General features: G+C 44.0%; 1 protein-coding gene across 3 annotated transcripts; it reads left to right on the top strand.

Moving 5' to 3' along the window:
- The first annotated feature begins 15990 nt into the window (after positions 1-15990).
- Positions 15991-66989, top strand: SESN3 (sestrin 3). Of its 3 annotated transcripts, XM_064170219.1 has the most exons (11): positions 15991-16191; positions 41156-41221; positions 45103-45300; positions 46043-46225; positions 46600-46836; positions 49008-49176; positions 52750-52865; positions 56884-57074; positions 57711-57855; positions 58761-58884; positions 59215-66989. In XM_064170219.1, exons 1-10 carry the CDS (start codon positions 16093-16095, stop codon positions 58845-58847), a joined length of 1491 nt encoding a protein of 496 aa, XP_064026289.1. In that variant the 5' UTR covers positions 15991-16092; the 3' UTR covers positions 58848-58884; positions 59215-66989. The 3 variants fall into 3 exon arrangements, with proteins under 3 accessions (XP_064026289.1, XP_064026296.1, XP_064026283.1); XM_064170226.1 differs by having other exon boundaries at positions 49029-49176; positions 58761-66989; XM_064170213.1 differs by having other exon boundaries at positions 58761-66989.
- Positions 66990-71289: the final 4300 nt, after the last annotated feature.

Here is a 71289-nt window from a genome sequence, read left to right as displayed (position 1 = left end):
GAAAGCGCAGGGGCAGGGCTCTGGCTGGCAGCCAGGTGCCTCCCATCGTATTCACTTGCACGAATAAAATACAAAAGTGAGTTTATTGCATCGCTCCTCCCAAGGTGGCAGGCAGAACAACTTGCCCAAAGATTACCACAGGAGCCTTCTGTAAAGTCCAGCCTGCAGCCAGATTTGTGGAGGGAGAGAGATTAGATGAGACCCTTCACCCATCTGCATAGGATGCCCTAAGAGTGCAGGGGGAAAAAGCTTGTTGCCACTTTACAAACTATTTTATAAATTCAATCTTGAGGTAAATAAGTCACTTGGGTAGCTTTACACTCAGATTCATCCTGCCTTGGTATTTTATGAGTTTCCCAATCTATCCAATGCTGGGGGGATGCACAACGCAGCCATGCTAGCCACCACTGTGCTGTGCTCCAACAAAGGTACCTGTCTGGTCCCAAAACTGCCTGTATCTTGGCATCAGATCTTGCTGGGTTGGTGTGCTGCATACAAACCATTACATGCAATAACAAGTAAAGAACTGCTTGAACTTTAACACAAAGAAGCAAAAAAACCCAAAACAATAAATGCATTTTCCACAAAGGCAGAGACAGCAGCCTTTGAATAGGAATTGCTGGATCGGCTTATGACTCAGCTGGCTGCTCTCAGAGCACTTCAGCACACACTCAGTTTGGGATGGCAGCTGAGGGTCTGCTGCCTCTGTTAAACTCAAGGCAAACTGCACAGGGAGATGCATGGCAAACGGTGTGAGATAGAGTTGAGGGCTGTAGCACTGGTAAAGCAGGGAGCACCTGTTGCTCATGTCTCCTCCCTCCAAGTGATGGAGTTGCCTTGTTGCAGGGACCCCTTCAGGAGGAGCCTAGGTACAAAAGGGTGAGTGAAGGGCAGCCCATGCTGTGCAATGGGCTTGACATGGTGAGAGGTGCAATGTGCAGGGCTTGTGGGATGCGCTTCAGCACTCGGGTCAAGCCCAACTATTGGAGTGGGAGGAGGGAACAGCCCAGGCGCCAAAATGTCTGTGACTCTGCTTAGATCATACTTAATGTTTTTCTGCATACAGATCTACGTAAATAGAAAGGAACCATTCATCTCAGCTGGGAGGACTGGCAGCCTTTGGAGTCACCCTGTCCACTGAAATCCAGGCACCTTATTTTTCGCCTGTTCTTTGATTTCTGCCCTCCACCCCCACCAGTACTGTTCCCAGGACATCATCTTCATGAAACGGCCTTTTGTTCATAGGTGCCCGAAGCCAACGTGCCTCTTTGACTGGCTGCTTCATTTCATGCTGACACCCTTAACTGCTGGTTTCATCTTCCTGGTAGTGATTGTCTCAGATGAAGTTTCAGTATCACTGTTTCTCATCTGTGGCTTGAGAGTCCCATTTTCGCCAGCCAGGAGCTAAAATCCCCTGCATTTGCCTGACCTCTGCAACTACCAGCGGGACTCTTGCTGTATGGCATTGCAGTCTCTGGCCATGGAGAAGCTTTGGAGCAGGGGCCATACGGATAAAGCCACAGCAGGCCTAGATAGGGCACAGAGTTAGTTTAAAATGCCTGTCTCTTCCTGCAGCTTCATTCTCATTCACTGCTGTGGCCTCCCTTGCTATGAAGCACAGTTTTGATTGCAGTATCATTTGACTGCAGGAGCAGGGAGGTCATTCTGCCCCTGTACTCTGCACTGGTTAGACCACACCTTGAGTACTGTGTTCAGTTCTGGGCCCCCCAGTTTAGGAAGGACATTGAGATGCTTGAGCGTGTCCAGAGAAGGGCAACGAGGCTGGTGAGAGGCCTTGAGCACAGCCCTATGAGGAGAGGCTGAGGGAGCTGGGATTGGTTAGCCTGGAGAAGAGGAGGCTCAGGGGTGACCTTATTGCTGTCTACAACTACCTGAGGGGTGGTTGTGGCCAGGAGGAGGTTGCTCTCTTCTCTCAGGTGGCCAGCACCAGAACGAGAGGACACAGCCTCAAGCTATGCCAGGGGAGATTTAGGCTGGAGGTGAGGAGAAAGTTCTTCACTGAGAGAGTCATTGGACACTGGAATGGGCTGCCCGGGGAGGTGGTGGAGTCGCCGTCCCTGGAGCTGTTCAAGGCAGGATTGGAGGTGGCACTTGGTGCCATGGTCTAGCCTTGAGCTCTGTGGTAAAGGGTTGGACTTGATGATCTATGAGGTCTCTTCCAATCCTAATAATACTGTGATACTGTGACTTCTGCCTGTGATGGCAAAGAGCCTGTCCTCACCTCTGGAGGGTCAACTTGTTTTCTGCTTTTTTGCTTCTTAGAATAAGACAAAGGTCATTAGCCACTTTAGACTGCAGGTCTCCCCATGGATCTCTATGGTCAAGAGGTGTAACAAAAAGCATTTAACATAATTGTTCAGAGGTTTCCCACCTCCAATGCACATTTATGCAAGAGCACATGCAATTCAGGGTTCTGCTAGATGCATGCCACTTTTGGGGTTTATTATACCATGAACATCTATCTAACTTCAGCTAGCAGCTTTTAATAGCTCCTCAGCAAACCCCATACATTTGCCAGTGCCTTCAGTGGTGTATGGAGCCCACAGCCTGCATTTCTACCATTCTCTTAACAGATGAAAAACAAAGCAACAACAGATTGAGTGGAAAAATGGGCAAACCTGCCACATGCCCATAATGCTGTTTCACCCAATAGGTCCATTTTTTATTTCAGCTATCATATTTCAGCTATCATATTCCAGCTATCATATTTCAGTGCATGGCAGACTGGGCTGGAAACCCCCATCACACCATTGCCACACCACAGGTGTGTTCAGGTCCAAATGTGAAATCAGCAACTGAAAGTCAGTGCTTATGGGAAGCCTGGCATCAGAACAGCTTACCTTAACTATCAGACTCGTGGAAAATTTCCAGCATTAGGCATGGCACTAGCATTAGCCAAGCCCTAACATTCTGTGATTCTATGACATTTAAGATAATTCAGAGGCCCAGGACATGCTTGCCTTCCTTCTGGCTTTTCTTGGGCAGGTCTTTGTCCTCCCCAGAAAGGCTGCCTGGTGGAACAGCAGTACTGATGAAATGGGCTGGAGGCCCATAGTGCTGCTCAACAGAATCATAGAATCATAGAATCAACCAGGTTGGAAGAGACCTCCAAGATCGTCCAGTCCAACCTAGCACCCAGCCCTAGCCAGTCAACTACACCAGGGCACTAAGTGCCTCATCCAGGCTTTTCTGAACACCTCCAGGGACGGTGACTCCACCACCTCCCTGGGCAGCCCATTCCAATACCAATCACTCTCTCTGGCAAGAACTTCCTCCTAACATCCAGCCTATACTTTCCCCGGCACAACTTGAGACTGTGTCCCCTTGTTCTATTGCTGCCTGGGAGAAGAGGCCACCCCCCACCTGGCTACAATGTCCCTTCAGGTAGTTGTAGACAGCAATGAGGCCCCCCCTGAGCCTCCTCTTCTCCAGGCTAAACAACCCCAGCTCCCTCAGCCTCTCCTCATAGGGTTTGTGTTCCAGGCCCCTCACCAGCTTTGTCACCCTTTCTCAGGGGTTTTCTCAGGGGCTGAAAGCGGGATCATAGCATCAAGAGAACTAATTGGCTCTCCTTATAAACAGGTTCCAGTGCACAGCTGTCCTGTGTCTCAGTACAAGCCCTAGGAAACACATGCTTGGAGGTCTGGGCAGCACAGGCTATGGCCATGCCTTAGTTTACTCAGGACATGACCTCTTTTGAAAGTAGTTTTCAGAGGTAGATGCAACCAATGGTACTAAAGGGGAGGGAAAACCCGAGGCTCAGTTTTCCCACTGCACTAACCAGTGGCAGCTAATTAAATGGCTAACATCCCACTCGGTCTTGTAGCTCTCCTGGAAGTCCTGTCTTGGCTAATCATTTTAACATGAACTGCTGAAAAGTGTCAATAGCTGAAGGAAATGAGACCATGCTAAAACTATCAATCTACCTTTCTTGGTGAGAAGAATAAATTTTATCTCCCTCTGTCATTCAGATAACCTCAAATACAGTGTGCATGGTCTGTTGAGCTCCTACCATTGATGCCATTATCAGGAGCTCAGCAGCCTCAGCAGCAGTCTTCAGTTTGAGTACTTTTCTGGTTTACTTTCTCTGCAGATTATCAAGTGTAGGCACTGCTCTTTGCTAACTCCACAGATAACTGCTCTTCCTAGGCTTCTTATTCTCACCAGTCAGAATCTTGCATGACTGGATCTCCATGTGCTTCAGGAAACCTTGCAAGAGAGTATCAGGAGGCAGATGAGGTCTGATTCTCCAGTGATTCTTGCTGCCCTTTATCATAGAATCATCGAATGAGTTGGGTTGGAAGTGAGTTTAAATATCACCTAGTTCCAAACCCTGCCATGAGCAGGGACACTTCCTACTAGACCAGGTTGCTCAAGATCCCATCCAGCTTGGATCTGAGCAATTCCAGAGTTTAAGCCTTGACAGCTTCTCTGATCAACCTCTTCCAGTGCCTCACCACCCTCATGATGAAGAATTTCTTCACAATGTCTAATCTTAATTTAGATTCTTTGAATTTGAAGCCATTGCCCCTCATCCTGTCACTAAATGCCTTTGTGAAAGTTCCTCTTCCACTATCTCGTAGGCTCCCTTCAAACACTGGAAGGCTGCTATAAAGTCTTTCTGGAGTCTTCTCTTCCCCAGGCTGAACAACCCCAACTCTCAGCTTACCTTCATAGGAGAGCCTTCTGGCTCTCCTCTGGAATTGCTTTAACAGTTCCATGTTCCTCTTGTGTTGGGGGCTCCAAAGCTGGATACAGCACTCTCATAAGAGTGAAGCAGAGGAAGAGAATCATCTCCCTTAACCTGCTGGCCATGCTTCTTTGATGCAGTCCTAGGTATGGTTGGCTTTCTGGGCTGCAAGCACACATTGCTGGCTCATCTTGAGCTTCTTATCAACCAGTGCTTCCAACTCTCTCTCCTCAGGACTGCTCTCTATCCATTCTCCATCCAGCCTGTAAAGGATGTTGCACTTGGCTTGCACCTGGGTCAGGTCAACATTGCCCCAACCCAGTAGGGGCAATAACTAGACAAGTCTCACAGAGCTCCAACACCTTCCCAGGTGTGGGAAAGGACAACCCAGCTTCACAGAATTGCAAATCCTGACCACTTTTCCTGATGAAGCTGGGTGCCTGTGAGTACCAGAGCTCTAGAGAATAACTCTCACACAAAAGAAGACACAATAAAAACTGTTGCAGCCCCAAAAGACAGCAGTCAGCTGTCACAGCCCCCAATGCCTTGTTTTAAGAGTGAACCTCAGCACACAGGAGACTGGAGATTGAGTACCAGGAGGCTTGGGAAGACAAGAGTATTTTTAGCACTGAGTTGCATGCTGCCACAATGCCCACCCAGGCCAGGTGCTTCCACAGCAGCTGACCAGCACCCCTTCTTGTTTCTGAATAACCTCTCATGTCCATCATCCCAGTGGGCAAAAAGAAAACATGTTGCAGAAGGGACATTCTTTGTTGTTTGTTTGTTTGTTTGTTTGTTTGTTTGTTTGTTTTTTAAACCAGGCAACAAATATTTTTTTTTCCAGTGTTTTTCAGATCCAATCTCAGGTTCCCTGCTTTGGGGCAGATAGTAACAGGTCTAAAAACCTGAAGACAAGTATAAATGCAAGGTTCTGCACCTGGGTCACAGCAGGGACTTGGGGGTGCTGGTGGATGAAAAGCTCAACATGAGCCAGCAGTGTGCACTTGCAGCCCAGAAAGCCAACCAGATCCTGGGCTGCATCAGAAGTGTGGCTGGCAGGTCAAAGGAGGTGATTCTCCCCCTTTACTCCACTCTGGTGAGACCCCACCTGGAGTACTGCATCCAGTTCTGGAGCCTCTATTACAAAAAAGATATGGACATGCTGGAGTGTGTCCAGAGAAGTCCATGACAATGACCAGAGGGCTGGAGCAGTTCTCCTATGGAGACAGACTGAGAGAGTTGGAACTACTCTGTCTGGGGAAGAGAAGGCTTCAAGGAGACTTTGTTGTGGCCTTCCAGTATCTGAAGGGGGCCTGTAGGAAAGCTGATAAGGGACTTCTTAGGATGTCAGGTAGTGATAGGACTAAGGGGAACAGAGCAAAAACTAAGAATGGGTAGATTCAGATTGGATGTTAGGAAGAAGCTCTTCACCTTGAAGGTGGTGCAACACTGGAACACATTGTCCAGGGAAGTGGTGGAAGCCCCATTCCTGGAAGTTTTTAAGGCTAGGCAGGATGGGGCTCTGAGCAACTTCATCTAGTGTGAGGTGCCCTTGCTCGTGGCTGGGGGGGTTGGAACTAGACAATCCTTGAGGTCCCTTCCAGCCCTGACAATCCTACACTTCTATGATTTATTCACTTGTGCTCCTCTCTCACACCCATAGCTAAACAAACTGGTGGTGCTTTAACATCAGCTGCACATGGTGGCTCAAAACACACATGACAAAATTATCTGGTACAGTCTCAAGTTGTTCACCACACTGACAAACAGTCACTTTCTTCTGCCTCCCCTAGCTTAGTCACATTACAGACACAGCTTAGAAACCACATCCTTCTGTTGCAGTATGACTTGTCTCCACTGCTTGTGACACATTTTCTGATTAAATGCATGCATGCCATGTCTGATCACGGGGAGAAGTCACTGCTGAGCTTCAGAGGATACTCCATCTGTGTGGATGATGCTTTGCCCACCAGCTTCAGGAGTTTGCTCAAGGCACCAGGACCTCCTTTCCCTTTAACTAAGTGCTACCCTCCATGGTGTACCTCTTCCCACTTTTTCTCCAGCATATCACTGCCACTTTACTCAAAAAGTGGACCTCTTCCCATTTTTTCTTCAGCTCATGTTTCTTGCATGGTAGCATATCATTGATACTTTACTCAAACCACCCTGTCAAGGAATGTGATGGTTTGGGTGTTACCCCCCCCCCCCCACACACACACACTTTTGGAAATCACCCAGGCTAGACTCAGCTGGCTCTGGAAATATGAATGAAGCTTATATTTACAGCTGGCACAATATACAAGCAGATATTTACAGTATATACAGTTATATACATAAATACACAAGGTAAAAGGTAATACAGAAACACAACTCCCCTCCCAGAAACCTGAGTCCCCAGGAGGGGCTCTCAACTGCTCCTTCACCTTCTCCCTACCCCTCTCAACCTTACCCCAGTCCCAAGGAAGAATGGAGGTTTGGACAGGGGGGTTAGGAAGCAAAGTGGATTAGTCAAAAAAATGGAGGGTGAGGTTAGAGAGTAAGATGCAGCTCAGTGCTTGCCAGCAGCAGCCCAAGTGAGAGTGGTTATCTATGTTTTTATTTCTTGTTCCTATACATCTCAGCAAGCCTATGAGTGAAGTAGACATCACCACTGTTTGCCTTCCACAGCCTGTAATCTAGTTCTTCTCACCAAAACATTCTAGCTAGCTTCAAACTAGCACAAGGAAGTAAGGGGAGAAATAAACATCTCATGAACTGTTATCTATGCTTTTATTTCTTGTTCCTATACATCTCAGCAAGCCTATGAGTGAAGTAGACATCACCACTGTTTGCCTTCCACAGCCTGTAATCCAGTTCTTCTCACCAAAACATTCTAGCTAGCTTCAAACTAGCACAAGGAAGTAAGGGGAGAAATAAACATCTCATGAACTGTCAAGGAAGAGACAAATTCTCTGCTTACCAACAGGAATGTGCCTATGAATAGCCCACGTGTAAACATAGATTACATATTGCAGAGTGACATGGAGCAGCATACGAGCTATCTTTTCCTGAAATTCAATAGGCAGTGATATTTAATCCAGCCTTTGAGGTTTAGCATGCTTCAGCACAAATACATATTAATTAATACCACAATACATTGGGTCTTAGTGACTCTTGTTGAGTCTCATTTCACTCACAAATGTACTTTCTTTTCCTGGACTGACATGCTTGAACTAAGATAAGCCAAGAGTGAACGATCTTTCAACAGAGTAAGTAATATGCTTAAGGCCACATTCAGTATTATTTTCCTCACTTCCCTTGACCAAAGTGATATTTATAGAGAGGGCTACATTCTATTCTGCAGTACATTAGTGTTAATGATATGTGACTCCAATGATTACAGCAGAGTGGCTCTGAACATACATCAACAAAACAGGGAGCAGGAATTTGGCCCAGCATTCTCAGGGCAGGAGTACTAGGGCTGGAGTTACACCAGGGAAGAACTCAGCCCATACTCCTTCTGAAATGAAAGAGCCAAATCATCAAAAAATAAGTTGATTTGTAGTCTGTTTATAAGAAAATCCATGATTTCCAGTGATTTATAGAGCCCAGTTAAGGGAAGGTTAAGTTTTGAGAGCAATAGAACGTGACTAAAAGAAATTATTTCTCCCTGTAGAAGGACATTTTAACAGAATGAGGACAAATAAAATTCTTTGGACGTGACCTTGCTGTGGAAATAAAATCCTTTTGTTTTCCATCTCAGATCATGCTCCTGTGCTGCACAAAGGCCTACAAAACAGTTGTTTCTCTGCCTCTGCTGTCCAGCCTTCTACTCAATCTTTATCATAGAATCACAGAATCACCTGGTTGGAGGAGACCTAAGATCACTGAGTCCAACCATTACCTAACATCAGTCCGTACACAACTGTTAGACCATATCCCTGAGCTCCTCTAAACACCTTTTAATGCTTTTAAACACCTTCAAGGATGGTGAACTCCACCACTTCCCTGGGCAGCCTGCTCCAGTACCTTTCAGTGAATAATTTTTTCCTAATATCCAATCTAAACCTCACCTGGCACAAAATATCAACATAAATATAATAATAAACATATCTATATCAATCTAAATGCTTCAGTAATGATAGTAACTAACCAGGTCTGTGTGCAGGAGGTACAGTTAAAGCAAATGGATCTGGCAGTTAGCAGAGCAGGATGAAATGATCTGCCATTTAAACATTTATTTGAACAAAAAGAAGTCAGGTTCTGCCATTTCCAGCTTGGGCACTCCCCCACTGAAGCTAGGCTTCACCAGCACAGCAACGTGCACTGTTTAGAGCCCTTTTTTTTACCTGCCAGATTGATCCTCCCTTTCCCTTCTCCCAACAAATAGAGTTCATGCCTGCTGCAAAGCTGGGCTGAAATAGGTCAGAGAGTCTTCAAAGGCAAATCTACATGCAGGAGTCATGCATTTCCATTCAGCATCAGACAAACAGGCAGGCTAAAGGAGGCAGGAGCAGAAAAGAGTTGGCTGATGTTGGTCCAGGGAAGCTGCTGCTCCTTTCCTCTTGCTCTTCAGTGCCAGATGGCTGGGTCCTTCCTGCTGGCTGCATTTTGGTGTGCCACAGTGAGCACTGGCTGGCCACGCAGGAGGGAGGGAGGCAGAAATGTCAGCGTTAGTGAGTGCTGTGGCTGTGCCGCTAATGAAGTCAGCCAGCTCCCCTGCAGGAGTCTTTCTTTAGCATTGAATCTCAGAATTTGGGACCTCTCCTGTCCAAGGATTATCTGTGACCCCTAGAAGGTGATGGATGGAAGAAGAAACATGCCCTGCAAACAAATCTTCAGGGCTTAGCTGATTTTGCTGGAGAAGATCCCATGTTCAAACCACCTTCGCTCGCAATCCTAATTGCTTCTGAGAAAATCCCACCTGCACTGAGTATCAGTGCTACTCACTGATACTCAGCTTTCTCAGGGTGTAACCATGAGAAAAATAATGAAACAGGGTAAAAACGTAAAACACTTTAAAGTCAAAATAAGCCAAGTCCATAATAGATGCAAATCGTCCAGCACTGTAGCTCTTCTTTGTCTAGAAGCAAAGATTAAAGCTCAGCCTGATCTTCCAGCACTTGTTCGTATCTTGAAGCCTTCAGTGGGAAATGGACCTAAATTACATGCCATATACCAAAAAGCTGCTGAGTTTTGTATTTGTTTCTTGCATTTGTATTTTGTAATTGAAAATAATAACAGTCCTAACACTGCCAGTGAATACAGGAAGCTAATTTCACTGATCAGCACTATCCTTAATGTGGCATCATGCTGCACCATGTGTTTCATTTGCAAGTTATGAATAGGCAAGTTCTACTGCTTGAGAAATTTAGACAAAGACATTTGTGTGCTTGACACTGGCCAGACATAGAACTAAGCCAAGGCAGTGGCAGGAAACAAGCAGCAAAACCTCAGTTTCCAGTTCACCTTCCCAACCAGCAGGTTATCTGAGCCAGCTGTACCCCTTGTTTGCTCTCTTTGGGCTCCTTGGCTTTTGAACTCCTGGCTTCATGGCACCCTGGTCAGGAAAAAAAAAGAGGGCTCAAGGTGTTTTCACCCAGCCTGACCTAGTCACCTAGTCTCGTGGTTAGGTTGTACTTTCCAGTGATGCTGACAGCTGAGGCAGGATCTCCAACTTTCCAGCCAGCGACCAGCAGCATTTCTCTGCCTTCTCAATGAAACCTTGCCATTTGGACCCACACCAATGGCCCTGGGGGTCACCTGCATCTCACAGAGATGCCATAATTAAAGCTTTGATACAGGCATCCATGTTTAGAGAGAGGTGAACCTTCAGGCTATCCTCCACAGTACTATGGCTGATGTCTCATGTCACATTTGCACAGCTGGTACTCAGACCCAGACTTGTCTCTGCTCTGGATGTACAAGCACTGCCCCAAGAACTTCACCTCCAGTTCTGGGGAGGAGAGGTCTTTCTATCACTAAAGCCAGTCCTCTTACTATTGTTAAATCTAATCAGTAAGACAACATTCAACATTAACATGAATAAATTGCAAGGAACTAATTGCAGTTCTCTTTTTGCAGTGAGTAAGGCCTGGCTACCTTTGTCCTGCCTTTCAGATTTTATTCTTTTTTCAATTAATGCATTTTCCTGTTTTATCATTCCCAAAAACTGTATGGGTCAAAATTCCTCCAAAGTTAACTTGAAGCATAATGTGTTTGGTTTTATTTTTTCCCAGATGATCCCTATTTTACAGGCTTGCAGCATTGGCCAATGTGGTCTCAGAAGGCTGAAGTAAACAACATGTTGAAATATATTTAGTGAATTATCATGCAAACCACAGGAGAATATAAAGAGAGAAAGAGGAGACTAAGTTTCTTGGTTGGGTAGTGATTTAATGCTTTTCAGAGTTATTTAACTGTCAAAGAAATTAGATATTAAAAAGGCCTATTAGGTCAGCAAGCTCAGATCTCCTGAGCCAGGCTGTAATTGTGTTTTATGATAATTTTGAGTACTTCATCTGGGCAGTGTTTAAATGTTGCAAATGAAGAGGTATATATCCCCATTCTCAGGGAAGAATTCCACAAACTATCACATCTCCCTGTCTCACACAATTAGCTGATCACTCATTTTGCAAATTAGTATGTGTAATGGTAAGGATGGGAAGTGTCATTTTGTAGTGTCAAAGCGTGCATAGCATCACTCAGGGCACAAACTTCATCTACTGCCTTTTCTCTCCCTCACAACATCGTGTAAACCCTGTGCAAATAGTATTTAAATGGTGCAACTAAAATTATAATGAAAGCAGGACTGTCATTGATTTAGCATAGTGGCAAGGGGATGGATTTTTGGCCTGGAGAAAACAAATCTATTTTCCTATGTATGCTTATTTGTTACAGCTTTACTGAATGATTCATGGACTCATGAAATGTAAAGTTTGTGATAAGTGTCAGTCACCTTATCTAACCACGTGCATAGCACTTTATTGTGTCAGAGAGACAAGGAGAGTGAGTAGTGCTCCACAGCTGGCTGCTCAGACAGCTTCTCTTTTCCTGCTCTTGGGTAAAACCTCAGGATCTTATAGTTTCAAGTGGGACTTCTAGCCTTGCAGCAATCCAGTCAGTTCTATTGCGTGGCAGCTTCGCTCTCCCTTCCTCTCTCTCCAAGCTGCTGAAGGTCTATGAATCATGAACATATTCACTGCATAACAAGTTCAATTTTACAGCATCTGATCTTGTCAATCCAGGCTTTTCAGGAAGCCTCAAGCTGCTGCATTACTGTCTGAACAACAAAGGCACTGTGTGCTTGTGCAGCAGGTACATGTCTTGGGAAAGCATCATGTGGACTTACTTAGCGGTCCCATAGTGCCTGCAAAGGACATTGCAGCTAGGCTTACCTTTCTGGGACACAGAGCATGAGCAGTACTGTACAATCAGTCTACAGTGCATCTTCTGATTGCTCTGTGTTCTCTCACAGATTGTTGTATGTGATGCTTTCTGGAAGGCAGTGGAGATGCATTGTGTCCAGCCCTCAACCTTCTCTTCAAGAAATTCCAGACATAAATATTGCAGGCCTAGCAGGAGCTCAAAGCTAGTATCATGCTGTTAAAGTGCATTCTAAGTGCTCATTCTGGAGAGCAAAAGTAGCTTGATGTTTGGATGAGCTGTGTATCTCAGCCAATCCATCTGAACCATCTCAGCTTCACGGCTGCATAAGGCATTAGGAGAACTTCGACCTTCTAGCAAAGGCCATCACATCTCAACCACTCCTACAAGAGAGGGCAGCAGTTCACGCCTAGCTAAAATGTATCTGCCAAGAATGCATTTGATGAGTTCAGGAGGCAGAGAAATCTCTGCTTCCTTTGGAAGTTTGTTCCTGCCTTGCTGCTTCATCACAATGTTTGTTTTTTAAACTTTGCAAAAGTTACAATCACAGATGATAAAAATCTCTTCAAAGCAGTGACCACTTGTGCCAACTCTATCTCAGCACGTCAGTAACCTCTCTGAAAGGATATGATAGGCTCGAGCCATCTGTATCATCAAGAAACAAAGTATATTCTCCACCTTTTCCATACACATTAGTCACTTGCAGGCTCTCTAGGTGACCTCAGCAAAGAGGACTGATTGGCTTTCCGCATGCCAGGCTGCTTGTAACTCTTACCTCTTAATTTCAGCATTCTGCTTTCCTTTACTACTCAGTAACAGGGCAAAATCTGAAGGAAATCCACATCAGTGGATGGCAAGTGAGGCATAGTTGGATCACAAAAACTGTCAGCCAATTCTTAAGGGAGAAGTGAGTATTTTTTGCAATAGTTCCTTTGAAAAATAAGTTCACAAGAACTTACAAGACTGTGGATATGTTCACCAAGAAGGCAGCTTGTACAAAGAGCTTTCACTCTGCAGAACACATGCACATTTAACTCAGAACGAAACAAGCCAAGAGCTTAAAATCAGCAGGACTCTGCAGATGCTGTAAGCTGAGCACTTATATGGCGTTTCACAGGATCAGTGCCGTAAGAATCCCAACAGTTAATTTCCAAACCCTGCACCTAGACAGAGCTCAGGTGTTCTGAAAAATCCAACACTGTCTTTAGTCCATACACCAATTATCTAGTATTGGTCCTGGATAACCTCTGCATCTGGCCTTGTTAAGTAGGCTTCTGATCTCTATTAGGCAATAAAACTCTAAATAAAAATTAACATTCAGAGGACAAAAATGAACTGCAGAAAAGATACTCAAGATAATTTTCGTTGTGCGTAGGAAAGGACTTTAGGCAACTTCCATTTGCTGTATTGTTTCCAAGAACAATGAAACACTGTCAAAGTTTATGCTTCTCTTGACATGTCTCAGATACTGAAAGGCCAGACTGGGAGCCACAAAGGTACTTAAGTGCCTATGGTTTAAGTGAGGGTTAGTCAACCAAATACCTAAAGTACACATGGTCCTGCCCTGTTTCACCAGAAGTTTGTGGCAGAACAGAGATTAGGTATCCAGTTTCTCAAATTTTAAACTGCTTTAAAAGTCAGCCTAACTTTCACATTTGGCTAATGGAACTCTTTGTTGGCTTTAATGGACTTTGCTAAAGGTCTGAAGTTGTCATTCAAGGTGGAAATAATTTCAGCGCAGAGGAATGTGGACCCAACCACGTTTCTGAGGATGTCCACTCATGTACTTGTTATTGTGAAAACAAATGAATGGATTCTACTAATGAACTGAGAGTGTTTGCCAATGTTTCAATGTTAAATATTAACTCAGTCAAAACCATTCTCTTCCCTAAGTTTTAATCTTGCTACCATCCTTGCCAATGGCTTGGAACCAGATGCTTTGGCAGCAAATGAGTCAGTGATCTTGAGGCAGAGTCAACTCTCCATTGCTAGTAGCTACAATGACTGATCCTCTTCTGCTTCTTTCAAAACTTCTCATTTCAAATAATGTTATCATATAGTTCAGCAAGATATAAAAATCCATTTACATAACTTATGGTCTTTTTACTTACGTTTTAGTATTACGTTCAGGTTAGATGATGGAATCCAACCAGTTTGTCTCTCTTTCATGACTTGTTTTAATAGCACCATGCTGCTGCATGTGAGATTCAGATACAGCACAGCCAGTCCCTTCGCTCAAACAACTGCTTTCTCATGTTGAGATGTCGGTTCTACCACACTGTCTGGAAAAAAAACTCTCTTCCATTTATTTCTTTCCAAGCATTTTGTATGGCTGCCTGTGACTTCAACATTTGGATGCATTCCACACTGAGCTGACTGGCAGTAGCACAGTCCACAGAGCACTCATCTGCTGATGGCAGTGCTGCCTGAGGAAAAGATCTCTTTGGAAATGGATGAAACAAGGACGGAGCAGGGTGTTGCTGTGGATGGGGTTTTACTTGCAAAGTCTGATCCGAGAAACTTTTCTGTAGTTCTCAAAGACAGATCTAGGTTCAATTAGTCCCCTTTAAGAGATGTAAATTATGAATTGCAGTGTGCCCTTTACAATCAGCCACTTGACTAAATTATATAACGCTTTGTTTTCCAAAAATAGAAAGTATTCTCAGGAAAAGCAGATCAGAGCTCTCAGGGACCTCATTTACCACTGCTTTGCCAGGAGATACTTTGAAAACAATGCAACGCCCCAAATCTTCTTTGAAATTTCACAGCATTATAACGTTGTTTCTGTAATGAAACCAAATCCTTCCCCACCACCACCTTTTAAGCCAGGAATTCTATGCTTGACATTTAATAAACAAGCATCTATTGATGCCAGTGGGACTACTCATGAAGTTCATATGTGAATATTTAAAACCTAAAGCACACAAACAAGGAAAACTGCAGTGACACCATGATATGGGGGGGAAAAAAAGTTTATATCCCAGCTATCCAAGGCTGCAGATTATAGATTTGTCTTTGTGTTAATTATACACTCCATCTCTGTGCATTAGCATGGAGCCTAGAAAACCTGACTCATCATTTCTAACAATCCCGGCGACCTGAGGCAAACACAGAGGTCCGCATGCGCGATCCAAACCTTCCCAACTTCCCCTAAAGCAAATACTTAATCCTGTTGTGCCTGGCAGCAGGGCAGCGTTGCCCCACATGTGCCAGCCGCCGCCTCAGAGCGGGCGCTTCGCAGAAAGCAGTTCTTGCTCCGGTACAGGCAGCTCCGGACGCCGCCAGTTGGCCGGCACCACCGACCACCCTCACCAAGATTAAGGGACCGTGGCTTTGGGGATGGGGAACCCCGGGAGGACAGGCACGGCCTGCGCCTGGCCGCAATCAGGGTGGCAGGCTGAGGCTTGCAGCTCATCACACAGGTGAACCCTCACCCTGCTCTGCTCCGCGCCCCCAAACCTCGGCCCCGATAAGTCCCAGGGGACTGGCCGTGGCCGGCAGGGGTAGCCGAGGCCCCCAGCCCGGCCCCCAGCCCCGCCCGCAGCTCCCCCACAGCTCCGCCGGGTCAGAGGCAGAGCCCTCAGTGCCTCGTTTGCATAGCGCCTGCTGACGCACACCATTGGCCAGCAGAAGGCACACGCCGGAGCGAAGGCCCCGCCTCTCTCCTCAACGCTGCCCAGAGACGCTCTTGGCCCCGCCCCCTCACGGCAGTGTCCACGCCTCTTTCCCCGCCCCCTCTGAGAGGCTGCCTGGAGATGGGAGCCGCAGAAAGCTCTACCCATTGGTCGGCCGTAGGCGGCCTTCAGGATTGGCCGAGGACAGCGGCTGGGGGCGGGGCGGCCCGCGCGGATTGGCGAAGCGCGCAGGGGTGTGCGCAGGGGGCAGCGGCCCGGAGCGGGGTGCTGGGGCCGTGGCTGGAGGATGGGGGCGACCGGCGGTGCGGGCTGCTGAGCGGCGCGCAGCTCTCTTGCCACTTCCCCCTTCCACACCCGGCCAGCGCCGCACTCCCTGCCAGCATGAACCGGCTCGGCTCTGGCCCCATGGGCAGCTCTACCGCCGCCTCTGCCGGCGGCCAGTACCGGGTGTGCGGCAATTGCCGGAAGGTGCCGAGACAGGTACCGGGGTGGGGGGCTTCGCTGCAAGGCGGGGGGAGCCGAGGGGCCTGCGGGAGGCAGAGAGATAGAGAACTGTAGGAGAGATTAGAAGAGGAGGGCGATGGGGCAGAGACTTTGGGCCTGAGGGATAGTGACGTGAGGAGATCCGGGCCATAGGGCAGCTGTGGGTCGGGGGGATGCATAGGGGCGCAGTGGGGAACTCTGAGCTAATGCGTCCGGGGCTATGTGGCACCTAGGACGGTGTGTGGGGAGCGTATGGAGCCTGCCAGGAGGTGAGTACCTAAGGGATGTGGAGTGGGGGGCAGAGGAGGGGTACAGGGTGCAGGGGGCACTGCCGTAGGTGTGCTGGGGGTTGCCGAGGGGCTGCCAGCTCCAGCACCCCTATTGCCTCCTTCCCCCTGGGACGGTTGTCCCTTGCCCATGCACTAGGCTGCCCAGTCCAGGATTTGGGGGTCACCGTCACCTGGCCTCCCCGATGCAATGGTGGGGAGGAGAGGGTTTGCCTTGGGGCCCAGCCGTGCTTGGAAAGTTTATTAACGTATTTCACCAACAAAATTCATCACCGCCATCTCCGTCAAGTCTTTGTGCGGCGGCATCCAAAATAAGCGCTTCAAAAACATGCCCCCCCCCCCCCCCCCCCGCCACAAACCACCAAAAAAGTCCCTGCTCCCCCAATCCAGTAACCCCCATCCCTACGGTTCTTAGGGGACCCTCTGTGCGTCGGGAGGAGGGCAGTCGCCTTACCACCTCCTCTCCACATCTGCATAACGGGAGTATTAGTTGGAGGTGCTCTTCGTTTGTCCGGTGCAAATGAATTAAAATTGCTGAGCTGTGCAAACGCGCCGAGCCTGAGCTCCCAAGAGGAGAGCGGTGCCGGGTTTGGTCTGATTTTAATTCAGTCTTTCCCGATGTATTTTGCACCAGGTTGGTTCTTGCTACGCTAAGAAAGCCTGTAAGTCAATGAGCTCAAATATTTGCGCTCTTTGTCCAAAAACTGTTTTTCTTCCTCTGTGGGTCAGGCCAAGTGCCAATCAAAGTTGTTTTTCAAGCCTCTCTTCCCTGCAGTAGGACTGCTTTTTTTCTTTCTTCTTCCTTTTTTTTTTTTTTTTTTTTTCTTTCCAAAGGGTTTGGCTTTTGGAAAGGAGGTGTGTGTTTAGGAGAGGGGGGGAGGAGAAATGTTAAAAATCGGCCAGAGAGAAGCAGGTCTTAAAAATCATGTTTCTTGAATATTTTAATGGCAACAAAATCTTATTAAATGTGCATACTTGGTATGTGCAGTTATTTTTTTCCATAAACTCTTGGATCATGTTACAGTTGATACTTGGTGCTCAGCTCTTAGCTCAGCTTGTGAGAAATGTAATGGATCAGAGGAGCACACATCAGCAGAGTCTGATGTTTAACCATTTCGTTGCAGGCTCAAATCCCTTCTCAGCTTTGCTGCTCTTATTGCTTTAAGAAAAGTACTTAAAAGAGGAGTTCTGCAGTCTTAAAGCCTGAAACAGCCTCAGACTTGACATACGTCTACAGCCATACAAATTAACCAGTGCCAAATATGCCTGTGGAAAAAAGCAGGGAGGGAGCTTGCATTATTCTGCCAAATAATCAAAATGTTTTGTTGACAAATAAAGCAGTGCTTGGCAGCACTTGGAGATCTAAAATTAAATTTAAATTACTGAATTTTTTGAAGCCATAGTCTCATCAAGCTGGGTAGGTCTTTTATTTTGTGTACCTCTTTAATATTAGGGAGGGGGATGGACAGGGCTGGATGCTGCTTCTCTGGTTAACAGGAAAATTGCAGAAGTAGATTGCTTTTTTATCTTGGGTTTTGGAGGTTTTTTTTTAGCTTAGGGAGAAGGATGGCAAAACATAGGTACCTAGGTACCTATTTAGGTCTGCTGGGGAAGGCAACTCACTGCTATCTTGCTGGGTCTGCTGGGGAAGGCACCTCTCTGCTATCTTGCTGTGTCTGCTGGGGAAGGCACCTCACTGCTATCTTGCTGGGTCTGCTGGGGAAGGCACCTCACTGCTATTTGCTTTGTCTGTGGTCATTTCAACTACTTTCTTTGCAAAATTGGAGGAAGAAAAAGGGAAAGAGTGACAGCCCAACAGACCCTTCTAGAAATATAGGGGTATTGTGCTTGCAGTGGTTGTACTAGGGCATCTTTGCATCTGTGTTTTAGGCTGCATAATAAAAAACATAAAGCTTTTGGTTGCACTCAGGGTTATTTAAAAATTGGTATAATAAAAACTGCTATAAACTTTAACCTTCCACACTGCCTTGGCAAGCATGCAAGTAGAAAACAGGACCAAAAAGAAAGGCTTGGTGGAAGTGAGATGCAAATTTGACCTGAGTTTCCGAGTAATAATCTTCAGATAAGTGCTGCCTCATCTGTTCTTTTGATGGTGTGGGGATTTTTTGAATTCTCATGTGACAATACAGTGGAAAAATGATTGGGCTTAAAACATGTTGAATCTCTTCTGCCCTCCTCAGTCTTAAGTGTTTATTTGAAGGCACTTGAACATTTGTGGTTTAGGTAGTGCTCTTGAGAGAATTCTTAAGGGGCAAAGCAAGCTTTCTACTCAGTGGCATATTATGAAATCTGAAATAGTCTGGCAGGTTTTTGGATTCTCATGGGTGAAGGTAAGTTTCTCTTTCAGCAGGGGAACAGGAAAAGCTAGATGCAGTGCTTTAGATTTTGGCTAATTTCAAATGAACCCCAAATTAGGTTTTATTATGTAAAGTTCTGTTAGGATAGCATTAGAAATTTAATGAGGATCCATTTGTTAAACTTGTGTATGAGAAAGGCTTCTCATATGAAAAAGACACAATTTTTTATTTGGTTTATTGTTACAGAACATTTAAAATAATCTGATCTACAGAGCAGAACAATTGCTCCTAATCAGAAGGGCTTAAGCAGTCATGGATATGAATGCTACATCATTGTCTTAAGTGACAACCAGTGATAGGTGATGCTGTTTTGGATTTGGCAAGTGAGCTTGTTGAACAGCCAGCCAAGGCTAATGCTTTGACTCAGCTTAAAGTAAATGGAAGAATGAGCAAAATGAGATGAGTAGCTCTGGTTCATGGGATTGATGGGCAGGCTTTGTAGCAAAACTCTGACACAGCAGTAGGGGAAGAGTGTTTAAAGCAGCATAGAGGGCTACTAAGGCAAGTCCTTCCTAGAAGTGATCAAGAGTTGCTGCCATTGCAGTAACAAGGACAGCCTCCAGGTCTCATGCTTGAAAATCCTGCAGTCTCTGGGCAGGAGTATCCGTGGGGTATAAATCTGGAGGCGGTCTAGCACCTGATGGAAACTCAGGGATCTCCTGATGAAACAAAATCAATAGCCCAAGCATCAAGGAGAGAATGTATAGGAAGGACTTGGATAAGTAACTGCTTCAGGAAAGCTTTTGAATAAGCAAAAAGTCTTCAGAGGATGGAAAAATTCTGATAGGTAGGAACAGGGAGAGTCTGCCAGCTGTTGAAGCTTAGTTGTGAATTGCAAAGCATATTAAGGAAGAGTTGCTTTTACATGTACGTACAAGTCAGTAGGATAAAAACAAAGATGGGTATGAGTGTTGTTCCAGCATTAAATTATTGGTTTGTGTTAGATTTCAGTGAGGGAGATACAGGGGCAATGGCCAAATGAGTGATGGGGGAGTGTGGTTTCTAAGCATCCGTCGCTGTTGGCAGGGTGGAAGTGAGCCCAGTCTAGCTGACGTGCCTGGCTTGACCCAGCGCTCTGTGCTGGAAGCCCAGATAAAAGTGTATGAAATCCAGAGTCTGTTCATGTTTTTCACAGACCTACCCAACCAAGGTCATCCTGTGAGAGGGAAATAGCCATCAATATGGCAAACTTAATTTTCAGCACTCCTTGTTTCCCTGTGCCAATCTCCTTCTTTGAGCATGAGTCTCAGTAGTACACAAGTTGCTGAAGCAGATTCTGACAGAGGAGCATACAGATACATGAAAAAAAAATTACATAGTACCACCAAAAGTAGGTCATGCTAGACTAATGCAGTAGTTTTGTGTTGATAAGGCATCTGCTAGAGTGTCATTTTCCAAAAGCTTTGGATGGACTAACACTAGACTAATTTGTTAAGCATCTGAAGTAACTGGAAAGGTTGAACTCCTTGGTGTGGTAGCAAGTTGGCTCATATTCAGCTTTGGGATTTGCTAACACAAAATACTCTATCAAAACTTGTAAGTGAGTTTGGGCAAATTCATAACAGAAAGATGAAATGGGACCTGTAAACAGGAAATGGCAATGCTTTCTGGTGCAGTTTTTGTATGCTTTGCTGGATGTTGCATGTCTGCTGTTGCACTGTGGCAGTAACAGGTCACTAGGCAGTAGGGACCTTTGGTCCAGTGCATTTTGTCAGTTTTTCTGTTCCTGGTAACTACAGGAGATTGGTAACTGATGCGAGCAGGGATGGTGGTGGGCTATGCTGAAAGGAGAAGTCACTCTGCTGAGAGTGGGTTTTCAAAGGATCACTTGAACCAAATCTGGTTTAACAATGTTCCAAATGGCAGTGAGAGCCTGACTGTTTCTGACAGAAATACACATGGCAGAAGTGGGGAATGTTGTTGGTCTGGGGAAAGAGCAGAACATTTCCTAGCAATGGGAGTCCTTGACCGTTGGCATACTTAGAAGTAAAGTAGTGAAGCCCAGTGATATAGAATCATAGAATCAACCAGGTTTGAAGAGACCTCCAAGATCATCCAGTCCAACCTATCCCCCAGCCCTATGAAATGTAGGAGTTATAGGCTTAGCTATTTCTTGCTCATAATTTGTTTTAAGAGTTGCTCTTTGGAAGAAGCAGGGAGAAGGATGTTGGTGTGCAGAGGACCAGCAGACAGCCATCACCCTGCTGGGCAATGTTGTTGGAAGAGCAGACCCTAATCTGACAGGTGCAGGGGATTGCTGGTTGGGTGATGAGAGAAAGAGAGTACTGATTTTGCAGAAGGAGACCAAAAGTCCTATTTTTTAGTCCATCAGAAACAAAGGCTGAGAGGGCATGTGATCTGTGTCTGTAAATACATCTGGTGGTAAGAGCTGGTAAGAAGGTGGCTTAAAAGTAGGTGAATGTAAAGTGGTAGTAAACACATTTAGTCTGGAAGATTGAATTGTCCAGAGATGTGAGGCTCTGGAAGAGTTTGTTTCTAGGTCTGGTGCTGTCAAAAAAAAGCACCATCTTTTAAGACAGAAAAATGTGTGCACATCCTTAACTGATGCAGTACTTACAATAGCACTAGCCTAGGCTCAGGGACTTGAGGTCATACCCCCAAAAAAACCCAACCCCCTATAAAAAGACACATTCACTTCGTTGTTCTGTGTGGGCGAATAAGAAAGTAGCCCAAAAGTGAACCAAAAATAGTCTAATGTCAGGTCTCATAATCCCATGTAAGCTAAAATATGTGTCACAGTGAGTCATGAAGGTGCACGGAGATGCTGTTACCTGTTCTGTAGAAATGAAGAGGCCTTTCAAGGACACCTCCACTGTTTTGAGTATAGTCAAGCTAGTTCCATCTGTTCTGAACATAGGAAGATGAAAATTGGTGTGCCTTTGCTTGGAAAACACCTTGGGTTTTCCACAATGCACCATCTGATCTGGTTTGTTGTTTTGGGTTTTGGGTTTTTTTTGGGGGTATTGGATTTTTTTGTTTGTTTGTCCATTTTTTGGGGGTTTTGTGTTTGTTTGTCCTTTTTGGGGGCGTTTTGTGTTTGGGTTGGTTGGTTTCATTTGTTTTAGTTGCACTGTTTGATTTGCTGTAGAAATCTGACCAACAAACTGGTCTGTCACAGAGAATCTTATTTTGTACAATCAAATTATGTTTTCCATAGTTCCACCACTTAATAATTTCCTCATGCAGTAGCTGTGTTAATTTATGGTTGCTCAGATAGCTTTAAATCTCTGAGGTGCCTCTTCCTAAAGGAGTTCTCAAAGTGATTTGCAAACTCTGACGTGAAAACCCGACTCTGTGTTTGTTCTAATTCTGGCAACTTTCTGTTGTGTAAAATGTGGTGTCTGTCTTCAGTGTTCCTTCAGTGTTTGCACCTTCCAGTCACCAGTTTCACCATCATGAAAACAGTTTGGGTCACTCTCCACTATTCAATCCTGTTCACAGCTGGAGTGAGAAAATTGAACTTTGAAGGTTCAAAATGTAAAGCTGTATACCAAGAACGTTAACCTCATCCTTTAGGAGAGTCAAGATTATCAGCAACATCCCCATCACTCTCTTGTTCTTTCTTTTTCTGGAAAGATTTGGTTTAAAAAAGAGAAACTATCAAAGAACAGGATTCTTCCCTGTGAAATAAATGCAGTGATAAACCAGTGGCTTCTTTCCTTACTCATCTTCCAGAGTTTTGCAGTAATTTATATTTTCTCAGAGTCTGGCCTTTTAAATAATTATTCTCCCATCCCTCTTGCTTCATTGCCTGGCATCAGAGAGTGCTCTTCCTTTCTGCAGGTGTATGCTGGTCTTAAGGATTCCTGTGTTCTTCCATTTTTGCCTTTAAAGCTAGTGTAAAAAAAATTTCCTTGTATCTTATGTGCTGCAAAAGAGAAGGCAGAGCTTTGAAATTTTCATTAGACCTGTAATGAGAGTGGCATGAATGAAGTGAACCCTTGGTGAAGGATGCTGTTTTGCAATGAGAGGCTGTAAGAGGTGGCCTTGTAGGAACTGTACTCGTTAGAATAGTCACTTTTATTTAGAAAACAGACAAAACCATCACAGGCCTCCCTGAATTGCAGGGAGGGAATGGAAGCAAGAAAGCAAAGGAAGCGAGGAGGAGGCTTTTCTTCAAAAGAAACTTTGAGGTTTAGTGTTGGGAATGAGTTAGCCAAACGTGGAGGTTATCCTCCATTAAGACTCGCTGCTGCTGCTGTGTGCTGTATTAGCCAAATTGCAGGCTGAGGTTTGAAGATACAGACTCTAGCATTTGCTTTAAATTTATGCATGTTACTGAACTGGTGCTTAGAATTTGACATCTTTTTAAATGAGGTTGTTTTGAAATCTGAAAAATTATCTATGGGTTGTTAAGCTTCCTTGGGAAGAGGATGGAAACATTTCTCCCCCCATTGAAGAGAGAGATGCTAATACTTGTTTGGTTCTTTATTGGAACCTTTTTTTTTCCTGGCTACAGAGATTTGAGTAAGAGAAGATAGTGGTAAAATTCTCCCCTGACTTTGCATAGGTAGGGAAGTTGGTCTGAAGATTGTATTATCAATTTCCATTTCTAGGGCTGGAGAATAAGGAGGGATTGCATGCATAGTTTACTTGACCAGGCTGAATATTAGTTTTGTTCTTAAGTGGGTCAGGATAGACAGGGGGAAAAGGGGGTGTTTTCAGCAGAAAAGAAATTCAAATTGTCAGGAGAGAGGACTCAGTTAATGAGAATTTGCACATCATCAGCTTAGGAAAAAACCTGTATGGAAATAATTTATGCTGTTTAATTTCTCTGTTCTTTGCAGGTGTTCCTGTTTGTATGCAGAGGTCCTTCCCATTGTTGTCTCTGCAACACAGCCTGGTAGTCTGTGCACTTTTAAGTACAAGCTATAGGGAGCATAATGCAGATGACTCAAATATGTGAAATTCCATTACAAGGACATGGGGATGTTTTCTACAAACAGGGTTTTCCTGACTGGTTATCTATCAGTCAGTCAATTGAATGTGTTATGGATAGTTCAAGATGCTTTTGTAGGAATCTCAGTATGCCACTCTAGGCAAACTGCTGATGGTAAAGGAAGGGGGAATTGATTTTAAATGTCTCCCTTAACCATTATTTTCAAATTTCTATTATAGGATACTTCTTGCATATCAGGCATTGGATAACTATCAGTTGGGACAAAATACCAGTGTAGTTGGTAGTTAATATTACAGGTATGGGACATTAAGAATCTAGTTTGTGCTTGATACAAGCCACATCAACCACTGATTTATTCAAGTGTCTTCATTCTCACATCTTACTCAAGTTGAGAGTAAGATATTTTGAAGCATGGGCTTTTTTTTTTCTTCTAAGGCAGAGTGTTTGTGGCAGTCAAGGACATAAGTTAGGGAGGGGCTGAGCAGGGTATGCAGGGTAGGAGACAGAAGTTTGTGCTCATAGTCTAGGCAGACATCTTAAGCCTTTCCTGAAATCCCTGGTTACCTGAAATAGAGTAAGATAAATAAACCAATGCAACCTCCTGATTAAACACCTATTTTTCTTCTTATTAATGACTCTCTTGTATTTCTGTCGGGGTAAACACCTTACTTTGTTAGAATGACAATGGATATCTAATGGGTTCTCAGCCCAGCACCCAACTTGATTATGGAGTACCCTTTCTCAGGGAATCAGGTGGGGGAAAAGTAATGAGCGGAATATGAAGTTTTCCTGACTTTGTATGTTGTAAGTAGGCTGGAACTGAAGTGACAAGCCCACATCACACAAGAAATAAGTCTCATGAACTGGACTTGCTCCACGTTGTGTGATTGTGTGTGGATGTGGACCATCCTTTGAGTTGTGGTTTAAGTCTTCCAACCTACAGAAATGTTAAGTTGACATTTCTGAAGGCGAGGAGAAACCATGTTCTTGAGAATTACATGGAGCCATAGGGTCTCTCTTACCTTTTCAAATGCAGAACACATTTGAAAGAAAAATAAAAGGTGACTTTAAAATCATGCTTCCAGCTATTCAGAGTGAGTGGGAAACTTGTAAATACAATCAGTTGCTGCACTTCAGCTTCAAAGTGCATAATTGTTTATCCATTTTAAAACACATTAAATTTTAACAGTTTTGACAGGGAACTAGAGACAATTGTGAATTCTTCCAGAGTCAGTCAGTACTTCAACAGATCAATTAAATTCTTCCTTAGAAGGCGGGAATGGTTGCAAGGATGGCTCCTCACTTAATGTTTTCACACAAAAATGAACATTAAATGTGATTTGGGCATTACTTGGGAATTAAGAATTATTGCTTCTGAGCAGTTCCACATAACCTGAGTAAAGCAGATTTATGTTGATGATAGGAAAGAAGTACTAGCTGTCTTGCTGTAAGCTATTCTTAGAGCAGTACAGAGATGCTTACTCAAAACCATCTTTTATCTGTCTCTGGTCTGTTTGTTACTGCATTGGATTTGCTCTGGCTGATACCAACAAAACAATTGAAAGCCAGCATATGTTCTCTTTTCTGTATGCACTGTGCAGTTAAAAACTATTTAATAAGCCAGTATCTTAACAGCACTGAACCTAATTTAATGGCACATGCTTGTAAATATGTTTAATATGTTCTGCTTTAGCATGTGGTGACGGGAATATAGTTACTTTATTGGCTAAAATATATCTGGAGGGGGTTTGGCCATATGGTTCTAAATCTGTTTTAATGTAATTATCCCTATTAACTAAAAAAAAAAACCCAAAAAAACCCCTCCATCCAAGTTGATTGACATTCTTCTTAGTAAAGCACCCTTGTTGCTGATTAGAGGTGTGGAAATAGTAATTTGTTCTAGCATTTAGAAATTTGATTAGCCCTCTAATGAAATGGAGCGCCTACACGCTGTCTAAATACTCTACCTGACACCAGCTGGATCTCATCCAGCATGGAAGAACACTTGAAATGTTGCTTTGCTACAATATGTTTTGTGTCTTGAAATATGCTCTGCTGCCTGCATGCAAATACCCACTGGCTGTTGAGCGTGCAGAGTGAACCTTGACCCTCCATGAAGTCAACATCAGGATTGGATTATTCCTCTGAGCACTCGTTGCCTTACTGGTATAACTAGCTTAGCGTTAGAAAATTAAGGCAGCTGTTTGTGTGGAAGCATCCATGCTGCCAACTGCAAACTGGACTTCAGAGTGGCTGCACACATACAGTATACAAAGTGTAAAAGTGTGTGTGAGGTAGAAACCTGCCGTTGAAGTTGACAAATTGTCACTGTTCTTGCAGAGTAGTACATTGGTAACAGCATAGAATCATAGAATCAACCAGGTTGGAAGAGACCTCCAAGATCATCCAGTCCAACCTAGCACCCAGCCCTATCCAATCAACTAGACCATGGCACTAAGTGCCTCATCCAGGCTTTTCTCCTCTCCACCACCTCCCTGGGCAGCCCATTCCAATGGCAAATCACTCTCTTTGTGAAGAACTTCTTCCTAATATCCAGCCTAGACCTACCCTGGCACAACTTGAGACTGTGTCAGACTTATAATTGAGGATTGCAAGTCAAAGCACCACTTCTCTCTCCCTGTTACAAGCTGTCTTGTTCTGTTCCACCAAAGGTTGACTCGAACACCCACTGGGTGCCGTGGCAGCTGTTCTAGCACTCAAGTTTTAAGTCCTCTTTAAATCAATTTCAGCAGGTTTTGCTCAAGCACTACTGTTAGAAAACTGAGTCAGGGCTGTTCTTTAGCATTCTGCCGTGGAAATACAGTGCAGGGGAAACTTCCAGTCCCTAGTGGTAGGAAACACATTAAAAGGACACTTGGGATGCATAAAGTTCCTTAGTCAGTAGTTCATTTTGGCTGGTCAGCTGCTCCCTTTGAAATACAGACAATAAACTCTAATGCCTCTGAACTAGGATGAGATCTAGCCCTTTTGTCTTTATCCTTACAGATTTTAAAATACTCTGTTTCTCCACCATATTTAATATTTTTACTTTTTCAGTCTCCACATTTAAACTAACAGAGTGAACGTGTTGGGAGGTGGAGTAGATGATCTCTGAGGTCCGTTCCAACCTAAGCTATTTTGTGGTTTCTGTGAACTCCCATTAGTTTTTTGCTGCATTAATGCTTTGTGAGACTTCAGTAATTTTTCTTTTTCATCTTCCCTTCCTCCCAGAGAACCCAAACAAACTGTTCAATTACATACAGCAATTTAAGTTTCGTGTTACTGGGGAAAGATTGGATGAGGCATTAATGTCAGGGATCATGCAGGTAGAACCTGCTTTGAGATAAGTTACTTATTCCAGCAATTTAAAACCTGTTGTCTCGCTTCAACGCTGCTGCTTCGCAAGTAGTTAGAAGAAAAGGTCAACCATAACGTAATTAAATGCTGGAGGAGCCTGCAGCTGGCAGTGCAGTTCTTCAGGGAAGATGGAGCTTGGCGCTTGTTATACCTGAGCAGAGGAGGAGTAGACAGTTGTCTGCACCAAAGGAGGGTGTGCTGGAGCCGCCTCTTACACTGGGCTTAGAAAGGCAAAATGGGAGTGAAGATGGAAGGAAGGTTTCCCTCCATGCTCCTGCCATTTAGGTCACTTATGTCAAAAGTGTTAGATAAAGCTGTAGTTACTTGACCTATTTATCCAACAGAAGCTTGCAGCACAAGCAAAAGCAGTTTGACTATCTAGGGCTGTTGCTACTTTGTATGGGACACTCCTTTGGGTTAAGTTGTGCCTCATGAATACTTAGAAGCAACATCCAGCTATCCAGCATGAGTAATCTGTCTTGTTTGAGAAGCTTAAGTCTATGGCTTTGGTGTTTGTTTCACATAGAAGTGGGAATATCTATTGCCAGGTCTGCCTTGTGCTCGTACAGAGCTAAGATAGGTGCAAATAAAGGCTGCAAATGTGTATCTTAGGAGCTGGGCTTACTCTGGTGGCAAAGGTCTGTTTGAGTTTGGTGACTTCATTCAGAGAAAGGACAGGTAGACTGGAATGCAGTCCCTAGACAATGCACATTAATCACCTTTTCACAGCTACAGAAGTCTTTATTCAGGCAGAGTATGAAACAAGTGAGTTTATTATTTGTGTAGTACTTGTTGGTGATTTTTTTGGGTAGACTTATTAAGTCACTAAAAGATAGCCAAAAGTCCTTTAAGTAAAAGTGTGGGCATTAGTCTGAGGAGACAGTAGTGCCTGTCAGCTCTGAGGTTGGAGGTGAATTTGAAGTTCTTCCAGTTCACTGGGCCAGATGGCTGAAGAGAGCAGGAATAGCTAATCCACCTCTGGACACATCTCTGTATTTACATGCAATAAAGCTTCTCTAACAGTTGTGAGTCTTTGTTTTTGACAATCAGCATCTCTTCTAAGGTTTGTCAGGAAAACACGTTTGTACTTGAGGGCTTTGCTACCACCAGCTCAACCATCTTAAGCCAGTGTGTTTTGGAGGTTGTACCTCAGTGATGATTCACTTTGGTAAGCTTTAAAAAAAAAAGGAATAGAAGCAGAAGAAAGAGGAAGAAACTGCCTGACTGCAGGGATTGTTATGGTCATTCCAGCAAGTCAGCGGCTTTTGAATGTGCTGCTGAGATGAAGCTTTCATAGAATAGAATCATAGAATCAACCAGGTTGGAAGAGACCTCCAAGATCATCCAGTCCAACCTAGCACCCAGCACTATCCAGTCAACTAGACCATGGCACTAAGTGCCTCATCCAGTCTTCTCCTGAACACCTCCAGGGACGGTGCCTCCCCCACCTCCCTGGGCAGCCCATTCCAATGGGAAATCATTTCCTCTTGCCTAAACCTCTCCCGGACTAACCAAAGGTGAAGCTTGTTGTCAGTGTCTTGCTCATGGTAAAACAGTCTCCAGCTCTTGAAAATGAGGCTCCTTGAAGAAATAATTTTCTCTAGCTGGTGACTATTTCAGGATTTCCTGTTAGGTGAAAAATGGGAAGAATTCGTCCATGGTTTTCCATCTGTGGACCTAGCGCCTCTAAGGATACCTCTGGATTTCTTTTAAGGAGACCATGTAAGAAAACTCATTTCATTAAACTCAGAAGCTCAGTGTAGATTCTACCTTCTGCAGAAGAATGCTTCCTGAGTCAACTAATCAAAAGAGGCTTAAAGTCCTGGCTTACAGAGTAAGGTGCTTGCTCTTGGAAATTGTACCTTTAGGCTAGAGGTAAAGCGTGTTAGTCAGGGACGTTTTACTTTTGTCTGCTGCATGCTTTCTGTTTGAGTCATCAGCCAACAAAAGATAATAAAAATGCTTCTCTTCAAACGAGAGGAAGTTGCTGCTTTTGGACATCCAGAGAGGCCATTCCTTTCCAGGCAGAGCTGTGAGAATAGCATCAAAGTTCCTTATGTTATTTGAACGTTAACCAAGATGCCCTGTGGTTATCAGTTGTATGGGAGCATTTGTCTGAGAAACTTGTGTCAAGGGGGCTTCTTACTTTTGTTTCAGAAGCTTCTCAATTCACTTTCTGTTTGGAAAAGACCCCACCAAGTCAACTGTTGACACAACACTTACCATGGCTATTAAACCATGTCCTGAAGTATCATGTCTATGTCTTTTTTTAACGTCTCCACCACCTCCCTGGACAGCCTGTTCCAATGCTTGACCACTCCTGCAGTAAAGACATTTTTCCTACTGTCCAGTCTAACTGTTGAAATTTGAGGCTATCACTTGATACTAGGGAGAAGAGACCAGCACCCAGCTCACTGCAACATCCTTTCAGATTGTTGTAGAGAGCAATGAGGTCTTCCCTCAGTCTCCAGGCTAAACAATCCCAATTCCCTCAGCCACTCCTCATAAGACTTATTCTCCAGACTCTTGTTCATCTTCCTTGCCCTTCTCTGGACATGCTGCAGCACCTCAATCATTGTTGTATTGAATGACCCAAAAATTGAACACACTACTCAAGGTGTGCTTTGCTAGTGCTGAGTACAGGGGCATGATCACTTCCCTGCTCCTGCTTACCACGCTATTCCTGACACAGGCCAGGAGGGCATTGACCTTCTTGGCCACCTGAGCACAGTGCTGATCATGTTCAGCTGGCTGTCAGACAGCAGTCCCACATCCTTTTCTGCTGAGCAGCTTTCCAGTGGTTCCTCCAAGCCTGTAGCCTTGCATGTGGTTGTTGTGACTCAAGTACAGGACCCAGTGCTTGGCCTTGTTAAACCTCATAGAGTAATCTTGTTTGGGTCATGCCAATTCCTATCTCTCTTGGAAAACAGGATGTTTGTTTTGATGGTGGTGTAAAATAAGTAGTACTATTCTTGAGCCAGTCTGCTGCAGATATGTAACAGCCTTAGAGCAGGTATAGTGAGTAAGATTGAAACTCAGTGTCCTGTCTGGCAGTGGCCATAGGAAGGTATCTAAGGAAGAGGACACAAACTGGAGCGCGTTTGTCATGACATTCCCTCGGTGCTGTTCCAGTCTCCCAGTATTTGTAGCTTGAAAACTCCTTGAGCTGTAGGTAGTTTCTCCATTGTTAATAACTGTTCTTGCATTTCTCTTCCATGAGTTCAAGCTATTTACTGTTAAACACAGACCAACTTCAGGTGTCCACAGCATCCTGCAGCAGGGATTTCCACAGCTTAGTTGTGCATTGTGGAAAAGGTTAAATAACTCTGCTTGAGCTTGTCACCTGCTGATTGGTTCCTAATCCCCTTATAGAAGGTTGTAGAAGCACACTATGCATGGACTGTGACAGCTAGGAGGCAAATCAATTAAAATATCTTGACATGCTTGTGACAGCAAACTCAGCAGTTCAGATTTGCTTTCCAAGACTCAAGCTATGGTTTCACAATCCCGTATGAAAAAGAGGACAGAAAGCTGGTTGGGAGAGGGCTTCAATACTGATCTGAGTACATTTCCCTCTTTTAATCTGTGTGAGAGGATTTGTTTTTTTCTGAATTTTGGCAAGTTACTTCTGTGATTCTTAAGATAGTTCTTGCACACAGACTTAAAATAACTGCTGTGATCATTTTGTACCTAAAATGTGTGGGGAAAGCAATTTGAAAACCTTTGCTTCTGCCATCTCCTTCACTTTGCCATGTCTGAAAGTAGAGATTTTGTTTTACATAGTACCTGGTAAATGAAGGGTGCCCAGGAGCACGTTTTTAGCAGCCTATTCTGGAATGCTATTTATTTGCTCAGTAGTAGTTTTTATTAAGATGGGCTTACCAAGAGAGACTATTGGCAAGGACATGAGGTGAGTTTATTTCTGGAGTATGGAGCTTCTGCACTTTCCCCTTTTCCTTGAGATGCAGCAAAAAAGAACCTGTGGCCCAGGTAACAAAATGCCCCTGTGCAGCATATGTGTTAATCTTCTGTTAAAATTCACTTTCCACTTAAACATCCTGGTTTAGTGATTTTCATCAGTTGGCTGATACGGGGAGGAGGTGGAGTGCATCACCTCCAGCATTTTAAGAGAAGAGCTGCAAGCAGTGAGAGCAGTAACCAGGCAAGTGACACTGACTGGTGAAATAATTGGTGAAACGTTGTGGCAGTGCCTGGGAAGCAGGACTCTGATCTGGGATCCAATAGCTACAGGTTAAACAGCTTTTCACATTAGGAAGACTCTCAGCCTCTGCCTTCTTGAGTTAAAATCTATGGTGCATTTCCACACTTTGCTAGCCAAGATATTTCAGTGTTTGGTAGTTAATACACAGGTAGCATTTGGCAATAGTCACAAACATTGCTTGACCAAGACATCAGCCAGCAAAATACTGTGTGACCAGGACACCAGTGCAGCCTTGTTGCTTCTGATAGCCTATCATGCAAGTAGTTGAAGCTGGGAAGGAAATAATTTTAGCAAGCTGGTGCAGAGGTCAGAGCCCAGCTTCCTCCCCTGCAGCTGCAGGGGGATTGAGATGCTAATCAGACAAGGACATTGTTATTATTTTTGCCATTAAAGTGCAAAAGTAGAACTCCATACTTGCTGTGAACAGATCTCTTTATGATACTATTCTGAACTTTCTAGCTTCACCATTTCAACTAAAAACTCAGAAGTGGCTCAATTAACCTTTGGTGTCACAAGCAGGTTGTGCAGGTGAGCTCCATGTGCCAGCTTGACTCAGAAACTGTTAACCATGGACTTCTTTAAAACCACCATTACCCAAGGACTTATGTAAATCTAGCCTTACATATTTCTAGGAGAGCAGCAGTTGTGCGTGTGACTGCGATGCAGACCTAACCCTAAGAGTAAAAATGTAAAGCTTCATGTTTTAAGGCACACTGCACCTGAACTGTAGCTGTCTCTGCTCTTTGTCGTAATGAATGCCACAGCAGTGCTGAAGAGGAGAGGTGAGAGAATACAGCCTCAATGGCAATCCCTGGTTAAAAACAATTCTCCCAGTCACTTCTATAGTAACCTACAGTTAAATGCATCTCCCTTGCCAAAACCCCGTGGTGATGATGGTGTCTGCTGTCCAGTTCTGGGCCACTCAATTCAAGAGAGATGTTGAGGTGCTGGAACATGTCCAGAGAAGGGCAACAAAGCTGGTGAAGGGCCTGGAATACAAACCCTATGAGGAGAGGCTGAGGGAGCTGGGGTTGTTTAGCCTAGAGAAGAGGAGGCTCAGGGGTGACCTCATTGCTGTCTACAACTACCTGAAGGGACATTGTAGCCAGGTGGGGGGTGGCCTCTTCTCCCAGGCAACCAGCAACAGAACAAGGGGACACAGTCTCAAGTTGTGCCGGGGAAAGTATAGGCTGGATGTTAGGAGGAAGTTGTTGGCAGAGAGAGTGATTGGCATTGGAATGGGCTGCCCAGGGAGGTGGTGGAGGCACCGTCCCTGGAGGTGTTCAAGAGAAGCCTGGATGAGGCACTTAGTGCCCTGGTGTAGTTGACTGGCTAGGGCTGGGTGCTAGATTGGACTGGATGATGTTGGAGGTCCCTTCCAACCTGGTTGATTCTATGATTCTATGATTCTAATACTGTGGCACTTGAGGATGTTCCAGCATGAATTGCAGTGGAGTCTGTTAAAACTTTTCTTTAAAAGATATTGTTGGAGTATTTTCCCGTGCACAGCTCTTTCATTAATCTGATATTTCCAACATTTAACATCTTTGAAATAGTTTTAAAAACACCCCAATCAACTAAATCACTTTCTTCACAGCAGAATGCTGCCGTTATGCATTTACATTACGGATGAATACCATTCAATTTTGCTTGCTTACAAGGCATGTATTTTCAGACAATACTCCTATTAAAAATTCAGTAGAGCATTCCTGGGAGGCACTTCTGCCACAGATACATGACAGATTTACATAACCCTAGGGGTCTTTCTCTCTCTTGTTTTTTTTGTTGTGGGTTTGGTTTTATTTTTTAATATCCAGCAGTTATGCCTCTTGGATTGGCAGTATGCCCAATGAATCAATTGTGTGTGTTTTTGAATGGAAGCCTTTAACCATTCAATTACTGTATTGTGAAGGGGCTGTGCTATCAGTAGTTAATTTCAGTATTAATTCAGGCCTGTCAAAGCAGCTGCTGTTTTATCTGTACTTTCTCTCAAATGTTTGTTCTACCTGTTGGCAGTGGTTTGCTACATGGATTAAATGGGGAAGTTGATAACTGTCTCTCTGTAGGAGGATGGAGACCGCATGTGTGACCACAGTTGCTGCCCTTACCCATACTGAGCATGCAGCCTCTCAAGCACATGGGACCCTGCTGGCAGAGTAAAACCATGGGCTATGCTCAGGCAGGATGGGGCAGCTCTCTGCATGGAAGGCAGCAGATTAAAGGATGTACTGTGCTGCTTTAGAGGCTCTTCATTAGCAAGCAGCATTGCTGTCCTGGCAGATGATGAGGTAGATTAACTCAATGTAGTTTTGCCAATTTAGTGGCTAAAGGCTGTGTTCCCCAAACTGAGTAATATTGGTCTGTCTAAGTATGTCAAACTTGGACTAAAGCAGAAGCTGGAAGTGGGCCAAGGTACAGATGAAACAAGTCCCAGCTTAAACCACTGAAGTTTTCCACTAACTTTTGCTCTCAATATCTGATGCTGTTGAAACATACAAAATGCTCTTCTGCTGTGCTTGTAGGGATTTGAGCCATCTTGACAATCATAAGATCTTCTGTCCTAAGAGTATTCCTTAGGAAGCATACAAACTCTAATGTTACCATTGAGTGTATAGGGAGGAAAGGAGATGAGGTCCTCCATGGAGCAATGAGGGAAGTTTGTTGCCCTCTTTTTTTTAACTTTACTTTTGAAGGCTGAAGTAGATCAGAAGAACATTGTCTTCTCAATGGAATGTGTCTTGCCCAGCTGCAGTTGTACTGGTTTGACCTGGTTGGCCATGGATTCCTGTTACTTGGTGGAGAAAAAACAGGCCCTTCAATGGCACAACTGATCACATCCTGAGTTAGATGTCACCTTTCTCCTTCAGGTGATATCCAGCTGGCTAACTCTGATTTGGCTATCTGTTCAGTCAGTTATGTTTTGCCCACTATCTGATAAGGGTTGAGGCATGGATATGAACTCAGATTTAGAGGCCTGGCTTAAATTAGCTGGAAGTGATTCTCTAGCAACAAGGAAGAAGAAGTAGCTGTTTCTGCCTCTCTCCTTTTCATTTGTTTTAATAATATTTAAGTTTGACTTTACATCTTTAGTTGAGCAAATCTTCTCATTAAAATCTTCCCATTTTTCTGGCCAGGAGCATCAGACTTAGTTTCTCGGTTAAGTGTACTCCAGTTAGATCAAGCTTATTTTACAGATGTGTTTTTCACTTGGTATATTCAGGTATCTTCTGGCAAAAATGCAAAACACAGGTCAGAAGTGGTTAGCAGCATGCCCATTACTCCAGTGTTAGACTTTCAGTCCTTGCCAGTCTGCTCACAGTTGCAATTTAAGGATGGTTTTGGATCACAGAAATCATCTCCAGAACAGAAAGAGTGATATGACAGAAGTAGGGCTCAAAAAGGATGTAGATGTAGGCCTTCTTTATGAAAAAGGAGATTGGCTTTTCTGCCAGTGACTACGTGTTCACTTCTGAGATTTTCTCCCATAGGCGGATATCACTCAGAGGTTCAGGAACCTCTGTTGGACTTCTGCTGCCTGGCCATCCATTTTGAGTTGGATAGAAATTGCTGCCCTTTGATTTTTAATTAGTGTGGATTGTGTTCTTAAGAGCTGGTGGAGGAATGGGAACTTGGGATAGGCTTCCTTTTATTGTGTGAAATCCAAAAGGGTTGTAACCTGTTACCAAAAGCAAAGCTCCCCATCAATTGTACTGCACTGGCTCTCTTCCCAGCTCCTTAACACTGCTTCATCAGCTGGTAGGGACAAAGGTGCCAGATTCTTAATGTTAAAAGTGGCTGGTTCCATTAAAAAAAAAAATCCTACTGTTTGACTTCCTCTGCTAATTTTCAGTTTTGTCGCTTAGATTGCATTTTTGGAGTTGTAATGTGTTAGGAGGAAGAAAACATTGCAAAATCATCTGAAATGCCATTAGCAAGTAACTCTAGATTAAGACTTTTGCTTTTTAAACTCTGAGCGTTTTGACATTGCTTGTTCTGAACACTGTTTGTTCTGAGCATCTTTATTATTGCTTCTGGAGATAGAGAATCATGGAATTGTTTCAGTTGGAAAAGATCTCTAAGGTCATCGAGGCCAACTATTGACTTAGTACCACCACGACTTGAAATGCCATGGCTACACTAAACTTAATTTAAGGGGAATTGCAGATATATTCTGGAACTATAAAGTTCCTGATTTTCATGGAAGCATAGAATCAATGGGGTTAGAAGAGACCTCCAACATCATCCAGTCCAACCTAGCACCCAGCCCTAGCCAGTCAACTAGACCATGGCACCAAGTGCCTCATGCAGTCTTTTCTTGAACACCTCCAGGGATGGTGACTCCACCACCTCCCTGGGCAGCCCATTCCAATGCCAATCACTCTCTCCGGCAACAACTTCCTCCTAACATCCAGCCTAGACCTCCCCTGGCACAACTTGAGACTGTCCCCCCTTGTTCTTTTGCTGGTTGCATTAGATGCCATAAACAGAGTTTTCTCCTTAAAAAAAAAAAAAAAAAAAAAAAAAAAAAAAAAGGATGAATCAATAAACTTTTGTCAGTAGAGTTCAAAATTAAACATCTTTGATGAATGTAGTTTTGTTGTTCTTGTCAATCAAAACTTCCTAAGAGTAGTGACATGTGAAGGCAAGTAGCATGTGTCTGTATGCTCTTCCTTTTAGTCAGCAAGACTATGTGTAGCTTTCACTATGATATTAACCCTATATAAGTTCATGAATGGCATAAAAGTTTCCACCAAAAATGAGTTGGGCTCACCCTAAACTTCTGCCACATTTCTAAACTGCTCTTCCTCTGGCAGAGTTAGGTGGGTAAAATAAAATGCAATTCGACATACATAGAAACACAAACAGAATCTCACCTTTCTCTTAAGGAAGGGTTTGAATAATAGTAGATACTGGGACACAGTTGTTCAGATTACTGTTACTTGTTTGGGTTTTTAGTACTTTTTTCTGCCTTCAGCAAGGGTGGAATGAGCAATCAGTCCACTGTGACTGTAAGATTGTGTAAGGTATCATTGAAACACAGAGCATTTGACTGTGACCAGAGAAGGGGGGAGGTAGACTGCTGAAGGATCCAAGAACCCAAAGTGGAAATGTGTTCAGTGAGTGATAGTAGGGTGCAAGAAACCAGTTTTTGGGTAGGGTTTTAACCAGCAGCAACAAACAGGACTGCCTGTACTATGTGAATTAAATTGCAATGCATTTGTGTCTGTCAGACTGGAAACCAGAAGTGGGCTCTGCAGCATCCAGTCTGTGAAATTGAACTGATGTATTTTTATTTTGAAGAACCATAAGATAAATCTGAGATTGGGTCAAAATTGAGTTCTAGGGAGGGGGGGAGATTCAACCCCAGACAGGGAGACCTAAACCTTATTCTCCACTCCCACCCACGTGTTTCAGCAACGGGCTCAACTCAAATCACTGCTGTGGGTGATAATGTGTGTTATAAAGAGATAGACCATTGAATTTAAATAACAAAGATCCTTTAGAAATCCTAGATGACATAAAAATTGCCTGTACAGGTTTAATAAATGTAAAAAATACATACTTGTCACCTTCTCCCTCTCTGAAAAAAATCCTGCTTGTATAGGACAAAGAGTTCACAGGAGAAGGTAATTTTGAGATGTGCTTAGGATTTATACTTGAGGTACTGCTGTTTATTACCCTGGTGTCTTTATAGTGGTGGTCATTTTTGTCAGGGTGGAAGCTCTGAGCCCCTTCATGATTGTTTCCTGGCTGCTTGCACTGCTCTGAGGGTTCACAGCGACACAAGTTGCAATGTTACCATGGCTTGAAAAAGTCCCTTTTGAGGTGAAGAATGTTTCTTCCTGGTGACTTTTTTGGTGTTTCCCCCCAGTTGCAGCATGATTACCTTGATGATGAGTTCAGGATGAGTTAGCTTTTATGCACTAGACATGCAAGAAGCCTCTGTAGACCCACCCCAGTGCAACCACTTAACTGCTTGCCTGTGCTTTCTGTGTTTACTGGTATTCAAAAGCGAAGTCTTTGATCAGTTCCACCAGCTAGCTTTTCCATTCGCAGACAAAACAGCCTCCTTTTACAGCTTCCTGCAACCAGCCTTTTCTCTAAAGCCAGAGGATACAGTGGCTTTTGATATTGAAGATGAAGAAGGGTTACTTCTTCTGCCTTAGGCTTGGGGAGGGAAACTGCTGTGCTGTCTCTGCGCTGTCCAGGCTCCTGCTTGGGCTTCATGGCCACATTGCCAGACGAGTAGGTCTGGCATCCCTTTCTTTGCCACAGCATCTTGGGAGCTACTTGAGGTGCAGGTGTCATGTCCCAGTGCCCACAGCCTCTTGGCTCTGGAGGGAAGGTGTGTGGTCACTGCCACGACTGAAAATAAACCCTTGTGATAACAAGTCACAGCACTTGCTTCTGGAAGGTTTGGGTAGAGCTCTCTCACGGATGAAGGTGTTGCAAATTGTAGATGTGCAACTGGGAGATGGATCCACTTTGCCACTGTTAAAATTCCTGATATTTAGCTCTCAACACCATTGCAAGTATGGCTTAAGGACAGAAAGCAAGGCACAGATAAAGCTTGCTCAGGCCTGATCTTTCAGTAATTCCTGTGGCAGCAGTCCTGTAGCCTGCAGAGACCTTGTTCTGCTCCCTGATGCTGCAGCACACTACTGCAAATCCTGCTTCTAGGCATGGCCTTCCAGTGATCCTTCTGCCAGTAATCCATCCAGGCTCAGTTTCCTCTACTTTTCTGTGGAGCACTTTATCATTTTATTCCTTCCTAAGAAGCACTCCCCAGAAAGGCACTAATCTTAGTGAAAATGGAATTGGTTGCAAACCTTTTAAGATAGCTTACTCATACTCCAACAATGGTATAAGTATGTACAGCATTTTAGTTGCTGAGCAACCTCTTTCTTGCTTCAGCCACTTAGTGTAAGAATCCAATTTCAAGTAAGAATATTTGGGACCCTGAGTGACTTAGCAATAGCTAGTGTGACCTGCAAAGGATAGTTGAATAGCAAAATGAGCCTGCTTTCTTGGGTACCAAAAAGCTCTGCAAGAACTTGGACCATATGCCTGCAGTGTTACTTTCTAACTTCCATGCATGGTTTTTCATATTTGGGTTCTTGGGTAGACCTTAAATCACTACTCTAGATAAAGCATGCCCAGAAGCAGCAGTTCTTATCTACAGCTCAACAAAGCTACCACTATCTTAATGCTTGTAAACTTGCCATGTTTTTATTAATAGCATCCTGATAACTTGGGCAGCCAGATGATGGTTGCTCCTTTTCTTGTTTTAACCAGTTTCAATAAAAGTTTGGAGTGAAGGCAAAATCATCTTTCATGTTGATGGAAGGAAACAGTATATGCTTCTAATATAGGGAAGAATACCACTTTCTGGAAGTGTGCTGTGGTTAGACTGCTCAGCTTCAATAATAATGTTTGGGGTTTGGCTTTTCTGTTGTTGTTTCAGTTGTTCTGTTTTCCAGGCTTATGTTTTTCCAGCCTGCCACCACCCAAACAGAGCTGGATTTTGTCCTTTTTGTAGCGTATTTAACACATACCATTTTTCATGTCTGACTGTCTTCTTGGCTTTCTGTCATCATTCACAGGAATTAACTGGAGATAGTTGCCTACGTTCATCCACCCAAGTGCCGTTTCCTCCTTTCCTTCTCAGCAGTAGCTTATCTGCAGGGTCAAAGGAGTAATATCGGTCACATTGAATGGGGAAACAGAGGAATGGAGCCCAGATCTCACAAAAAGAAGCTGGGTTTTGTTTTGAGTTTTTTGTGTTTGGTTTTTTCTCCTGGTCTGGCCTTGAGAATCAGTTTTGCAGTGCCTGAAGAAGCAGGGTATAGGTCAGAGAGCAAGATGAAGAAGGCAGTGGTTCAGCTCTTGTTTAGACCTGTGCTCCAGTGAGAGCTGACAGTTAACAGCCCTCTGAGTTGTCTTGCTCACCCAAGCTGCTTCCTCCAGATTATTCAGTATGAAGTGAAGGTTTTAAACTCTTAATATCCAGGTAACTTTTACAAAACAAGTAAAATGCAACCCTAATAATAATCATGAAAAGCAATTCCTTTTGGAATGTTGGCAGAAATGACTGAGATGTATTTAAAGCTGGATGTCTTCCTGTGCCTTGTGTAGCTGTGTGAGAAAGGGGTTGCATGTCCTGATACCCTATATGTCTGCAGCCTTCCTTCTTACTGTAAACTGAGTACATTTGATCCATAAGAAGCATTTTACAGGATTTTGAGGCTGTGACAGCAGGCAGCCCTTACAGCAAGTTGTCTCCTGCCTGCTAGGCTTCACACAGTAGATCCAGTTAATTTCAGCATCTTTTCACAGATAATTATTCTAAAGTCACAAATTTAATTGTCATGCAGGAGTTTGCTTTGGAACATCTTTCCTGAATAATCACTGCTGATTGTTGCATGTTTTCTTTATAATCTAATTTAGAAAGGACAGGATGTTTTTAAGGAGCAAGACAATAGTTACACAGCTCCAGTGGCTTCATTTTCCTGTGTGGAAATCAGTGGCATGCTCCTTCTGGGACCAGCACTGTTGTTCATGCACATGGCACTTAAACTTAAGCCCCCAGCAGAAGTATTTAAGGGTTATTTGTTATGGAAAGCCTTCCTTGGACTTTTATTTTAGGAACATAAAATAGTTTGTATGCAAATCCAGTGCTCCTGTTGATGGATGACTTAGTAAGATTCACTAGTGCTGCAGTGCAATTAGGGACTTGAGAAAGATAGGTGGAGTGTAACTATAAAGAGGAAAAGAAGAAAAGGCAAGGAACAGCTGCTTTAAATTACTGCAAGAGAAACTCAGGTTAGACATTAAAACAACTTTCTAAACATCCAAGGATTTAATCACTGAAATAAATGTCCCAGGGGGAGACAGAGGAACCTCCAGGAATGTCTGTAAGAGGAAGCTGGACCAACATTGGTCAGAAATTACATGGACAGTGCTGATTCTGTCCCTGGTGAACCAGAGAAGTGGACAGCCTCTCCAGGTTGCCTTCACCCCTCTGACTGTCAGGGGCTACAGTGTGAATGCTTCTATAGTATATCTTAGTTCAATTTCTTATCTCTATTAAATTAAAAAAGATCCTTTGGCTCTTGCTCCACCACCAGCCTGTTCTGTACTAAATATATCGTTCCAAAAAGCCATTTCATGCCTTCTGACCAGGCTTTGCACACCAAGGCTTGTACTGCATATGGTGTTTTCCTCCAGGCACAGCAGCTAAGGCAGCCGTTCCATCAGGTGTCTCAAACAAGTATTTAATTGGGTCTTGCTGGTTTCCTTGGACTGTACTTGTGAAGCTAATACTTGGCACACAAAGTGCCTACAGTCTTCTCAACACTCAGGATCTCATTAGATGCTGATGTTGAAGAAAACAGCATCTCTTGCTTCTAATTTCCTTAGTGTGGCTTCTTTTCCCCTCTGCTTTCCAAACTTCCATTCAGTCCAGTAAATGGCTAATTTTAGCATCATGCCAGATGTTTTACTTCTTTTGTCTATGTATCTTCAAGATGGTCTGTAAACCAAACAGGATTAGATCTGTGGGTTTTTTACTGTCTTATCCCTTGCCAAAAGCGCTGTTCGTTCACCCAAAGGACAGGGAACGCAAATCTGTTTAACCAGCATGGTATGATAGCTTCACCTCCTCAGTGGGCTGTAAAAACACCCAGGTGACCTTGGCAAAAGAACCTCTTTCAAGCCTTTAAGAGCTCATCTTGCAAGATGAATCAGGTTCAGATGGCATTCCTGACACTGACCAAACTGTGTGGCTGTTTTGCAGGAAAAGCGAGTGCAAGTCTCCCCACCGCTGACGAGAGGACCAAGTGCCTTTATACCAGAGAATGAAGTAAGTTTGGGGTTAGCTGGGCCAGGCAGGGGGTGGCTTTTAAAATGGAAATGCTACCTTGCTTATTCCCTGCTATCTGGAGGGGCATCTTTGTGAGCAAAAATCATTGTTTCTCTGGGGCAGTCTCCAGTGCATAAGAACCACCATGTCCTTTTCACACACGTGGTGCCATTGAACGTGTTTTCAGTTAGCAGCACTTCCAGAGACAGCCGTGGGTGCCAGCTCTTCTCTTCTTGTGGGGGATAGAATCATAGAATGGTTTAGGTTGGAAGGTACCTCAAGGCACAAGATCATCCAGTTCCAACCCCCTGCCATAGGCAGGAGCAATGCTCACTCACTACTCTTAATGCCAAGCCTAAGAGGAGGCCTGTCCAGTGTTGCAGCGATATTCAATTCAGGAGAGATGTTGAGAGACTGGAACGTGTCCAGAGAAGGGCCACAAAGCTGGTGAGAGGCCTGGAACACAGCTCTGTGAGGAGAGGCTGAGGGAGCTGGGGTTGTTTAGCCTGGAGAAGAGGAGGCTCAGGGGGGACCACATTGCTGTGTACAAGAACCTGAAGGGAGGCTGTAGCCAGGTGGGGGTTGGTCTCTTCTCCCAGCTAACCAGCAACAGAATGAGGGGACAGAATCTCAAGTCTTGCTGGGGGAGGTCTAGGCTGGATGTTAGGAGGAAGTTTTTGCCAGAGAGAGTGATTTGCCATTGGAATGGGCTGCCCAGAGAGGTGGTAGAGTTGCTGTCCCTGGAAGTGTTCAGAAAAAGGGTGGATGAGGCACTTAGTGCCATGGTCTAGTTGATTGGCCAGGGCTGGGTGCTAGTTTGGACTGGATGATCTTGGAGGTCTCTTCCAACTTGGTTGATTCTAAGATTCTATGATCTAATTATTTAGCTTTCAGAGCAATGACTGAGGTTTGAGAGAAACTGAAAATATGACTCCTTAGACCATAACTTTTTTTCTTGAGAGAATTTATGGTTGAAAGGTACACTTTGACTAGAGATTCAAGATTTCTGCCTATGGTTTAATGTTCAACGTAAGCCTGCATCTGTGGCTTGCTCCAGTAAGTAGAAACTTTGCTGTGCGGTTTTCTCATGTGATCTCAATCTTCATAGAGTATTACTTATTGATTGATTAATTGTTTGGGCTGGCTGACTATAAAACTAGGGGCTTTGTTTTGGGGTTTTTTTTTAAGTAGTTGCTACAGGCAGGTAATTCACATGCTAGAAGGGCCAAAAAGACATTTTGAAAGACAAGATAGTTGCTGTTCTCTGAGTCTCCATTTGTACACCAGCAAAGTCTGCATTTAGGAGCAAATATAATGGAGCAAAAAGGAAGACATGTCAAAAGTAGTCTTTTACACTCAGGGAGAAGGGAGCAGAATGAGTTCCAGCCATCCAAATTTGTGAAGAGGACTTCCTTTTCATGCGAAATATGCAATGAAATTGAGATACTAAAGTTCCTAACAACTTTGCTTTTCTCATAAAGTCAATAATTGTATAAAAAGTAGGGGCAAATGTAGTTTAAATTATAACATATTTTGAGAGAACTGTTAGTGAATTTATTTCACTTGGTAAATGCACTAGCCAAGGGTTCAGGAGGAATCACTGAGTAGCTCTGAGAAAAGAGTATCCCCAGCAGTTACCAAGCAAGGAACCTCCACCTGCATGGATAAACCAGGTATTTAATATCACAAACAAGTGTTAAATACTGTTTGTTAAGCCAACCAACTACGTTTTTTCCCATGTTCCTTGGCATGAAATAATGCAGTGGATAGGAGACATGTAGTTAAAGATTAGTAACACACTGAATGCCTCACAAATCTTGATAATAACACTGCTCATGTCAGAGCCTGCTTTACTGTTCCATTACTGTTGTAATGGAAGGAATATGGGCAGAGTGGTAACAGCTTACTTGTAAGGGTTCCTTTTAAAGTGCCTTACAAGCTGAATGAGAAAACGTTTGTAGATCCATGGTTGGTAGTAAATCAGGAGGAAGTACATATAAAGTGTGTTAATAGTAATAGAGGTGGAGATAAATCTCAGAAGCTGTAATGCAGTGTACTGCTATGCCTAACCTAGCAAGAGTGCAGTCCTACAGGATTATATATCAAGTTTATCAGCAGAGTTTCTTCTCCATAACTTGTAGTTACAAGGAAAAGTCCTGACAAGGAGAAGATTAGAAACTTTTCCAGAGACAGAAGTATGATTTCCCCCAGCAGCTACTATGTGAGACAAAGAGCTCTTAAATATGTGGGAGATACACTTCCTTATTTCTATGAGATGAAGTTATCTCTAATGTATGAATAAACTTCTGAAGGTAAAAGCATGTTTTAAGGAAAACTGAAGAGGCATTTTGGGTACAAAACACAGAAAAGCTGCCATAGTAAAGAGCTACTCATGTAAAAATGATGGAGCTGCCTAACTGCATCTTCCATTTCTTTCTGAGCCCAAAAATTAAACCAGGGAAGTACAGTGGTGAGTAGTGGAAATGTAGTGTGCTGTTTGTCTTTCTTCATAGATTTGATGGACAAATGTTGGAGATGTGGTCCCTTCATCAGCTCATCACAAAGAAGGAAAACATTTTAAATAGAACATTTCAGCTTCTTGGCTTTAGGCACTTTCTATCTTGATGCTAAAATGTTTCCTTATTTTATACTGTTTTTAGTAGTAAGCTGACTGGTTTAATCCTGTGCAGTTTGCAAATCAGCACTGGGTATTCTAGTCTTTTGCCTGTAACTTCAGTGATGAACATGTTGAGAATGGCTGCTCTTGGTGATAAACACTGAGTAATAGCACTAATACTGTGTCAGGGCTTGCAATGCAAGAGGTACTTACTCCTCTGCTGGTTTATTTCATCTTGTGCCCAAGGTTTGGACTGGCTGGAATAATTAAAGAACAGCTTTTGTTTAAAGAAAGCATTAAGTTCCTATTCTAAATAATACTTGAATGTTATGGACAAATTAGCATTTGATCTCTTCTTCAATTATACAAGCACAGAAGGGGTAGATTGCCAGGCTGTTTCTATAATTTGGTTACATAACCCAGTTCCTCTCCATTAATTTTGAAATTGGTTTTAGGGCTGGATGCTCAAGTGTTGTGTGTCTATACAGGCTGACTTCCGTAAAGACTTTACTTCCCATTTAGCTCTTCCTTGCTTCCAGCTCTCTCTGCAGGTTTCACTTTAAGCATGTGGAAGTTTAGCCATTTTGGAAAGATCCATGGGAAACTGGGGTTTGTTTTTCTACAGATGTATTAAGTTCTCAGTGTACAGGCAGCATGTCTTTGTGTGTGTTTGCACACATGCAAGCAGGTGTAGTTACAAATATATGTCTGGGTCTCAAGTGTTGCCTTGTATCCAAGCTTTCATTCTGCAGTGTATGAGGCTGGGGAGAGGCCTTGAGCACAAGCCCTACGAGGAGAGGCTGAGGGAGCTGGGATTGTTTGGCCTGGAGAAGAGGAGGCTCAGGGTTGACCTTATTGCTGTCTACAGCTACCTGAAGGGTGGTTGTGGCCAGGAGGAGGTTGCTCTCTTCTCTCAGGTGGCCAGCACCAGAACGAGAGGACACAGCCTCAGGCTGCGCCAGGGGAAATTTAGGCTGGAGGTGAGGAGAAAGTTCTTCACTGAGAGAGTCATTGGACACTGGAATGGGCTGCCCGGGGAGGTGGTGGAGTCGCCGTCCCTGGGGCTGTTCAAGGCATGATTGGACGTGGCACTTGGTGCCATGGTCTAGCCTTGAGCTCTGTGGTAAAGGGTTGGACTTGATGATCTGTGAGGTCTCTTCCAACCTTGGTGACACTGTGATACTGTGATACTGTGTATTTCTCTTCAGGACTAAATGCAGAGATAATAGCTTTCTCTCTTAAGTTTGGCCATCTTATTTCTCAGGTTATGCAAGCGAATGGTTTGGATGAGCGTACTAATCTTCTGGTGGAAGAATACTCTACGTCTGGTCGCCTGGACAACATCACACAGGTCATGAGCATCCATACTCAGTACCTGGAGTCTTTCCTCCGCAGCCAGTTCTATATGCTGCGCATGGATGGGCCCCTTCCTTTGCCCTATAGACACTACATTGCTATCATGGTATGTATCAGCAGGCTGTGCATTTTCTCCTGTGACCTGTGTATTTCAAAGCAAGAAGAATAAGGGAAGAGTGTAAAAAGGAGAGTCTAGTGTAACACTTTTGACAGGGTGTGATTTTTTCTAGTGGGTTGTCATAAGAATAAAGCATGCCCAGCCAGAAGGCTTTCAGTGAGAAGGGAGAATTGACAATGTACCTTACTACTCTGTTTCCCACAGAGATATACTTCTCACATGCCTATGAGAAAGAGGTTTTACAGAGAACAGTTAAAACTGTGTAACCTTATTTCTGGATATTTAACCATAAGTGAGTGGCTGGATGAGATGCAGTGGACTCAAGTCACAACAAATTCTAGATGAACATTAGGAAAACAGTTTTTACCATGATGATGTTGGGACATTGCAACAAAGGCCAAGAGAGGTTGTGTGATATACAAGAATGGAGAGTTTGTCTGGACAAGGTTCTCAGCAACCTGATCCAAGTCAGTCCTACTGTGAGCAGAGGGTTAGACCAGTTCTCTAGAGACCTCTTCTAACCAAAATTAGATTCAGAGTAAAGTAATCAAACTTATTTTTATTGGAGCATCCTCCATCCTGTATAAAAATGCATTGCAATGTAAAATATGTCCCTTTAGAATGAAACTGTAGTTTTGTTTTGTGTTAGTAATCTCTCTCTCTCACCTGCAGCAAAATCAGATTATATGCTAATGTACTGCACTGTTCCCTCTGTGTTTAATTATTCCAGGCTGCTGCCAGACATCAGTGTTCCTACCTAATAAACATGCACGTTGATGAGTTTTTGAAGACTGGTGGGATTGCAGAGTGGTTGAATGGTTTAGAATACATTCCCCAAAGACTGAAAAACCTGAACGAAATAAACAAGCTCTTGGCACACCGGCCCTGGCTTATCACGAAAGAGCACATTCAGGTACCTGTTAAGTCAACCCCTGTCATAGCAGTAAATCTCTGGTGATAAGAACTGCTAAATTCCACTCTCTGTTTAGCCTTTGTTACCTTGAATTGAAAATTCAGGCAAGTACTAGAGCATTGGATAAGCAAATACATTTTTCTGCGTGGCAAAGCCAACGAGGTGTATGCTTTAGAAATAACATTGGCTAAAATAACCCTGGTGGGGTTATTTATTCCACCAATGGTGGGAATTGATGTGCAAGACGAACTGTGCTATTATTGGAAGAAAGGAGTTGATCCCTTTTGAAAAATACATAGTGTTTTATAGAAAAAAGGGGAGTGGAGGTGGTCAAAAGAAATGTTACACTTACACCTTCTTTATTCTCATTTCAGAAACTTGTCAAGACTGGGGAAAACAACTGGTCCCTTCCTGAGCTGGTGCATGCTGTTGTCCTGTTGGCACATTATCATGCCTTGGCAAGTTTTGTATTTGGTAGTGGCATTAATCCAGAGAGAGACCCAGATACATCTAATGGAGTCAGACTTATAGCAGTCAACAACTTCTGTGTCTGTGATCTTGCCAATGACAACAGCATAGAGAATGCATCCCTCACGAGTAGCAACTTTGGGGTTAGTGTTGCAACAAGATTCTTCTGCTTGCCTCTGTTCTGCATTAGAAAAATTCCTTATGTTCTTTCCTGTTCAAGTTTCAGAGTAGTTTGAAAGTTGTCTTCTTGACTGGAGTACTTGAGTCTGGTAACATTCACTCTAGCAGTTTTCAGTGCCATCAGTTGAAAAGCACATTGTAATGGGGTGTGGTAGTCAGAGCACTGTGATTTTGGTAGCTGATCTCACAACCCATTGAAGAAGACTAAAACCTTACTTTCATTTGAAACCTTAACAGCCTCACTTTCTTCAGATAGCGTGTTGCTGACTGGAGCTTTGTGTCATCAATGTTCCTAGTATGTGGAATGAAATAGGAATGGGAAAAAAACCTTAGAAGTCATAAAAATAGTAATAATAGTTATGACTTTAAGGTCTCCAGTCATAAAATGGGTCAGTTTTGAAATACTTCCATGTAGGCAGAGGAAATGTCTGAAAAAAAATTACTTAATTCTTCAAGCTGGAGTTCCAGTCTTGAATCAACCAACAGAGAACTCTGATTACTAGTTAATTAACTTAAATGTGGAAATATTTTCTGAAAGTGGCTCTATAATGCTTTGAAGGTATGTCCTTGAATTAATGCTGATTGATTAATAAGGCTTACTGCCTTTGATGGAAGTCTGGGATTATGAGGAGAGTCACTAGATAGAATTGTGAAGATCAGGAGTATGTTGTGGATGTGTGATTAGTCAGTCCAGTTGCTGTATCTTAAGTTTCTGGGCTCTAAGACATGCTAGGTTAAAAGACTGGAGTGTTTCATTCTCTGTTTGCAGTAGGCAAAGGGCTGCTGCTTACTCTGTTCTGCTTGGTAAGCAGTGAGTAGCATACTAAGAAACTAGCTTTGGGCAGAGAGAAAGAGAATCAAAAGGAAAAGATAGAAATGGAAAAATAAACAATTTATCTAGGCTAAAACTGAGCCAGCAGTGTGCCCAGGTGGCCAAGAGCCAATGGCATCCTGGCCTGTATTGGGAGCAGTGTGGCCAGCAGGACAAGGGAGGTTATTCTTCCCCTGTACTCAGCACTGGTCAGGCCACAACTTGAGTGCTGTGTCCAGTTCTGGGCTCCTCAATTCAAGAGTGATGTTGAGGTGCTGGAACATGTCCAGAGAAGGGCAACAAAGCTGGTGAGGGGCCTGGAACACAAACCCTATGAGGAGAGGCTGAGGGAGCTGGGGGTGTTTAGCCTGGAGAAGAGGAAGCTCAGGGGTGACCTCATTGCTATCTACAACTACCTGAAGGGAGGCTGTAGCCAGGTGGGGGGTGGCCTCTTCTCCCAGGCAAGCAGCAACAGAACAAGGGGACACAGTCTCAAGTTGTGCCAGGGGAGGTCTAGGCTGGATGTTAGGAGGAAGTTGTTGCCAGAGAGAGTGATTGGCATTGGAATGGGCTGCCCAGCGAGGTGGTGGAGTTGCTGTCCCTGGAAGTGTTCAAGAAAAGACTGGATGAGGCATTAAGTGCCATGGTCTAGTTGATTGGATAGGGCTGAGTGCTAGGTTGGACTGGATGATCTTGGAGGTCTTTTCCAACCTGGTTCATTCTGTAATTCTATGATCTAATGAAAAGTCTGAATGTATAGATCACAGAACTCCAGGCTTTGATGTATATCTAGTAAAGAGGTTTGTTTTCCTCCCAAAAGCCAGGGAAAAGATGAACACAATATTTGTTTTGATCATGTGTAATAAAAAGAAAAAGCAAGCACCAATTTGCAGTCACAGGTTGTGTTCCTGCATTGCAGTGGTGTGCTCTATCTCTACAGAAATACATTTGGCATTACTAATAGACTGAAAGAAGTTACCTTAAATATCAGAAGTTGTTTTCTGATACACACTGGGCACACAGGTGGCTTTTCCTGACCCATCTACATGGTGGAGTATGTATTATAAGCCACTATGACTTTTACACTCAAACACCACCTCTTCCACAGTTAATGCCACTGCAGTAGCTTACTGTGACAGATTAGAGTAACACTTCCCAGCTCCCTTCTTCTGTCTGCCTGAAAGCTGTTTGCCTGTGCTGTATGTGACGAAATGCATTCTGGCTTGAGTTTTTGTGTTTGCTGCTGCTATCTATTTTGAGAACATTTGTTGCCAAGCATGAAATCTGAAGATGACACACGTTGTCTATCTTCTAATTTTGCAGAATGTCATGGTGTTTTTGCAGATTGCAGATTCTTTAAGTGAGCTGGAGGCCCTAATGGAACGGATGAAGAGGCTTCAAGAAGATAAAGAGGATGAAGAAGCCTCTCAGGAAGAAATGGCAACTCGCTTTGAAAAGGAGAAGAAGGAGAGTCTGCTAGTAATTAGTGGAGGTATTTGTGCATTTCCAGTTCCCTTTTGTTTGTGCTTTGTGAGAACTAAACACTTGAGGCCAATTCAGTGTCTACAGCTTTTTTTCCATCCATGTCTTTATACCGGATCTGAGTCTAGTAGGAATGTGGTAGGAGTGGTCCTGTCACTTGCTTCATCTGCTTAAGCTTTCTTGGTTGGCCAATAGCACCATCCTTTCTTGCAACTTGGACTTCAGCTGCTGCATATTGTTAATAAATAAATAGATGCAGGCTTCTTAAAGAAGTTGAGTATAAGATTCTCTTTCTTCATAGGGGTCTAGGGGTATGATTCTAGTGGCTGGAGAGCAGCCAGACAGAGAGGGATCTGGGGGTGCTGATCGATACCCGCCTGAACATGAGCCAGCAGTGTGCCCAGGTGGCCAAGAGAGCCAGTGGCATCCTGGCCTGCATCAGGAATGGTGTGGTCAGCAGGAGCAGGGAGGTCATTCTGCCCCTGTACTCTGCACTGGTTAGACCACACCTTGAGTCCTGTGTTCAGTTCTGGGCCCCCCAGTTTAGGAGGGACATTGAGATGCTTGAGCGTGTCCAGAGAAGGGTGATGAGGCTGGTGAGAGGCCTTGAGCACAGCCCTATGAGGAGAGGCTGAGGGAGCTGGGATTGGTTAGCCTGGAGAAGAGGAGGCTCAGGGGAGACCTTATTGCTGTCTACAACTACCTGAGGGGTGGTTGTGGCCAGGAGGAGGTTGCTCTCTTCTCTCAGGTGGCCAGCGCCAGAACAAGAGGACACAGCCTCAGGCTGCGCCAGGGGAGATTTAGGCTGGAGGTGAGGAGAAAGTTCTTCACTGAGAGAGTCATTGGACACTGGAATGGGCTGCCCGGGGAGGTGGTGGAGTCGCCGTCCCTGGAGCTGTTCAAGGCAAGGTTGGACGTGGCACTTGGTGCCATGGTCTAGCCTTGAGCTCTGTGGTAAAGGGTTGGACTTGATGATCTGTGAGGTCTCTTCCAACCTTGATGATACTGTGATACTGTGATACTGTGATATGTTCTGCATCTTCTAATTATTTAATTTATGCACACATTCAGTGATATTTCACAGGTATGTGTTCCACAGTGCTTAGAACTTCAGTGACACTCACAAGTAGCCCTCAGATACATTTAGTTCAGGAAATGGATTGAGGTGAGACTCAACTTTGTCACCATTTGCTGCCCACCTGTAAAGGACATTTCTCACTTGCCACCCTAAGTGATCATACTGCTGTGCTGTCCACTGCTTATGTTGTGGTAGAGATTCTTCACTTATGTTCTTTTATTCTTACAAAATGTTCAAAATTGTGAGCTGAAAGCCTATTTTCCAGTATTATTCATACATTCTGGAGGCATTCATCTCTAACAAACTATGTAATGAAATCTGTTGTTTACAGGCAGGATTTTTTTTCCCAAAGAAGTGAGTGTTTTAAAGACAGAGAGCTATTAAGACATTGGAATCTCCAACCATTTTGTCATGGTAGGAGCTATTTGAAGGTGATAGCCTACCATTTTTTAAAGATGTGATCCATTACAGTGCTTCACATTTTACTGATGCTCTTCTTTCTGAATTTAGATTTCTGTAGTTTCAGAACAAACATGTTTGAAGGTATCTTAAGTTTTTGCACACTGAGCCTAAATGGAAGGAAGAACAACCCCCAGCAGTGCTACAGACTGGGGACAGAGTGGCTGGAGAGCAGCAAGAAAGAAAGGGACCTGGGGTTACTGGTAGATAGTAGGCTGAAGATGAGCCAGCAGTGTGCTCAGATGGCCAAGAGAGCCAATGGCATCCTGGCCTGCATCAGGAACAGTGTGGCCAGCAGGACAAGGGAGGTTATTTTTCCCCTGTGCTTAGCACTGGTCAGGCCACACCTTGAGTGCTGTGTCCAGTTCTGGGCCCCTGAATTCAAGAGAGATGTTGAGGTGCTGGAATGTGTCCAGAGAAGGGCAGCAAAGCTGGTGAGAGGCCTGGAACACAAACCCTGTGAGGAGAGGCTGAGGGAGCTGGGGGTGTTTACCCTGGAGAAGAGGAGGCTCAGGGGTGACCTCATTGCTGTCTACAACTACCTGAAGGGAGGTTGTAGCCAGGTGGGGGTTGCTCTCTTCTGCCAGGCAACCAGCAATAGAACAAGGGGACACAGTCTCAAGTTGTGCCAGGGGTGGTATAGGCTGGATGTTAGGAGGAAGTTGTTGGCAGAAAGAGTGATTGGCATTGGAATGGGCTGCCCAGGGAGGTGGTGGAGTTGCTGTCCCTGGAGGTGTTCAAGAAAAGACTGGATGAGGCACTTAATGCCCTGGTGTAGTTGACTGGCTAGGGCTGGGTGCTAGGTTGGACTGGATGATCTTGGAGGTCTCTTCCAACCTGCTTCATTCTTTGATTCTATGATTCTATTGTGGATCAGCGAAGACTTTGTTTTGTGGCTGCCTAGGAGCATGCAGAGTCTCCAAAAGAAGATACACCCAGCAATGTCCTGGCTGGGCTTTAAGAAAAGGACATTTTCTATGCTTGCTCTTTGTTCCTTTGGTGAGACAGTATCAACGGTGCAGATCAGCTGCCTCCCACTGTAGTGTCATTATCAAACCAGAACTCCCGTGAGTCTCTGCAACTTCAGGTGTACAAGGAAGGGCTGCTGCTTGAAGTGGATTTTTGATGGGGTTGCTAATAGTTTCCTCCCTCTTTGCCTTTTGCTGCTTTGAGTTGGTACTTCACCCTTACACGAAATTCAGAGGATTTGCTGTAGCAGATGCTGTGCAAGCTTCTTCCTACTCAATTATGTTTTGATTGTTTAACGAGGCAAAGAGGAGATAAAGCACTTCTGCAATTCTTAGATTAACTGACTTTTCAAGGTGCTAACAGTGGACATATGGCAACTGTTCTGTCAATGCATGTGGAAGCAAGCCAGGATTTTAACATCAGGGTCAAATGCAGTCAGCTATGCAGTGGTCAACTTCTGCAGAGGTAGTTACACAATCAAGCCACCTGTTTATTCAGGAGGGAAAGACTGATTCCTGATGGAGAACCTGTGCTTGCTTAGTGACACATTTTGGAGCTCTTTGAAGATGCCTAGTTACTAGTGCTTCTGGCAGAATTTCAGCCTGATGGCCTGTAGAGCTTTTTGCTTTCATACAATTGTCAACTGATATTTACAAGTCGAGTGTGACATTGCTTTCTGGTTGCTTGTTCTTTGGGCTATAGAGCTGAGAAGGTGTAATTCCTCACCACCACACCTGCTCAGCATAGCAATCCTGTTGTCAAGGGTACATTTTTCTGTTTCTTACCCTAGCACAGTAACTTTACTAATAGGATTCATCTTCCTGATTTAAGATACCTAGCTTTCCTCAGAAGTAAACAGAGGTTTAGTCCATCTCTTCTCATTCTGTAGAAGTACATTAGGTGTCTGACACAGGCTGGCATTTAGTTGGCTTAGTGAAAGGGGTGGATTCTTTAAAAGATTGGGATTGAAATATTTCTTTCCTTTGCACTGTTCCCTAGTCTTTTAGTAGAGTAGTAGTTGGAAGTCTGTGTTAACTCATGTGCTTGCCTAAAGCAAAGCATCTGATTTGTTTACAGCATTTGAAGATGAAATAGTTTCTACAGATGTGTCTCGCTACATTGAAGATCCTGGATTTGGGTACAAAGACTTTGCAAGGCGAGGAGAAGACCATCTGCCAACGTTCAGAGCTCAGGTACCATCTCTTTAAAAGTACTTTCACTCAAAGAATGTTTGTAATCTCATTACAGGGCAAATGGCGTGAAGGATCATAGAATCACACACACAGAATCACACAGAATCACAGAATGGTAGGGGCTGGAAGGGGCCTTGAAAGATCATCTAGTCCAGCCCCCCTGCCAGAGCAGGATCACCTACACCAGATCACAGTGGGACACCAGTCTGTCCCTTTTCCCACCTACTTGCCCCACTTTGCACCTTTTCCCCCTCCAAACCCAGAGCACCTGGGCTCTGTTGGAGTCTCCTCCCATCCCAGGTGTGTCCACTTCGCCCTCCCTGCCCACTCCCCTTTATAATCAGCCCCAGGAAAGGCAGAAGCCCCAAGCTTGCCCAACTGGGCAGAGGGATCCTCCTCCTGGCGTCACTGGTGAGTGCTCATGGTGCACACTGGGTGAATGGTGGAGGGGATCAAAGGCCGGGGGGCCTGGTGGCCCCCCGGTTACATAGGAATAGGCTTGATGGTCATTCTGATGTGCAGTCATAGCATTGTCAGGACTGGAAGGGACCTCAAGGATCATCTAGTTCTAAGTCCGCTGCCACTGGATCAGGTTGCTCAGAGCCTGGTGTTAAAAGTCTCCTTAAATACTGAGAAGTCTGAATTATGCTTATTAAATGTGAATAGTCTTTAGCATCTCTTTCCAAAGGCAGAGAATACCAGGAGGCTAATCTCAGGTTTTTCTGACCATCCCATCCTGTAACTCGCCACAGAACTGATGGAACACCTCTCCTGAGAAGATTTGCTGCCCAGATTTTGATCAAGTCAGAACACTTATCCCAGCTGAACCCTGAGTGCTGATAAAACTGCTGTCTGCCACCAAAGAAGCCCCCACAAAAAAGGCTGAGAATGAATCAAGTAATCCATCACTAACAGAGTCATAGAATCAGTCAGGGTTGGAAGGGACCACAAGGATCATCTAGTTCCAACTCCCCTGCCAGGGGCAGGGACACCCCTCCTTAGGTCAGGCTGGCCAGAGCCTGGCCTTAAACCCCTCCAGGGATGGGGCCTCAACCACCAAACTGGGCAACCCATTCCAGGTTCTCACCACTCTCACGCTCAACAACTTCCTCCTCACGTCCAGTCTGAGCCTACCCATCTCCAGTTTTGCTCCATGAAGCACTTGTAATGGGACATGTTTTTGCATGCTTCTTTTCTTGTCCATCAAATAACTCAGAAGCTTCTACCTGAGATGAATCTTCTACTATTTGTAAATCTCAGGCAAGGGAATACTTAGCTTTCAGTCTTATTCCAGTTATTACCAGAATTAATGTTTGAAAACTGTAAAGCATATCACTAAATCTAGAAGAATTGTGTGGAAGGGTTAAAATTACACCCCCAAATAAAATCACCAGGCTGGCTCAGAAGGTTTGGAAGTAAGATAAAGCTGTATTTACAGCAAAACAAACAAAAAATATAAAAGCCTGTAATACAGTGCATATGTACAAAATACATTTACATCTATTTACAGTTCAGAAATAGCAGAGAGATACCTCTCCCTGGACAAAACCCAGAAGGGGCTAACAGCCACCTTCTTCCCCCACCAAAGAGAGAAAACCAGGTCCCACTGGTATTTACTCAACCAAGGTTAGTGTAGCCATGCAAGATCAGCCAGCACAGAGTAAAGAAGAGGAGGAGGCAGGACAGTTTGTGCAACACACTTTATACTGAACCAGCAAACAAATGAGATGATAGAGACTTACCATTATTTTTCTTTTATATCCAATCTCCTGCTTTATTTACTTTCTATTCAAGAATATCCAGGAAGTTCCTCTTTCTTGTTTACAATTTAGAGCTCAGCCAGAATGTTAGCTCTAAACCACTAGAAAGTGAAAAGTACAAAAGAAAGAATTTCTTTCCTGCCCTCTGGTAAAAATTCACTGGAAGACCTCTTTATTTCTGTCATTTTGTCAATTATTTTCCATTCAAGTCTTATCAGTACTTAGATACATATAGAGACATAAATTCATATTGGTTGGAAAAGACTCCTTAAGGTCATCAAGTCTGATATATGTCTGTGAGAGTGATTTGGTGACTGTTATTCCTACATTCTCACTAAATCACTGGGCTTTGAATGTCAGAAAAGAAGTTCTTAAATATGGTTAGTGATGATTTTGGCTGTATTTAAATAATCTTTTTTTAGTGCTTCTAAAAGGACAGCATATAAGTTTTACCTGTGTGTTATCTTACATATTGATATCTTGTTTGTGACCAGGCTTATGAACTTATCCATAATATATGCAACAAGGACATTGTAGGTGGTTCTGTTCCAGTTTATGGAGTAGGTTAATCTGCAATCTAGTAATAAATTGTAAGCATTACAAGGAATCTTAAAACCAAGTCACAGAACTTCCACTGAAAATAAAGCCAAAACAGTGGGTGGAGGAAAACTTCGTGGTCGGAAGATAAAGTATCTAAGACTGTAAAATAAAGAATCCATGATCACTCTCAGGAAATGTATTTAGCTGTACAGCAGTCTCTGGATAATTTACTCTGTGGTCATTATATGAGCCTACAGTAGGTAGATATTGCCAAAAAGAATAAGGCAGAGTCAGTGCCTATAAATCAAACATTCTGCTTAACTACTTTAGGAGCAGCAGGCTCCCATGGAAAAAAGCTCTACAGAAGTTGAAATTGGAACTAAAACATCTCTGTTACTAAATAAACAGGCCAGCTTCTGGCCTACATTCAAAGAAATAACCTTGATAATTTAACTTCATTAATGTATCCTACTCTTAAGCAGTTAGATGTATACACCCACAGCCTCCCAAATGCTCTGTTATTAATTCTGTTTAAATTGCAGTAGCATCCCAAAGCCCCACAGTAAATCCAGTCCTTACTCTAATAAAACAAGATGGCATTTGTCTCTGTGGATTTAAATGTAGTAATTGAAAAAGACACTCCATACACAGAAGAGTATCTTTAAATAACCCCCCCCTTCTTTCTCATTGTTATTTTTGCTTAACTGCTCTTAGTAACCAAAGCTTTCCTCCTCCTAGTGCTTCTGGCTTTCAGAGGCTTCTGTGATGCTCTTAGGTGTTCCTGGACACCTTTACACATCTGGTGTGTATTTGTCACAAGCCTTACAGTTTTGTGAATTGGCAGCTGGAGGCCAAATGTGATATTGTGGTGCATCTTAGATGTCACCAAATGCCTCTGTTAGGCAGCTAAATGCTGTCCTACATAGTCTTTCCCACTGTCCTAATTAGAAGATCGCTCAGTAGATGTAAACTGCTTGGGCAAAGACTTTTGTCCAGCAGTGCCATTTGAAAACAGCCAAGCTCGGGAAGAATGTGGAGATGATGCCCTCAGTTGTAAAGATGGCATCAGTGACAGCAATTAAACTCTTGCCACGGACACAGGCAAATTAGCATGCTGTATGTAACTGCAGCATGGAGAGTGGTTGTATACTGCTCTGAAGCAGGGTCATTCTCCACTGTTAATGCCATGCCATACTTTGCAAAGGTTTCCCATTCCTGATAAGATCAGGCAAACTTTTATCCTTGCAATCCAGGTGCTTGCCTAAGAACAAAGCAGCCTGGATTTTATCATCTTGTTCAAGGACAGGTTCAGCACTTTATCCTGACTGGAAGTAAATGCTCCATCTTTGCCTAGAGCTAAGGATCAAAACCTCCAACAGGAAGAACATTTTAAACTTAGAGGCCCATCCCACATAGAATCACACTGGTCAGTGTGGCGCAACAGGCAGTGGGGAATTGCCTCAGCACTTCAGAAAAAGATTGGGATATTTTTCTCCTGTAGGCTAATGATACCCAGCTGGAGGTGAGGTGCTTTGATATGCTACTGCAAGAAAGCCTGGGGGAGTGAAGTGGGTGATAGGGATGGATTCAAAATGCAGAGTTTTTGAAGTGAATAAAGTCATAAATAGCAGACAACAGAAAACTATTGAACTACAGAGAGGATCATATAGGAGCTTCACTTGGTTTATACATTTATATATTTCCTTCTCTTCCTGCAGGACTATACTTGGGAAAATCATGGGTTTTCCCTTGTAAACAGGCTTTATTCTGATATTGGGCATCTCCTTGATGAGAAGTTTCGGATGGTGTATAACCTCACCTACAACACTATGGCAACGCATGAAGATGTGGATACGACTACATTAAGAAGAGCTTTATTTAACTATGTCCACTGTATGTATGGAATCAGGTATGGATGAAAATCCCTTGGCTTGGGAGTGCATTTTAAACTGTGTAAACAGAGTAAAAAATGTACCACGTGAGAGGTATGATTTTAGACTCTGGAGATCATAGAATCACAGAATGATTTGGGTTGGAAGGGACCTCTGAATGTCATCTAAGTCCAACCCCTTCTGCAGTAAGCAGGGGAATTCTCAAGTAGATTAGGCTACCCAGAGCCCTGTCAAGCCTCATTCTGAATATCTCCAGTGGTGGGGCACAAACCAAGTCGTTTGGCAATGTGTTCAAGTGTTCCACCACCCTCACAGTAAGGAACTTGTTCCTAACATCCAGTCTAAATCTGCTTTTGTTACCCAAATCTGGAAGTTAGAATAGTTTTGCTGGCATATCTAGATAACTTTTGATTCCAGTAGGTGAAAATGATGATGAATCAGGATGCCAGTGTTACAGAGCTGTCTTCTCTGAAGCCAGCCTTTATCCTCTGCTCACAAAGCAGCACATCCCAGTACTAAGCCTTTCAGATCAGCAGGTGGGTTTCTAGTGTGTATAGTAACAGCTCCAATGCCCAAACTTGAGAACATCATGCTGGAAAAGGTCATTCTTTTAAACACTTACATGCAACAGAGTGCTTGCCTGTTTTACTTAGGTATGATGACTATGATTATGGAGAAGTTAATCAGTTACTTGAACGCAGCCTGAAGGTTTACATAAAGACAGTGACCTGCTACCCAGAGAGAACTACCAAGCGCATGTACGACAGCTACTGGCGTCAGTTCAAGCACTCGGAGAAGGTATGTGTTCCACAGCCAAGCAGGCTTCACAGAGACCCCCATGCTGTCTAGAATCCAAAACATGGCAACACCTAGAAATGCCAGTACCTGTCAGATAGTTGTTAGCCAGAGAAAAACAAATGAGATCAATTCAGTCAGTGTGGCATAGCAGTTTTACAGAAATACTTCTTTGTGCCCTGGAGATGCTTTTTCTTTCTTATTGTTCAAATGGCTTCTCTTAAACATTGAACTGACAACTGCAGTAGGAAAGTAGATGAACTTGGGAATGGAGAAGTGGGCAGCTGTGCCAATACCTGGGGTTTGGGGATCAAAAAAGATGTTTATGTGTGTGTATATATAAATACATATATATTTTTAAACCCATGTATATAAATATACGTAGTATTTATAATACATACAATAGATAACACAATTGCATGTTATGCATATTAAAAATATATCATCTTCATTCTGTTTTTCATCAATAAAAATGTCAATCTGGCTTCAGCTAGGCAGGTTAAATGCTTCCTGACAAGGCCTCAGTGCTCATGCATCTGCTGGCTTATCTGGCTTGTGAACTGTTCCTTCTTCTTTAGTCCTATACAGCAGTGACAGGTGGTAGTAAAGAAAATAAAATACAGTTCATAATGAATTAATGGCATTATGATACAAACATGGTCTTATTTGGACTTCTCAGATGGAAAGTTGCTTAAAACAGCAGTAGAGTCTAGTTCCTTGGAGTCCTAGGAGAGTTTCTAGTTTGGCCATACTGCAAGAGTAACTGGAGCCCTGCAGCAGGGTGCAGGGAGAAAGCCCATCATTATTTCTTGCAGCAATGCTTTGCTAAAGCTTGGAACTTTCAGCCTGAAAGAGTAGGGGATGTTGCATTCAGAGGTGATCTACATGGCTGATTTCATTTTCAACAGGTTCATGTCAATCTGCTTCTAATGGAAGCTCGTATGCAGGCTGAACTTCTGTATGCCCTTCGTGCCATAACTCGTCACTTAACCTGAAGCATTCGCTGGGCAGGAGTAAAGGAGCTTTCACTGAGTATGTAAAGACCTTTCGAAATAGATACACACCAGAAGCTGTTTGTGATGTAGCATCAGGTTATTCAATTCTATAGTGTCAAAGTTTGGCCGTGCTTCTCGACGGCTGTAATGTGCAATGACGTTGTTTTATTTTCTTGATGCTTAACATTACTAATGATAACAAAAGTAACACTGAGGAGCACTACTCTGCATTGTTTCCGACTGGATTTCTGCGCAGTGGTCAGGGTCCTGAAACTGGTTTTGTTATATCCAATCCTAGCGCTTTGTTCTTTAAGCACCGGAGAGAAGTGCTTAGAGACTTCTTCTTTTCCAAGCAATCGTTTTTCAGATTAGTGGAGTCCAGCAGAGGATGAGTTCTGCCTGTCCTGAGAGCATACCACCACGTCGTGACTCGTGACAGAGACGCGCAGGCTGCATTGCATTGAGTTGCCCACTGGATTCTTCTGTGTCTCCTGGAGACCGCTTGCCAGTCACTGTCTTACTTACAGCAGTTGAAGGTGATGTGAGGTGTGGATGCAAACCTTGAGCACACTTTAATGTGAAATTAATCATGATAAATCCTACAGCATGCTACTGAAGTGTGAAATTCATCTGCTTTGTCATGCCCCTTCTTCCCAAGAGAAGAGGCTTCACGATCTGCCATTTCAGCCTCGCTGTGTTTCAGTCATGCACAGTCTTGTTTTGCCAACAGTCACCCTCAGTTGTCCTTACGGTATCCATGCTCATCACACGTTGCAATTTCTTTAGTTGGCACCTAGAAAGTCAACACACAGGCTGACCAAAAACAGGGTTGTGGGGGTTTTTTGCACTCTCTTCTTTCTCAATGTTTTAACTAAGGAAAGTAAAGGAAGGCTAGCGGATCCGTTCTTTCATATTGGATGTACAGAGATTTCTTTCCCATGCCTTTTCCATAGCATGAAATCCTAATACTCAAAGTTTTAAAAGTCTCTATGCATTAGTGTGAGTGAACAAAAGAAAAGTGCAATATTTAAAAAGAAAGCAAGCTTTTTTTCCCTGTCATGCCACTGCTAAAGTGTCCTTCTTACATAGCCATAAAGAAATTTTATAACCAAATTTCTTTATTGTCTAAGGCCTAGCAGTTCTGTTTTAGCTTTTATGGCTTAAGACAACCTGATACTGAGATGCCAAAGCATCCCCAAAACAAAGCATTCTCGGACAACCGGTAGTAATTGGGGAAGGGAAGAAATAAGCTGCCAAAAAATGTCACACTTTTGTGCTGTTTTTCTGTTGCTTCTGACTGATTTTTCAAGAGCACAAAATGTTGATATTTAATAGCTTTATTTTGTATTGCATTTAATGAACCAGTGAAGTGCCTAAAGAGATGCTTAAACTTACCCAGTAGGATGCAAGTTGTCACTGCTTCAACTTCTGTCTGTTGGTTTGGACTTTTTGTGTTTCTTGAGGAGGGTGACCTTTACTTCTGTTCCCTACATTCAAAGCTAACTGAATCGTTCTGTTTTTAATGTTCCACTGCATTGTAGAAGTTAATCTAGGATTTTTTTTTTCCCCCGTTAGTGATTGCAGAGTAGTGTTTAAAAATGGTATCACTCATATTTTAGTACTTTTCATTGATGAACCCATGGAGCAGTACACTACTAAAGTTAGCTTTCTCCTTTTTTTGGCCCCTTTTTTCCTGATACCTTGCTGTGAGTTCGCATGTTGGGTTTTTTGCTTTATCTGTTCCAGATTGGAAAGCTAAATGATTGTACACTTTTCTGCACTTTCAGACTGCAGACTCTGCATGTGAAAACCTGTTGAGGAAGAAGTCAGTAATCATAATTATTTACTTTTGTTTTTTTGAGTAACACGTTGGCTATTTAGTAAACTACCCAAGAGACAGCATCGGACTCTCCCCTGGAGAGAGCATTGGGTAAAAAACACCAGATTTATTTATCTTAGGTAGCTGACTGCAGAGACTTCTCTGAGGTATTGAGATGCTCGTTTGTGTGAATTGAAATTAACTTTCTAAATTGTTACCATCCTTTTTCCTCCCTGTTTGTGACTGTAGTGGCCATACTTAATGGTCTTTCTGCATAAAAGAGTTCTGCTGAGAGAAGTTTTCATGCAATACTTTGGCTTGTTTTTTTCAAGTGGTGGGAACTGTACAGTGCTACTTTAAAATTCCTTTGCTTTGGAAAGTTAAGTAGTTCTCAAGAAGCACAGCTGAGCTCTGGAAAGGGAGTGAAACTAGATTTGGGTAACTAATACCACAGCTTAGTTTCCCTTCAGAAATGCAAAGGCTTTTAGGAGCAGGTTGAGTTTTACATCTGCAAACACGAGTGCCTTTACTTCTTTCCTTTTGAAATATGCTTGCCAGCTCACATGCCTTCTGAGCAAAGTGCATGAGCAGATTTGAAATAAATATAGAAGCCATAGGTGGATGGCTTCATAAAATTTGTGGTAAATCCATGACTTCTTCTTCTTTTGTTTTCTTTCTTAAGGTGCCATATCAGGTCACATACAGCCTGTGAGACATTCCACCATAGGAAATGTCATTGTACAACTAGTTTGCTATTTCTATTATTTTATGAATCTTAAATGCAAACTTGAACCTTCTGGAAATGTTTTCCAGGTGGCTTCTTCTTTTTTTTTTTTTCCCCCCTCCAAAGTATTGCATTTACATTGTAACAATTGATAGCTGTTTTTTTCTACTCAAAAGTTATGATTTTTGGGATGTATTTGTTCAAAATAGCTGTTTAAAGTCAGACAACTCTACCACAGACTTTATGCACGCTTTAGGCTCACACTGTGCCAAATTTTAATGTGCAAGTGTTTGGGATTTTTTGCATTTTTAAAGCACTCATGAATGTGAATCTTCACACTTTGTTCATTGGTATCATTCTTAAAAGTACCATAATTGTTGGAAGTGTAGGTGTTCTCTCTTTCTCTCTCTGTTCCTTTATTGGAATTAGTAGTTACCAGCATTAATGATAGTCCACAAAATACCAGCCATGGCCAACATAAAACAAGTGTACAGTCTCCTGTCTACTGAGACAATTCTTGGTAGGAGCAAATTAACCAGCCAGCACAAGGAGTGCTGTAAGTAGTGAACAGATCTTCTGAGCATGGACAGCTTGCAGAATCACTTCCAAATGTATCTTGTAAAAGAAGACATTCTTGCTGAAAATGATCCTTTTTGGTTTTTTGGTAATGAAGAGAAGTGAAGAAAGTGCTGATTGGGGCTGAACACTGCAAGAACAGGAACCAGGGTACAGTTTGTGCAGGTAGCTACAGGCATCGTGGTACCCTATGAGAATTTTGGTGAGCTGTAGATGCATTTATTTTCATCAAGACTGAACCAAAATGCATTTCTTTGGCCTAAAGCTTTCATTACAATGCAAAGTACCTATTTTCAGCTTCAGGAGTTAAAGGATTGCCACAATCAGCTCCTCTTCTTTATTAAAATAGCTTCAAGTGACTGTAAACAGTAAAAAAAATGTAAGTTGATATAAATTCAGAACAGAACAAAAAGGAAATATTCCACTTCTCTCTTACTTGAGTGCAGAAGGTCAAAGCACCAGATTTTACAAAGGTTTTATTTCATTGGTAGTGATGCTGATAGATTTTTCATGGGATTTGGAAAAAGCAGCCAGTTGCCTGAATTTCAGTGGGGATTTAAGCATCTAGGCACTTGGCAAAATCATGCAAGGTGCCCACTTGTATTTTTGAGTCAGATCTTTAGAGATACTTAGTCATCTAAACTCAATAGGATGAGATCAGTTTCCATAGAGATTAAAGGAATACTGTGTAGCAGAACCATGTGATTTGCAGTAAGTGGTGATGGGTAATGGCATGGGTTGTTTTGAGGGCTTAATACAGACTTAGAGAAATCTTTCCCAAAGCAGTTAAACTGTAAGCTGCTGCTCTTGCAGAGCAGGTTCTTGATGTTTCTCATGCACGTGTGTTTTCCATGAACATAGGCATGCATTTCAGGCTCATGTTCCAGAGTTTGGACTCCCCTTTAAGAGGAGCCTCTGCTTTCAGAAAAGGTTTATTGGCAGTAGCAAGTGGCTCATGCCCCAACTAAACCATTTTGGCCAGAAAGAAATGCTCCAGATCTCTTTCATTTCTAGCAATGCTCTTTCAGTTGCTTTCCTTAGAGGTTTGGGTTCTTCTTCCATAAACAGGGATGATGTTGCACAAAATGGAGGCAGAGAGGAGCAGGTTAATTGGAAATGAACTTCCCCAGAAGTAACCCAAATAGAAAGCTGTAGGAGTTTGTTTGCCTGTAGCGATCATTCCAAGAGCTGGCTAACAATGTCGGCTTTCACTTTCTGAACTTCAGAGTTACTCTCTCTAAATGTCCCTCAGCACTGTGCTTGTCTGAAGAGATGCCTCCACCAGCTTTTCCACATTCAGGAATTGTAAAGGAAAAGGTTTATCTCCAAATGAAAATGAATTTACTATTTGATACCTACTGCATAGGTCACAGGTGTGAGAGATGGAAAGAGTGCAGGAGTTTGATGAGGCTTTGGGAGCATCATCTTGATCAGTGTTAATTTATTCCTTACAGCACATTTCCTGGCATGAGGTCATACTGCTGCTCCCCCAACACACATCATGTCTCTCTCTTGCAGAAATTTAATCATCCTGCTGTTCACTAAGGACAAAAAGTGTCATTTCCCAACCTGTGACCACCACCACCGCCCTGCATCATGTGCTTTGTATCTTTCCAGCTCACAACCCCAGCGACGTTGCAGGGACAACCTCCTAGCCTTAACCTTGTAAAACAATGGCAGATTCCTAAATTACTGTTTGCTGTTCAGTTCAGAGGGTCTTTCTCGTGTTCAGAAACACTTAATTGCTGTGTTAGGTTCTTTCTGGACAGGAAAATTTGAAATCTAGTTTGAAAGGATGCCCCTCAGTACTTGCTCACTTGTAGGTAGCATTTGTCAGTAGCATGTCTCTGGAGTTACAGTAATAATCCAGTGGATCCTCTAAGGAAATGCTTTTTTTTTTGCATGAGTCCCCATGCTTGAGCTGCTCAGCTGTGCAGGTTTCTTTGAGGGACATCTAATGAGAGATTTGAGGTCTTCTTGTGCCAAGCAGTCTGACACACATCTTAGGTCAGCAGCTTCTTTCATGCCTTGCAGCTGAGTAGATTGTAGCCAGACTCTGGAACAAGTGGATTTGGGTTTTTCACTGACCTATGGGATACATCCAAATGCTTGAGATGATGCATCTGCTTGGAGATGTAAGCAGGGTTGAGTGTTCCTACAGGTACTAAGTATCATCAAGGCTTGTGGTAAATAGAAATCTGAATTAAGCTCACATTCTTGACAGTAGTTAGAGGTGATACTGAAAATGCCAGTTAATTGTGGGGAACAATCCATGCTGTCAGCATCAGAAGGTACAGACTGCAGACACCCTTGAGGGGACACAGCCAGCACAGGAGGAGCTGACACGTTGGTCTGTTGAAGAGACATTACCAATGTGTCTGAGAGGTTCTTTTGCATGCCTGTGTGTAGGGGAGATAATGGGAGATAGCTCCTTCAGAGGTGTGCAGAGGGCTTCTGTAGGATAGGGTCTAAGACCTTTTCTTTACTCCACAAATGGAGCAGGGGAAGAGAACCTGTTGGTTATGTTGAGTAAAATGTGCCCCCATTAGCCCTTTGAAGGGAGTTTTCAGACAGAATGGGTGAATCACCAAGCATTATGTCTTTGGCTGAGGAATCTGGGGGCAGTGACAGCCACAGGTCCAAACATGCATGGTCCAAAACTGTTTCTCATTCCCCACTACACACTCATGTCATGCCACCAGACCCAAGCCTCTTCCCTATAGCCCAACTGCCACATGCCCAGGTGGCTGCAGGAGCAGCCCACTCAGAGTGGTGGGAGTTCCAACCACATTTAAGGGGAAAAATACAACAATCAGGCTACAGCCCTTGGACTCTGTGAGGCAGCGTTGACAGAAACCTTCTCACGACTGTGACCAGAACTGGATATAAACTGTAGCTTAAAAAAAGTAGGAGTTTTGTAAACTTGAAATCTCTTGGTTTTTACCCTTTTCTCCTTTTGCTGGAAAGCCACAAGATGAATGTAAATGCTTTGTCCTTCTATCCAACACAACTGAAAATCAAGACTGCCAACTCCTTGTTTTGTATTAGCCCTTCTTTTGTTTTGTTTTGTTTCCTTTCCTTCTTAAGGAAAGAAAAGTTTGTGAGCAATATATGTAGCATGCTGTGAACGTCTTGTTTCGATCTTTATAGTTACTCTTTAATCCATCAGTATTAACACCAGTTCTTTTTAGGGTTTTTGGTTTGTTTTGTTTCGTTGGGTTGGGGTTAGTTTGGGGTTTTTTTTTTTTTCATGTGTTCCCTTTGGTACTTTGTATGCAGTGTAAGCAGAAGCTGTGATGGGCTTTGCAGTCCTGTGCCGTGTTACTGTAACTCCCTGGTTTTGTTTTTAGAGGAAAGCACCTGACTGTGGGCCACCCTGGGGCAGGCAGTGTGCCCTCACACGACTGCCACGTTTTGGTCTCTTGTACTATGTATAGTTTTAAGTAGAATAAGCTTTTTAACAGAATATTGATGCGGTTTATGAGTCACGCAGGCTGCAAGTGTCTGGTATGTGAGAGTCTTTGTATTTATAGTTGTTGGGGTTTGGGGTTGTTTTGTTTTGTTGTTGTGGGGTTTTTTTGGGGTGGTTGTTTTTTGTTTGTTTGTTTTAATTCATAAAGTAGCAAACTTGATAAACATAGCCACTTTAAACTGCTCTTGCTAAACAGACCCTGCTGTAGATAAAATACCACTGTAGATACAGGGAGTTGTGCTGGCAGACTGCTCTCAGCCATGGGTGAGCCCAGACCCTCTCTGCTAGAAGCAGGGTGCCAGTTGCACAACCACTCTGCATTTGCCCATATTTGGACCCAGACACCAGGAAGGCTGGGGTCTGGTGGGTGTTTTATCCCCCTGCACCCATGAGCCTGCTGCTGGGTCTGCTTACCAGTGCATGGAGAGGAAACGTGAGCCTCGCCAGCATGGGGGGGGTGGATGGGCCAGCTGCTGGACTGCAGATACAGTCACGCTGTTTCTGCAGCTTGAAAAAAGCTCCCAAGCATTTCTAGAGTGCAAAACTTAGCTCTTGATTTGTTGTCTGCACAGCCCAGCATGTTAAGGGTGAGAAGCAGCATTGGCACCTGGGGGCTTGAGCCCTCTTGCCCATGAGCAGGGCATTGTTGCGCCCAGGGGAGTGGCTTTTCATTGCATCATCCACCTCTCATCCTCTGGACAAGGGGGGAAGTTGTATCCAGCCCCAACCCAGCAGCTCTCAGCTACTTCCCTCCTCCTGCTGCAGCAGTGCAAGTGTCTTAGGATGGAGAACTAAGGACAAAACTCTGATCCTGCTGCTCCCTCCCACCTCCACGAAGTGGAGAAGCGTGGTAGCACTGTGGGTCCCACGGTCCCTACAGCATCCTGTGGGCAGGCAGCACATCACCTGTCCTGCCTTTCAGGCCACCACCTGCTTGAAGCTCTAGAGGTATGCCACGGGCACCATACTTTTCACAGGAGGTTTGCCTGCAAGATGAGGCAGCTGCAAGGAGCTCACTGTGGGTTCCCACAGCAGCTTTTATCACTTTTTTTTCCTTGTTGTTGCTGGGTGGAGAGGTTTTTTTTGTTGGATTTTTTTCCCCTTTCTTTCTTGCAGAGGACAGAACGACCTAGTGGGACAGATTTTCTTTTTTAATCTGTGTGTGACTTTTGTTAGTTTTTAAGTTACCCAACTTGAATTTAACCCGAACAGACGCAGAAGGAATTTGTGTTTCGGTTTTGGGGGGGAGTTTTTGTTTGTGTTTGTTTGGGTGTTTTGTTTTTGGTTTGTTTTGTTTTTTTTTTTTTTTCTGGTGAGTTAAGAGACAAAATAAATAAATAAAAAGCATTTTTAAACAAAGGAAATCATGTATTAACATTTTAACAGCGATTCATAAATCTGCACTTTTTATGAGGTTTTGAGAACTCTATTTATAGGTACGGAACAATGGGGGTTTGTTTAAAACTGTATCGCATTTATACTTGGCCGAAATTACTTTTCGTTGTTATCAGTAGGAATTTTATTGGGTAAATAAAATGGATAAAAATCTGCCTCCATGCTTTGAAACGTCATTTGCCCTGTGCTGGGGAACGCTTCTTTGGGGTAGGGAGGAGATCTGGTTCTGGAGGTGTCTTTCCTCTCCTCTGGGCCACTCAATTTAAGAGAGGTGTTGAGGTGCTGGAGTGAGTCCAGAGAAGGGCGATGAAGCTGGTGAGAGGTCTGGAGCACAAACCCTATGAGGAGAGGCTGAGGGAGCTGGGGGTGTTGAGCCTCCTTTTCTCCACCTAAGGGGTGACTTCATTGCTGTCTACAACTACCTGAAGGGAGGCTGTAGCCAGGTGGGGGTTGGTCTCATCTGCCAGGCAACCAGCAACAGAACAAGGGGACACAGTCTCAAGTTGTGCCAGGGGAAGTATAGGCTGGATGTTAGGAGGAAGTTCTTCCCAGAGAGAGTATCACAGTATCATCAGGGTTGGAAGAGACCTCACAGATCATCAAGTCCAACCCTTTACCACAGAGCTCAAGGCTAGACCATGGCACCAAGTGCCATGTCCAACCTTGCCTTGAACAGCCCCAGGGACGGCGACTCCACCACCTCCCCGGGCAGCCCATTCCAGTGTCCAATGACTCTCTCAGTGAAGAACTTTCTCCTCACCTCCAGCCTAAATCTCCCCTGGCGCAGCCTGAGGCTGTGTCCTCTTGTTCTGGTGCTGGCCACCTGAGAGAAGAAAGCAACCTCCCCCTGGCCACAACCACCCTTCAGGTAGTTGTAGACAGCAATAAGGTCACCCCTGAGCCTCCTCTTCTCCAGAGTGATTGGCATTGGAATGGGCTGCCCAGGGAGGTGGTGGAGTCACTGTCCCTGGAGGTGTTCAAGAAAAGCCTGGATGAGGCACATGGTGCCGTGGTCTAGATGTCTGGATAGGGCTGGGTGCTAAGTTGGACTGGATGATCTTGGAGGTCTCTTCCAACCTGGTTGGTTGATTCTATGCTCTTGCCCTGCTTTTTCAATTATTAATTATTTAATATAGAGATTATTTCATCTATACGTAGACAAGAGGTAATGGGGCAATGGACATCATGATCTTAGTGACCTTATTGTGGCCTTCCAGTATCTGAAGGGGGCCTACAAAAAAGCTGGGGAAGGACTTTTCAGGATATCAGGTAGTGACAGGACTAGGGGGAATGGAGCAAAGCTGGAGGTGGGGATATTCAGTCTGGATGTGAGGAGGAAGTTGTTGAGCATGAGAGTGGTGAGAGCCTGGAATGGGTTGCCCAGGGAGGTGGTTGAGGCCCCATCCCTGGAGGTGTTTAAGGCCAGGCTGGATGAGGCTGTGGGAAGCCTGCTCTAAGGTAGGGTGTCCCTGCCCATGTTAGGGAGGTTGGAACTAGATGATCCTTGTAGTCCCTTCCGAATCTAACTGATCCTGTGATGCTCACTCCTGACACGGAGCTAGTCACCTTCCTGTTAAAAGTTTGCTTTTTGAAAGCCACAGGCAGTGGAATGCAGCAGGATCTGAACCCTCTTACAGGGCATCCTCACTGAACCCCAGAGCAGAAGTAGGTAAGAGCCACAAAACCACGAAGGAAATGCAAAGGAGGGAGGTAATACGTGCCAAGGGTGCTGGCTCAGGGCATTGCCAAGCATGCTGTGCAAATAAATTGTCCCCAAACCTATGCAGTTGTGCCATCTGCCCCGTCTAGCTGCTGAGGAAGAGTGGCATAGTCCTGAGGAATCATCTACAGGGGTTTGTCCTGGGAGAGATGCTTATCTCACCTCCTACTAGACAAAACCACACAAACCATGGACCTGGGGTGGTTTGGATCTGTTTTTTTATCCCCAGCTGCTGAATACTCAGCTAACCTGTCCTTGCCTCTCCCTGCAATACAAATAATAAACCCTAAAAGCCCACTTCCAGTGCCATTAGAGATACCATGTGCCCCACCGAGGGCTGTCACAGCACAACCGTTCCTTCCTGGCATCTTTGGTTGATGGAGCTTCATCCTGCCCTGGAAAATACAATTTAAAAAGAAAGGATTTTTGTCTGTTTGTTTTTAACTTTGGTTGTGGTGTGGTTTTGTTTTGTTTTTCAAGTAGATACAGCAAACACATGAAGTGCTTGTTTCTTTGCTTTCAGTGGAAGCAGAGCTTTCCACCCATTTACAGGCATGGGGCTGTCACCTCCAGGCACTGGTGCAGCTCTGAACCCGAGGGAGTGTGACTGTGTTACCAGCACCATCATGAAACAAGACAAAACAACACAAAAAAATCCAACTTAAAACATTCCTCAAAGCCGAGGGCTGCTGAGGAGTTCCTGCTTTACTTCTGAGAGGTCCCACAGAGCAGACAAGCACCAGGGCAGGACGGTGCCCTCCTCACCAAGCCCAGCCCTTAAGTTGATCCCCACACCTGCACCCAGAATGCGGTCTGAGTGCTCATACAAAGGGATCCAACGTAAGCAGAGAACTCCACTCCCTGGGGACCCTGGACTTGCCCTGCACCCCACCTTCACCTCTTCAGCCTGTTGACCCCAAGGAAGCTGCAGCATCCCTGCATTGCTGCCATCCAGCTGCACATCCTCTGCTCCCTCTGCACCCACTTGCACTGAAACATAGCCTGTGGCTGGAGGAACCGAAACCCAGAGGCCAAAGGGTGGTGGCAGACCAGGGATTGTGTCACAGAGATGCTCACGTGCCCACACTGGATGGATGTTGGACAATGTCCCTGCGCCCCACAGGTGATGGATGTCCCTGAGACTGTGGGAAAGGGCAATGCCTTGGGTAGGGACGGACAGCCCCATGCAGGCAGCATGTCTCTGGGATGCCCCAGAGGAGCTGACTCCAAGCCCTGCCAGGTTCCTGGCCAGTCTCACAGAGCACAGGGAGGCATTGTGGTGTGCTCTGTGACTGACGTCATCTGAGAGCACAGCCACCCACGGCCTCCCAGATGGAGCTGAAAAGCCATGGGCAGCCACCAGTGAGCCAGTGATGTGCCACTGAAAGTGGACACCAGGTACCCCCACTCACAGGCTGAGCAAGTGCTCTCCTATAGGGTTGGATTTCAGCTTGTACTGGGGTCTCTTTTACTTCTTCCTGGTATCACCTCAGCTTCTCATGTTGTGGAAATGGTGACCAGCCCTGGACTACCATACAGGTTAATTTGCATTAACTGCTGCTGAAGTGCACCCACTGGCATGTGCCTTGGCTTCAGTGCTGCACACTAAGCTAGCCTGAAATGCAGCCCACATGGGAGTGTGCAAACTCTCCCCAATAACTTTTAATTTGCTCATGATGGAGCAATCTGCTGAGGCACCTGGACAGCAAAGCAGAGGCTGAATTGCAAACCAGAGTCACAGATGTTATAAACAGCATCACTCATCACACTAATGAGCTCATGTAAATACCATTGATTTTGGTCACTGCATTTGTATTTCCTGCTAAATTAAAACCTACCCTCTGCCTCCTCAGCACATAATTTTTGTCCATGGGCTTTCTTCATGCCTTTGGAGCAAAACTTCAGTGTTTGCAACCTGCAGGAAAATGCTCTTGCAGAAGGGAAGCAAAGCCCTCCTTCTCCTGCCTGGGGCTGACGTTCAGAGTATCTACACATCCAGGGCATAAAATGTTGCCAAAAAACGGATACAGAAAATACAGCAAAAAAACTAATTTCAGCCAAACCCAAAGCGGTTTTGCAGCCATGATGTGCAACATTCAGTGTTTACTTGGCCAAGAATGAGTTCCCCCAAAGTTTCACTCCACAGAACATCCTCAGCCCAGAACAGTTTCATCCCAGAACAGCTCTCCAGTGTTGTCTTCATGGCCTTTTGTCTTCTGATGCACTGAAAGCACCAGAAGGAGAAGAACTGGGCTGGAGTGATGCTGCTGCCTAAATGCAGACTGTCCATTTAGCCTCCTCAATTACCTAGGTTGGCTTCCTCGGCACCTGGTGGAGTGACCGAGAGGCTCCACCAGAGGGCGACATCTGCCCTGCAGCATCTCCTGGCGGCGTCCGATCCGCCTCCACCTTCCACGCAGCGTTTAGCTCACAGATGCCAGCGCAGCTCACAGCTGCAGCGCAGCACGGTGACACTGGGAAGATCAGCTGAAACCATTTCTTACGAGATTTCAGCTACCTTCTAAGTGTTTTCTTTCAAGTTTTCCTGATGAAAAAGAAAATACACAGACACACACCCCCCCAAAAAAAAGCAGTTTTTGAAAGAAAAGAAACAAGAACCGGAGCAGCTCAGCTGGAGGCATCCTTATCGGCTCTAATAAGTAGACCTGAGTGCCTAATACCACCACCATAGAGACTCAGAACCTCAGTACAGTGCCCCCAGGAGTCCCAGCAGTG

The sequence above is a fragment of the Pogoniulus pusillus genome, chromosome 3, assembly GCF_015220805.1.
Source record: "Pogoniulus pusillus isolate bPogPus1 chromosome 3, bPogPus1.pri, whole genome shotgun sequence".
Classification (NCBI taxonomy): Eukaryota; Metazoa; Chordata; class Aves; order Piciformes; family Lybiidae; genus Pogoniulus; species Pogoniulus pusillus.
This window is presented reverse-complemented; position numbering and strand designations above follow the sequence as displayed.

Bases quoted from the DNA above. Each gene is read 5' to 3' on its own strand.
- SESN3 (XM_064170219.1), top strand. From the start codon at position 16,093: ATGAACCGGCTCGGCTCTGGCCCCATGGGCAGCTCTACCGCCGCCTCT. The intron at 45,301-46,042 runs GTATGTATCAGC...TAATTATTCCAG, and splicing joins GACACTACATTGCTATCATG to GCTGCTGCCAGACATCAGTG. The intron at 49,177-52,749 runs GTATTTGTGCAT...ATTTGTTTACAG, and splicing joins TCTGCTAGTAATTAGTGGAG to CATTTGAAGATGAAATAGTT.